The sequence below is a fragment of the Theropithecus gelada genome, chromosome 1 (genome assembly GCF_003255815.1).
Source record: "Theropithecus gelada isolate Dixy chromosome 1, Tgel_1.0, whole genome shotgun sequence".
NCBI lineage: Eukaryota > Metazoa > Chordata > Mammalia > Primates > Cercopithecidae > Theropithecus > Theropithecus gelada.
Genome location: NC_037668.1, coordinates 41,267,061 through 41,337,817, shown reverse-complemented (window position 1 = coordinate 41,337,817; position 70,757 = coordinate 41,267,061). Strand labels below are relative to the sequence as shown.

Genomic DNA, 70,757 nt, shown 5'->3' with positions numbered 1-70,757 from the left:
ATCCCATCGTCTCTGCAGCTCTCAACAGAGAGGAGGCCCTGGAGTGGGTAGCTACTCTGCAGCTGGTCGTCCTGACATCTCCGCTTTGGCTGATCTTGAGGCTTTTATGGGCCTCAGAGGGGAAGAATTGCATGCTGACTGGTCCATGGGCAGCCATGGGCGGGCCTGGAAAAGGCACCACAAGTTCCCACTCTGCAGAACTGGCAGCCCAGCCCCCAGCTTTCAGACTCTCCCTAGCTGAAGGTCGGGTCTCAGTGGGGACTCACCACCCCCTTCCGCTAAGGAAACTGTCTGCCTCCTGCTGCTGTTTTTGGCACCTAGGCTGGAGGTGCCAAGGGGTGCCTGCTGTCCTTAGCCCCCCTCGGCTTCCCTCCTAAGCTTGTCAGTGCCCAAAGTCCAGAGGGAGCCAAGGCAGCAAAGGGCTAGCATGTCAGCACTGCCCTGAGTGTGCGAACATCCAGCCGGGCTGCAACAGCACCCAGACTCAGCCCCGACTTTGCTCCGAGATCAGAGCTGGCACCAACAGCAGGGAGAAGCCCGGCAGCGAGAGCAGGCACTTCTGAGCCTGCGAGGGTGGGGGACCTTCTTGAGCCCCCAAGAGTGCAGGGATGCTTGGGTCTGCAGCCGCAGTTTGGGCAGCTGCAGCTGCACCGTGGGGTATGGGGCTCCTGCCTGCTCTGAGGAGCATGAGGCCTGGTTCTGCAGCCAAGGTTTGGGTGGCTGCAGCTGTCCCCAGGGGGCCGGGCTCCTGCCTGCTCTTGGGCCCCAAGAGCACAGGGATGCCTGGGTCCCCAGCTTTGGTTTGGATGGCTGCAGCAGCACCTGGGGAGCTCCTGCCCCAAGACAGAGGGGTGGGACTCCTGCTTGTCCCCAGCTCCCACCGGCTCCACGGAGCATGCAGCCCCAGCCTCGCCTCCCTGCTACGGCTGGCGTGATGGCAGTAGTCACTCCAGATGGCCTGCCAGCGCCATCATTACAGTGTTAATGAAGTCCTCAGTGACACTCAGCTGAGACCTGTAGAAGGTGGGGGAGCGAGTCTCGCAGATATGCAGGGGTTGGGGGGATCACAGTCGTCCCTGCTCACTGGATCTTTTTGCCGGAATTGAATGTAGCCACATTGATTACCTGTGTCCTCACCATCTTGGGAGTCAATTCTTGTGAAGGTTGCCCAAAAACATTATTTTGGATTCATTAGAAGCTCAAGGTGGTGAACATGCCAAGTGTAATGAAAACACTCAGCCTTGGGGGAAACCTGGAAGGACTCTGGGAGGAGGTGGCATTTGACTGCCACCACCTTCTATTGAAGGGTAAATAGAAAGGAGGAGGGTCTGGCTGACTGTCCAGCCCCTATCACCAAGAAGCTCTCTGGGGGCCTCTGCACCCTTCTGAAAGGAGACAAAGGGGCAGCTCAGATGGGTCAATGGGGAGTCCAGCGTGGAAGCTGCCCCAGCATTCCTGAAGCCAGGCTGTCTTTGAGGAGTGCTTGAGGCTTAGGAGAGCAGAGGACCAGCTCCTGGTTTTATGCAAAGCAGCAGAGCTTCCCTGCTCCACACCTGCCCCTATTCTTAACAGAAGCCTTTGTTGCCTCCCAGTGCCTTCCCCTCACCCTCCTCCCCAACCTGCCAAGGCCACCAACCAGAAGCTAATTTGAGACAGTGAATTTGGGAGCAGGAGAGAGGCAGAACAAGGCAAGTGTCTGCTTTGCTCCCAGGCCAGCCTGAGGGAAAACCTCCACCAGTGGGCACCTGGCCTTCCTTTGTCTTGGTTGAATCAACAGTCCATTCATTCATGAGAAAATTCATTCAACAAACATTTCCTGCACATCTCCTCTGTGCTGCCCTCAAGCAGTTCCCAGGCTGGAAGGGGTGGAAGTGAGGGGAGAGCGACAAGTAAATAAACGCATGCCATAAAGCGTTTCTGGCATTCTGACGGCCATCTTCACTGGGTACACAGCCCTAATAGGTCACAGTCTGGGAAAAGGGCCAGATGCAGGACCAGCTACATCATTTGCAGGTGCAAAGTGAAATACAGGCACCTCATTCACAAATTAAGGATTTCCACAGGCCGGGTGCAGTGGCTCATGCCTGTGATCCCAGCACTTCAGGAGGCAGAGGTGGGTGGGTCACAAGGTCAGGAGCTCAAGACCAGCCTGACCAACAAGGTGAAACCCTGTCTCTACTAAAAATACAAAAATTAGTTGGGCATGGTGGTGGACACCTGTAATCCCAGCTACTCAGGAGGCTGAGGCAGGAGAATCACTTGAACCCGGGAGGCAGAGGTTGCAGTGAGCTGAGATCACACCACTGCACTCCAGCCTGGGCAACAAAGTGAGACTCTGTCTCAAAAAAAAAAAAAAAAAATTAAGGATTTCCACAGCAGACCACTGAAACGAGCATGGGGCCCTCCTCAGTGTGGGGGCCTGTGGAACAGCCCAGGTCACGTGCCCACAAAGCTGATCTGGCTCCTCCTCCTCAAGAGGTTCCCAGTCAGACATAAGATTTGGACAGGTTATTTCACCTTTCTATCTTCAGTTTCTTGATCTGGACAAGTGAGTTTGTACCTGCCACGTACACTGGGTTGTTTGGTAACCACCCAATGGGTTCTTCCTGCCTGCTGCACAGACAAAACCAATCCACTGAGACCACGGCATTGCACATTGCAGTAAAGAAAGTTTAATTGACCCGAGACTGGCCATATTATGTAGGAGACAGAGTTATTATACAAATCAATCTTGTTGAAGACTTAGAGGTTAGAGGGTTTTTGTTTTTGTTTTGAGACAGTCTTTCTCTGTTACCCAGGCTGGAGTGCAGTGGTGTGATCTCAGCTCACTGCAACCTCTGCCTCCCAGGTTCAAGCAATTCTCCCACCTCAGCCTCCTGAGTAGGTGGGACTACAGGCACCTGCCACCACACCTGGCTAATTTTTGTATTTTTAGTAGAGATGGGGTGTCACCACATTGGCCAGGCTGGTCTCGAACTTCTGACCTTGTGATCCACCTGCTTCAACCTCCAAAAGTGCTGGGATTACAGGCACGAGCCACCGCGCCCGGCCCTGGTTGTATTCTTTTGAGTTTCTGATTAGCCTCTCCAAAGGAGGCCATCAGCTCTGCATTTATCTCAGTGAGCAGAGAAGAGTGACTTTGAACAGAATGGGGGACCGGTTTGCTCTAAGCAGTTCCCAGCTTGACTTTTCCCTTTAGCTTTAGTGATTTTGGGGGCCCAAGATATTTTCCTTTCACAGTATCCACCTGGATGGGTTGTCGGGAGGGTCATGCATGTAAAGCCCGTAGCAGAGGCTGGCACACAGGGATAGCAGATTACTTTAGTTGGAGGAAGCATCCAGGAGTATATATTGGGTAACATGGAAAACCAACCTGCTACCCAATAGAATGAGTTGGGGCCAAGTTGAGGGACAGTCTGTAGAACGGTGACCTGTGTATCACTTTGCCAGGGCCGCATATACCACAGTCTGGAGGGATTCAACAACAGAAATTCATTTTCTCACAGTTCTGGAGTCTGGAAGTCGTAAAGCAAGGTACTGGCAGGTTTGACTTCCCCTGAGGTCTCTCTGGCTGGCTTGCAGATGGTCACCTGCTGTGTCCTCACCTGGTCTTTTGTCTGAGCACGCACCTCCCTAGTGTCTCTGTGTGTCCCAAATCTCCTCTTCACGTAAGGACACCAGTCAGGTCGGATTAGGACTCACCAGAAGAGACTCATTTTAACGTAACTACTTCTTTAAAGGCCCTATCTTCAAAAGCAGCCACATTCTCAGTACATTCTGAGGTTAGAGTTTCAACCTATGAATTTAGGGGACACCATCAGGCCCTAACAACGAGTGCTTTTCAAAAACAACAAGGTCACAAAAGACAAAGAAAAATTCCAGGCCAGACTGAAAGAATCAAGAAAGGGCATGAGAACCAAGTGCCATTTGAAACACTTTTTCTTATGTCATAAAGGATGTTACTGACACAACGTTGAAATCTGAGTAAGGTCAGTAGAAGATTACATAATAGTAATGTAGCATGTCCATTTCCTGATTTTGCTAAAAAGTACTGTGATGTGTCAGAGGCAGTTCTTGTTTTTAAGAAATAGACAAAAATTTGGGACTCAGGCAATCATGTCTGCTGTGTAAAAGGTTGTAGGGGATGGGGTGGGTGGGTGGATGGATGGATGGATGGATGGATAAATAAAGCAAATGCAAAATGTTAACATGTGAGTGAAGGAGACACAGGAATGCTTGGTTCTATTTTTGCAACTTTTCTGTCCCTTCAGACTTACAGTTTAAAACTTTTCAGCACTGAGCTGTGAAAATTCTACAGTCGGTAACTGCCCAGGGGCAATATGGTAGAGGCAGGGGAGAAAGGATGATCGTGGAACAGCTATCAAGTGTCAGGCAGCCTCCATGGTCTTACAACAACCCTGTAAGGTCATGAATACAACCTTCATTTTATACCTGATGAAACTGAGGCACAGAGCACTTCGCTCTGTGGCTCAATCATTTCAGGTTTTGTTAAGGGTAGCATCCACTTCCAGGTATCATTGCCAGGTGGGGCAGCCAATATTCACACTCACTCTATTCCACTTTTTGCAGGTGATGCCACTCTCATCCCCTAAAGACACCTTAGAAAGGTCCTGTCCCGGGGTGAGGAACAGGGTAGGCAACAGGGTGAAGAGGGAGGTATTCATTCCTGGTTTTACAAACCTGTTGTTTTTTTTCTCTGGGTCCCAAAACCGAGCCCTCAACCCCTTCTGGCCCCACAGATATTCAGTGTTTGACTAAGATGAAATAGGCAGGGCGTGGTGGCTCACGCCTGTAATCCCAGCACTTTGGGAACTGAGGCAGGCGGATCACGAAGTCAGGAGATCAAGACTATCCTGGCTAACACGGTGAAACCGTGTCTCTACTAACAATATAAAAAAATTAGGCAGGCACGGTGGCGGGCGCCTGTAGTCCCAGCTACTCTGGAGGCTGAGGCAAGAGAATGGCGTGAACCCGGGAGGCGGAGCTTGCAGTGAGCCGAGATTGCACAACTGCACTCCAGCCTGGGTGACAGAGCGAGACTCTGTCTCGAAAAAAAAAAAAAAAAAATGAAATAAAGACCCAACATGATCTGAACAAGGTGTTTTTATGAACTCATGAAAAGAGTCATTATTAGAAAGGGCTTAGGCAGCAGGCAGGCACGGGGGGTTGCAACATGTCTGATCGCTTTCTGCAGGCTCCTGGCAAGCAGTGATCATTAGTGGATTTTGTTCTGGGGAGGCTCAGTGTCAGCGCCACATTATGGGATTTTATGGGATTTATGCACAGAACTTTCCTACAAAGCAAGGTATTATAGAACGGATTAGGCAGTTCCAAGAAGCCAAGGTCCTGGCTCCCCTCTCTGTCTTATTTTTTAGGAGAGTGTTTCAGAGGCCCATGGTCAGGGGCTCTACGACCTCACCCCTGGACTGTAAAACAAGCATGTTTTTACAGAAAGATCATACAGTGGATTTTTCTTAATAGAAACTCATTATAAAATATAGAGAATACGTTAAAAGGCATTAAGAGAAGATAAAATCACGTGTACTGCCATCACCCGCAGACAGTCACTGTCAACATTCTGTGTTTCCTTCCTGTCTTTTTTCTGCGTACAGGCGTGTGTGTGCTCACAGAGAGACAGCTTCAGAGCAGGGAGCAGAGACAGAAGCAGAGAGGATGGGCTTCGATGTAAAACCGAGCTGAATTCTAATCCCCTATCTGCCACTCACTGGCTGCGTGAACTTGGCCAAGTTGCGTTACCTCCATTTCCGGTGATGTAAAAGGAGACTATAGATCCTACCTCCAGGGAGTCCTTTTGATTAAATGAATAGAAAGCATTTAGTGTACAACCTGACACACAGTAAATCCCAACTAAACAGTAACTAAATAAATATGGACACACACTATGGGTCTTTTCTTTCCAAAAACAGGGTCCTACTGGTGATTCCATTTTGTATCCTAACCCTGTAAGAATTTCACTGCTATCAATAGGGAAAACTTGACTTCTATTCCCAGGCAGCTGAAAAATAATAATAATACAATTCCCAATTATACCTTGCTTCCTAGACTCCATTTTTAACAATGTAGTATACTGTCATATACTTTTTGCTTTTTTGTTTTGTTTTGTTTCATTTTAGACAGAATCTCACTCCGGTTGCCCAGGATGGAGTGCAGTGGTGACATCACGACTCACTGCAGCCTCAACTTCCCCAGCTCAGGTGATTCTCCCACCTCAACATCCCAAGTAGCTGGGACTACAGGCACGCACCACCACGCCCGGCTAATTTTTGCATTTTTAGTGGAGACAGGGTTTCACCATGTTGCCGAGGTTGGTCTCAAACTCCTGGACTCAAGCAGTCTGCTCGCCGTGGCCTCCACGTGCTGGGATTACAGGTGTGAGCCACCACCATACCTGGCCAGTGTGCACAATTTTTTGTTTGTTTTATGAGACAAAGTCTTGCTCTGTTGCCCAGGCTGGAGTGTAGTGGTGCTATCTTGGCTCAGTACAACCACCGCCTCCTGGATTCAAGCAATTCTCCCACCTCAGCCTCCTGAGTAGCTGGGATTACAGGCGCACGCCACCACGCCTGGCCAATTTTGGTAATTTTTTGTAGAGATGGGGTTTCACCATGTTGGCCAGGCTGGTCTTAAACTCCTGACCTCAAGTGATCCACCCACCTTAGCCTCTCAAAGTGCTGGGATTGCAGGCGTGAGCCACCACTTCCAGCCCATTGTGCATATTTTTGGGGTTTCGTTGTCCCTCTTTTCCTTCTGCCCAGCAAAAATCCAACTAGCACCTGACTGAGGCTGCAGGTTCGTAACATCCAGAGGATCTGCCTGTTCCACCTGTGTTCCAGTAACACCACTTAAAACTGCATGATTTTGACATGTTACCCTGTCCTCTCTGGGCCTCAGTTTCCTCATCTGTGAAATGGGAACAGCAATGGTGTCCCCTCAGCAGCAGCCTGTCACAGCCGAGTAAGGTACTCCACGTGACGCACTGCGCCTGGCATCTAGTAAGCATTCAGTAAATGGTAAAATAATTAAGTTTCTTGAGTCTGAGACATAATCTTCATGTTACAAATATATACACTTTCAGTTTGTCTGTTTTCTACTTGTTTTTATAAACTGATTAGGGCAACATACATTAAGATGTTGAAATAGGCCAAGCGCGGTGGCTCACGCCTGTAATCCCAGCACTTTGGGAGGCAGAGGTGGGTGGATCACCTGAGGTTGGACGTTTGAGACCACCCTGGCCAACATGGCAAAACCCCGACTCTACTGAAAATACAAAAATTAGGCAGGTGTGGTGGTGGGTTCCTGTAGTTCAGCTACTCAGGAGGCTGAGGCAGGAGAATCGCTTGAACCCCCAAGGCAGAGGTAGCAGTAAGCTGAGATCATGCTACTGCACTCCAGCCTGGGTGACAGAGCAAGATTCCATCTCAAAAAAATAAAAATAAAAAAGATATTGAAGTAATTGGCCAAACAGAGCTTTTCAACGATAGAGCAGTCATTGAAGGGAGCCATGGCTGGCAGGAAGCACCTTCATGCACTCTGCCAACGGAGAGAGACAAGCTGGGTGACAGGCAAGCTAACCCTAGCCCTAACTCTAACCCTAACCCTAACCTGGACACAGGTGGCTGAGGACCTAGGATATTCACACAAAGTCAGGGAGCCTCCTGTCTGCCTCCCCACTTGAAGGCAGGGACTGGGCTATGCTTGTCATCTTAGAGAGCCCTCCTAAAAAATGGCAGAGACGGCCGGGCGCGGTGGCTCACACCTGTAATCCCGGCCCTGTGGGAGGCCGAGGTGGGCAAATCACAAGATCAGGAGATCGAAACCATCCTGGCTAACACGGTGAAACCTCGTCTCTACTAAAAATACAAAAAATTAGCTGGGCATGGGGGCAGGCACCTGTAGTCCCAGCTACTCAGGAGGCTGAGGCAGAAGAATGGCGTAAACCCGGGAGGCGGAGGTTGCAGTGAGCCAAGATTGTGCCACTGCACTCCAGCCTGGGCAACAGAGCAAGACTCCGTCTCAAAAAAAAAATGGCTGAGACATCATAAATCCTGCGAGAGGCCCATTGTCAGAGGCAGTTACAAGTAACGGCCTTGGGCAAGTTATTGAACCTTTGGAGGTCTCTGTCCTCATCAGTTCAGTTAGGACCACATGAGACATTACCTTTAAGGAGTGAAAGAAATACCAGGGTGTGGGAAGCTCTCAATAAATGGTAGCCCCTTGTGATGACAAATCCATCACTAGAGTCACGGGCTTTTGTTTTAACCTCTCAATGAAATCAGTCTCCTGCGTGACGTCTTTAACAACTTCTTCTTACAGTGGATATTAAAACCCGCGTTAGGCTCATGCCTGTAGTTCCAGCACTTTGGGAGGCCAAGATGGGTGGATTGCTTGAGCCCAGGAGTTCGAGGCAGCATGGGCAACATGGTGAGGTCCCATAGCTACAAAAAAACAAAAAATATACAAAAATTAGCCAGCTGTGGTGGTGCATGCCTGTAGTTTCAGCTACTCAGGAGGCTGAGGCAGGAGGATCAATTGAGACCCAGAAGTGAAGGCTGCAGTGAGCCATGACTGCACCACTGCATTCCAGCCTGGGTGACAATTACACTTTATTAAAAAATAAAAAATAAAAAACCTGGGTCTTTGTGAATATATTTCCAGAAAGAGTCTAGATAGAAAAGTAGTTTTGTTTTGTTTTGTTTTGTTTTGAGACAAGGTCTCACTCTGTTATCCAAGCTAGAGTGCAGTGGTACAACCACAGCTCACTGCAGCCTCCACCTCCTGGATTCAAGCAATCCTCCTGCCTCAGCCTCCTGAGTAGCTGGGGCTATAGGCATGCACCGCTGCACCTGGCTAATTTTTCTATTTTTTGTAGAGATGGGATTTCACTGTGTTATCGTTGAACTCACTATGTTGCTGGTCTTGAGCTACTGGACTCAAGTGATCCTCCTGCCTCGGCCTCTCAAAGTGCTGGGATGACAGGCATGAGCCATCGTGCCCAGCCTGGAAAGTAGACTCTGCCCTCCTGAGGCTGCGTCATTTATTTCTTAGGACTTGAGAGACTGAAGTTTGCTAGCTTGCTAGTGGTAGAGGGGAGACGTTGACAAACTGAAAACGGCCCACAGAGCAAATCTGGACCACTGCCGTTTTTTGTACAGTTTGCAAGTCTGAATGGTTTTCAGTTTTAAATGGTTGGAAAATAATCAAAACAAGAATGGTATTTCATGACGTGTGAAAGTTGCCTGAAATTCAAATGCCTGTATTCATAAATAAGGTTCTATTGGAACACGCCCACAGTCATTCATTTGCAGCTGGTCACTTCTTTGATGCTAGAACGGCAGAGATGAGTGGTTTCGACAGAGATCCATGTGGCCCACAAAGGCTTTTATGGAAAACGTCCGCTGACTCCTGGTTTAGGGTAAGGATTTAGCATTCCCATGGCCCTAGCTCTGTCCCCGCCTCCCAGGCTCCCCGCTCAGCCCCAGCCCCACCCCAGAGAGTGTGTTCCTTGAGGACATGAAGCCGGGAGGACACAAACGCCCACTAGCATCTCCCTGCCAGGCACCACCTCAGGCCCTGCAGAGATGTCATCTCAGTAGTGACAACATTCCCACTTTAGGAATGAGGAAACTGAGGCTCAGAGAGGCAAATCATCTGCCCGAGTTTATACAGATAATAAGTGGCAGAGCTTGGATCTGACCCCAGCCACGCTAACCTCAAACCCATACTCCACGCCCTGGTTTAGAATTCCATCACCAGCCCAGAGGCAGGACACAGGTGAGGACCCCTGGGAGCCCTCTGGCCTCCGCCCAAGCTTTCTCAGGTGACACAGTGACACCCTGGGGCCTGTTCCCTTGCTAAGCACATCCCTCCCACTCCTCCGTGTTCCTGCCATGTTCCAGCCTTGGCTCCCACCTGCGTTTTCACCCGACCCTGGCAGCCAGAATAAACACGGCTGCCCCAGCACCCGCTCCCATGGAGCCAAAAGAACCTACTTCCCTGCTGCCGCGGCCTGGGATTCCAAACAATAATGAAAAAAACACCTAAACCCAGGGGAGACAGACGCAATTCCATGGAAATACTCACCCGTGGCGGGGCACGGGGGAGGCATTTCATGGACCGGGGGGAGCCATCTAACCTGCTTTTATGTGTCCAGTTTTACCCACCAGGCCTCACCGAGGAGGGAAGGGGCCCTCCTGGCCAATGTTCTGTATTAGGAAGGGATGTGTTTGATGAGGGTTTTAAACCGTCTCTGGCCTTTGCAGATTTGCTTTCCTGGACCATGGTCCCCGTGGGTCCTCTCCCTGCAGGGATTTTCCACTCACCTGATGACTGATTTCTCCTCTCTGTTGCCTCTGGCCAGGCAAGCTGCCCAGTCGGCCATCACATACGACTCATGTTTTCCCAGGAGCCTGTCTCCATGAAGAGACCCTCCAGGGCGGCTGATGTTAAACTTCATGGAACACTTTTTTCCACTAGACCAGGAGGTTTTCCAAATCTCCGTGGCTGAACACTGCCAGCTTGTTCTGCTCAGGGGAAAGTAGCCAGTTGCCCCGCAAAGCCATGTACGTGTGTGAGTCCACGTGTGTCCGTATGTGCACATGCATCTGTGTGTGTCAATCACACCAAGCTGTCGGTATTAAAATCCTGCTCAAGAGCTGGAGGAAGGGTGAGGAGGGAGGCAGAGTAGCTCAGCAGTGAGCACAGACCTGCTGGGATTTGGCTCCCATGAATGCAGTCTCTTGGGAGGGGAGGGGAGGGGAGGGGAGGGGAAGAGAGAGGAAGGAAGGGGCCCCCCATCCCCACCCCAAAGTCCCTGAGCTGGGCACTCATGGCAGCAGAGCTCCAGATGTCACTGTTCACCCATCATGAGCCGGTGGCCCGTGGCCATCCCTGGCCTGAGTACCAATGGCCTCCTCACTGTTCTCCCGACATACACGCAGTTCCCAGAGCTATCCCGGATTCAGCAGCCCAAGCAGACTCCGAAGACAGAGATTCCATCACATCTGCCCTTTGCTCCACAGCTCCCCTCCAAAGGTCCCCATCGCACTGCAGACGAAACCCAAAGTCCTCCTCCTGCCTGCAGGACCCAGCCGCAGCACTTTTCAAACCTCAGCGAGCAAAGGAGCACCTGGGGATCTCGTTCAGTACAATGCAGAGCCTGATCCAGGAGGGCCAGGGCAGGGCCTGGGATTCTGTACTTCTTTTGGTGTTTTTGAGACAGAGTCTTGCTCTGTGGCCCAGGCTGGAGTACAGTGGCGCGATCTCAGCTCACTGCAACCTCCACCTCCCGGGTTCAAGCGATTCTCTTGCCTCAGCCTCCCAAGTAGCTGGGATTACAGGTGCACCCCACTGTATCATGCTAATTTTTTTGTATTTTTTGTAGAAATGGGGTTTCGCCATGTTGCCCAGGTTGGTCTCAAACTCCTGGCCTCAGGTGATCCACCCACCTTGGCCTCTCAAAGTGCTGGGATTACAGGCGCGAGCCACTGCACCCGGCCTGGATTGTGCATTTCTAACAAGCTTCTGGTCCAGAACCTCAGGGTGAGTGTGGATCCTCGCTGCACCCGGCGGGGGGCGGGGAGGGCGCTGAGCCATGGAAAAAGTTAGGTCCCCCGAGTGCAGCTCACCTCTTCCCTTCAGCCCAGAACGGCTCCCTTCACATTTTCAGGGACAGACCTGGGATGTGAAATTTCAAACTCTGCCCTGAGTTAAATTCCAGGAGGGGGTACCAAGAGCAAAGGATAAAGGCTGGGGGAGGGAGGAAAAGCCAGAGAGGATGTGTCCCTGCTGTTTTCAGCGACCCTCAGGCCTGGCCTGCTGAACTGTGTACACACACATCACCCCCACACAAGGTCTCCTTGGCCCCATCTTCCCAGGGACCTCGGGGGAGGGCAACAGAGCAGATGACAGCTCCTCTCTGAGCAGCTGATGCTGGGAGAAACCTGTGGCTTGCAGACCTGCCAGGCCCACAAAAACCACATCCTGAAAGATGGACCAAGTAGAAAAAAGGCCACCGTCCACCTCGGGCCAGCTTCTGGAACTGTCAGTTCCTTTGGGGAATGCCTGACACGTTCTTTTTTCTTCCGATTTCATCCCAAACCTTTTGGGAAGCAGGGTGCATAGCCTTACACAAGTTACTTAGAGTTACTGAACCCGTTTCCTCCTGCAATAAATGGGCACGTGCCTCCCTGCGCTGTTAAGGAAATTAAATCAGAAACTGTGTAAAGGCCCTGAGGCACTAAAGGTCAATTTGGGTTCCCGACCTCCTTCCCACCCACTGTCTGCCCTCCATCCCAGGCACACAACCAGAGAGATGTAAGAGGGACATAGCGGTTACCCAGCCCCTCTGGCATCTGACCAGGGTGGGTTAGTTGGGGTGAAAACGCATCTCTGTATATGAGTTGCTTCATACCTTTTGGCTTTAGTTTCCCCAGTCACAAAAGTGTGTCGGGGGTGGGGAAGGAGGACTATGATCCTCACAAGCCCTTTTACAGTTGGGATGTTAACCTTACATGAGAGAAATGCCTGGAAGAAAAGCATAGCTAGTTAGGAACACTGCGGGGGGCGGGGTTGGAGGCCGGGCAGCTCAGAGGCGCAGTATCCTATCTGGGCCACTAGGCGGCTCCGAGGACAACAGATGAGCAAAGCCCGGTTTTGCAGCCTGGTTCCGTCTTCAGACCTTTCCAGGCTTCTTCGCAGGCCTGGCGGACACCAGCCGCTGCTGGGTGGGAAAGGCCTGTCACTTCCAGGCTGGAATCTCTTTCCCATTTTTACAGACCTCGAGGATGGGAGGAGGCCGTCACCACAATGGAGTCCTGCCCTGGGGTCTGATGGAGACATTGGTCCGCCCTTCGGTCAGACTCTAGGAGGCGTTGGGGGATCTCTGCTCTGCAACCCTTGGCTGAACCCCATCCTCCACTTCTTTCCTCCCGTCAGGTCAGAGTGGGAAGAGGTCTGGATTGGGATTCCCCCCTCCTGCACTTCCTGGCTGGGTAACCTCGATGATGGGGTAACAGTCCCCCCATTGCAAGGTCAGGGGAAGGACTAAGCGTCAGAATACAGGCCCTCAGTACAAGACGGTAGCTCATCCTAAGCCTCTCCTGCCTTTTGCTCTTCCAGTGGCTTTTCACCCAGAAGGAAGATCCTCACCTGCAGAACCTCTCCCCAGAACTAGGTCTTTGCAGGTGACAAGGCAATCCCAGCCTCCGCTCCCCGCAGATCAGCGTTTTTCGAAGTGACTTCCTCACCCAGGCGGAGCATTAAAAGTACCGATCCCAGCGCACCCAGCCCTGCTGAATCAGAATCTTTGGGGGTGAGGCCCAGGAATCGCCGTCTGAACAAGTCGCGGGCTGGAAACGGCTGCCCCAGATTACGGGGCAGCTCCTTGCTTTGCTCTCGCTCCTCCGGCCCCGGGAACGTGCAGGGGGGCGGGAGGCAAGTCCCATCAGCACTTTGAACTGGGGTTGCTTTTTCGTGACTCACCTCCCAGACTTCCTGCAACAGACAACTCTAAATAGCTCGGTCCCACCCTGCAGCAGGGGAGACATTCCGGTCGGGAAGGGCAGGAGGTTAGAAGGTGGGTGCCCCGCCAGGGCAGTCCAGGGAGATCCACAGGAGAAGCTGGCTGCACAGCACAGGGGCGCAGGAATAGGACGTTTTGTTTACAGGCTTTTGTTATTAAGGAAATTGCTGTCAGTCAAGGTAATTCTAGCTCAGATGAGCAATAAATATGCTCCCAGCTAATCTTATGGGGATTTTATTGGCACCCGGAGCACAGGTTCCTTTCCCTTGACTACCCCCTCCCCTCAAAGCAAAGCCCTGCTCCCCAGCGGCTTCCCCCAAGCATCGTGAGGGACTTGGGTCAGGCTTTTAAAAGTCCACTCTTAAGTGAAGACAGAAGAGGTCCGGGCAAAGGTGAGGAGTGGCTTCCCGATCCTACCTGGAGGCCGGGGATGACCAAATGACCTCAAATAAAACCCTGGGTGACCTGGTTGGATCAAGGCATGCGCAAGCTACCCCGGGCCTGCTCCACACGCAGAGGTGGTCACCTGGCCCGCGGGCGGCCCGGGCAAGGAGGAATGTCTCGAGAAGGCAGCCGGCTCGCTGGAGTCGGTTCCAGCGTGTTCGAGTTACAGCTGCGAGCCCTCAGGGACACCGGCGGCAAGTCCCGGCTTGCAGAGAGGGGAGCCAGTCCCGGGAGAGCGCGAGTCCTGGCGAGCCCGAGTGCGCGCCTTATGCGCGCTCCCCGCGACGGCGCAGGGGGAGGGGAGGCCGCAGCAGCCACTCAGAGGAACGGTAGTGAAGCCTCCCAACAACTTTAACTGTCAATCAGACTTAATGGGGTATTAAAAAAATGGGGGAAAAAGGGGCCGCCCTCTCTCTCCGAGACGCAGCTGCCCGGGGAGCGAATGAATAGGGCCGCGCAGACCAAGGCGTCCGATCCACGCGCGCTCCACACCCGGACCCTCTCCAAGTTGGAAAGGACAAAAAGAAGGCAATAAATGCTAAAAAGGGAGAGAAGGGGAGCTGGATCGAGCGGCAACTCCCAGCCTCTGCTGGAACAGAGAGGGGAGGGAGGGAGCCGGAGCGAGCGAGCGCGCGCGAGGGCGAGCCCTGCACGTAAAGAAACTGACACCCGGACCCCCCACTTCTCCTGCACGTTGCTGGCAATCAGATCGCGTTTAAGCAATTTCCTGAGCCCAAGAATAGCAATGAGTCGGGAGACTTTCGCGGGCTGAAATTGGGAGCTCCAAGCACTTTTTTCCCCCACTTTTTTTTTTTTTTTTTTCCTGGAGACGGGGTGGGGGTGGGGGCGCTACAATTTGGAAACAGCTTTTTTTTTTTTTTTTTGTTTAATCTTGCACTTTGAAACCGCGGGACCGAGGCAGGGTGAGCGCGTGTGGTTGGTGCCTTTTTTTTTTTCTTCCCCTGCCTGAACTCCTCTGTCAGTCTGTAAACATTACCTGAGAATTCCCCAGCCGAAACGGCTGCTGGGGCAAGAAACTTCTTGTTAGAACTTTCCACCTCCAGCTTCCCCCTCCACCTCTTTTACCGTCCCAACCTTAGGAGACGCTTTTTCTCCCCCAGAGGAGAATTTATCTTTTTTTTTTTTTTTTTTTCCCCCTCACCCGGTGCTTTGCATTTGGGAAGAGGTGATTTCAAGAGTGGCCAGGTGGGACGCCTCTCTCCTCCTTATTCGGTTTACTATTTATTGTTCGGGGTGTTTTTTAATTCCTGTATTGCTCGGCCCGGGGACTTTCGCCCCCTGCCCGGCTCCGCGGCGCGGAGGATGGTGTGGAAACGGCTGGGCGCGCTGGTGGTGTTCCCTCTACAGATGATCTATCTGGTGGTGAAAGCAGCCGTCGGACTGGTGCTGCCCGCCAAGCTGCGGGACCTGTCGCGGGAGAACGTCCTCATCACAGGCGGCGGGAGAGGCATCGGGCGTCAGCTCGCCCGCGAGTTCGCGGAGCGCGGCGCCAGAAAGGTACCAGGCACTGCGACTCCAAGGAGTGGGGGGCCGCAGGGGAGGGGGTGAGCCCACCTGCTGCCGCTGCGGGATCCCGCTCCCGGGAGCTGAGAGTCAACGGCCACCCCACTCCCCCGTGCCACCCACGAGTGCTGAGCTAGTCGGTTTCACCTTGTAAATTTCCCGGGCACCGGACTGTCTTTTTTGGCAGGTTCAGAGTTGATCCGCTCCTTTGGGATCGGTGGCTGGCTGGCTATTCACCCCCACCCTGAAACTTAGGAGACCCACCCATTTCCCACATTCCTGCCTCCCAGAGGAAGGTGTTGTGCCCCCCTCCCCCGCCTTCCCCCCTTTTTCTTGCCGCCACCCTGGTGAGTGCAGGGTGTGCGCACTCCTGGGTAGAGCTGGGAGCCGCCTGCTAGCTGGCGCCTCGTATTTTCCTTGGCAACCCGCTACCCAGCCCCAACCTGGGCGGCTGCAGCTCTGAAGACACGAGAGGGGGTACTTGGTTTGGGTTTGAAAAGGGAAGAGCGGTCTGGCCGGACCGACACTGAGAGGCCCAGGTGTTTGGAAAGCAGGAAAGAGGAGGCCAGGGTAAGCAGCTACTGATAAAGAGCCCTTGTTCTCACCTTCAACCCTGTCCCCTCCCCCCAGCACACCCCTCGGGGATCCCTCCCCCTTTAGCTGGAAGGTGGTGCTGCAAGGAGGGTCCTGCCCACCAGACACAGCCTTTAACTTTTTGGTGGTTCAGGCACCCCTTGCTCCACGTTTTGGAGACCTGGTGCCGGAGAGCGGGGAGGGTGAGCAGGCTGTCACCCAACTCCCAGCCCAGGCCAGGCTGACTCACCCGGTGACCAGAGCCATCGGGAGAGGGAGGCAGGCCAGGCTGTCTCCAGCCAGCCCTGTGAAGAGGAAGAGCGAAAACAGGGAATTAGTTTGAAACTTAAACTGTTGTGAACTAGGGGGGTGAAAGGGCCGCAAAGCCAGCTGATCTGACATGGAGCCGCATACCTTGGGGATTAAGTAAACATGTACTGTAGAAAACCAAACCTGCATGTAATTCCAGGTTGCTTTTGTTTTGTTAAATGCTGCCCTGAGATTTACAATTCCTCCGGGGTGGCTCTGACTGGGACTGAACTTTGGAGCCTGAACTATCAGCCAAAGCCGATCTGATTAACTCTTCCCTAGCCGTGCTGGCCGGAGCGCGTGGTAGCCAAGCTAGCAGGGGTCTGGCTGTCCAGGACTCCCTCTTCTCCTTGGGTGGTTTGGACAGCTGCTTGACCTTGCATTTGGAGGGGGAGTTGGGAAGTGTTTTTAACCCTTGGACGCAACAAATAAGGGGAAGTAAGAGTTGTTCTCAGCAGTTTCATTTCCTTGAGGCGATGCCTCATAAAAGGGCTCCTGAAGTTCTTTGTGAAGGGGTCTCAAAAGGGCAGATGAGGGTGTCCTTTGTGGGGGGAAGTGGGGTTTAGGACAATTGCATGTGATTGTCATTCTTTAGCTGTCTGCATCCCACAGAGACTTTTTTCTGAGTCTTCCAGCTCTCCCAAGTCCTAGGTCTCTTTTACTGTTCTTGTAGCTGACTACAGTAGGCAGATGAGGAACTCTTAGTCAATCTGGAAAAACTCGACTGACTATAAACAATCCTAAATTGAAAGAAGTGTATGCCATTGGGGGGTGGGTGCGATAGTACAGAATGGAGCCTGCAAGTTCACGCACCGGGAGCCAAACCCCACCTAACTTGGACTGGACGTCTTCTTCCAGGGAATCCAGCCAGGGCCAATTAGAAATATGTCTTAAATTGGTGTCAGGGTCACCAAAAACAAAAACAGGATCCATGGGGGCCTGTGAAACTTCGAGTGCCATTTATAATCAGTTCAGTCATCTGACTCGCCAGGATGACCAGCAGTGCTCCCTGTAACTCGCCATTATCTGACCAATTACTGGAGCTACTTTATAATAAGGCTTCTGTTTGCTCTCATGGTGGGGAGTTTGGAATTGTGGCTTCTGGCCTGACACCAACGAGAGGACTTTGGGATAACCCCCAGAGCCGTGAGTGCTTTGGGGCCTAGTGGGGTTGGGAACAAAGGGTCAAGTGTTGAGGGAGTGGGGAATTTATGGGTTGGGGACAGGTGTGAACAGTGGGCTTGGGGGTGGCCCAAGGGCACTGGATCAGAGAGGGCCAGTGCCACTCACAGCCTGCAGTGATACTAGACAGGGGGCGGCTGTGCAGAACCACAGATGACATTCCTTCTCTTGATGGAAGTGGAGGCTGCGTCTGAGAGCTTCCCACCCTAGATTCTAGTGGGATTGGATCTGGAGGGGAAAGACCCCAAAAAGGAAAAAAAAAAAAAGGAGTACCAGAATCTCTGCAAATAGCTGACATGTGCAGGAGTTATCTGTTTATTTGGGAAGGAGGGAGAGTTGACAACCCAGTTTCCCATAATGACCTTGAGTTAAATAGCATTTGGCAATATTTGTGGGTGGTGGTGAGCCTTAGGGTGCAAAGGTGGCCCAAATAAGCGAGGGCTTTTTTTAAAGGGACACTAAGGCTATAAGAATTTGAAAGCTCCTAATTAGGACACATCTCTCCTTATCCACAGTGCACTGTGGCAAACTGAGGCAGGGCCAGTCACGGTTAGGGTCTCCAGGCGTAAAGCTCTTGCTTCTCAATTTTCTATGCCCTCTTAGAATTCCTTCCACAAAAGCATTCACAAACCTTAAGCTTATTCCCCTTCCCTCCAAGGGAACTAACTTCTGGCTAGTGGTCAGCCCAGGCTCCAGTCTTTGAGTTTGACATGGTGTTAGCAGGAACCCCTGGGAGAAGTGGATCGTTCATTTAGAAGTATTTGTAGAGACCATTCCAGCCTTTGGTTTGGTGTCAAGCAAGTGGCTGGACTAGAGTCTTGGGCCATGATTGCAAACCTTGGGAGGTGGGGCAACATACACGAGCTCAATACCACATCAAGAACTCCAGGACCTTGGCTGGGAGCAGTGGCTCACGCCTGTAATCCTAGCACTTTGGGAGGCTGAGGCGGGCAGATCACCTGAGGTCAGGAGCTCGAGACCAACCTAGCCAACATGGTGAATCTCCATCTCGACTAAAAATACAAAAAATTATCCAGGCATGGTGGTAAGCACCTGTAATCCCAGCTGGTCAGAAGGCTGAGGCAGGAGAAGTGCTTGAACCCGGGAGGTGGAGGTTGCAGTGAGCCTAGATCGCGCCATTGCACTCCAGCCTGGGCGACAGAATGAAACTCTGTCTCAAAAACAAACAAAAAAACAAACAAATACTCAATTCCCGTTTCCAAGAGGTAGTCTGAGGGGAGGTATTTCAGGGACGTAGTGTGGGAACTGGCTTGGAGTTCTGTCTTGCTATCAGTGAATTTACAGCATGTGGGTAGATTGCCCTGTTCCTAAAGCACCCAGCCAGGAACTAGCACTGTGAGTAGATTTATGAACCCCATTCTCCAGCACTTCCATTCAGCAAGTCCTGTGTCCTTCCCATTCCTAGCCCTGGGGCCAGCCCAAGCTCATAAGTCCCTTGACTCCGTCTCTGAGAGACCTAGCTTAGCAAACCTGCCTGGGGTATCTGTTCGGTGTTTGGCATAGCTCTGGGCCTGTAGGAAAATGTAGCAAAGATGAATAAAGACCTAGAATGTGGCCAGGTGCTTACAGTGAAGGCACAAATCACCATGCGTGTGTGCTTCCTGTGGTTACCATGACAAATTAGCACAAACTTGATGGCTTACCACAACAAAATGTATTCTCTCGTGGTTCTGGGGGCCAGAAGGCTGAAATCAAGGCGTCAGCAGGGTTCTGGGTTCCTCTCCACTCAGAGACCCCAAGGGAAGATCCTTCGTCATGTCTTCCAGCTCCTGGTGGCTCCTGATGCTCCTTGGCTTGTAGAAGCATGGCTGCAATCTCTCCTTTCATCATCACATGGCCTTCCTCACTGTGTGTGTCTAGGTCTCGTCTTTTTTTTTTTTTTTTTGAAATAGAGTTTCGGTCTTATTGCCCAGGCTGGAGTACAATGGCGTGATCTTGGCTCACTGCAACCTCCGCCTCCCGGATTCAAGCAATTCTCCTGCCTCAGCCTCCCGAGTAGCTGGGATTACAGGCATGCGTGCCACCACGCCCAACTAATTTTGTATTTTTAGTAGAGACGGGGTTTCTCCATGTTGGTCAGGCTGGTCTCGAACTCCCAACCTCAGGCGATCCACCCACCTCGGCCTCCCAAAGTGCTCGGATTACAGGCATGAGCCACCACGCCCACCCCCATCATTTTCTTATAAGGACACTAGTTATTGGATTCAAGGCACAAGGCATAAATCCAATGTGATTATATCTCAAGATCCTTAACTAGTTACAGCTCCAAAAACTCTCTTTCCAAATAAGGTGAGATTCTGAAGTTCTGGATGGGCATGAAGTTTGGGGGATGCTACATGGTGGAAGCACAGAGGAGCAGTTCATTTATAGCAAGCGCTCATGAAAGGTTTCATGAAGGAGGGAGCATTTGACTGAGCCTTGAAGAAGGTCAAGAGTTTCAACCAGAAGGGGTGTGACAAGGGCAATCTAGGTGCAAGAAACCTCCTGATCGAAGGCTCTACCTGGCTGGAATTGCGAGAGGGAAGTAGAAAGGAAAGCAAGAAAATACTGTATCCTGGGATAGGGAGGTAAGCAGGGAGTTTACACCTCAGACTCTGAGTCAGCTCAGTACTGGTGGGAATGGGAAAAAAGAGAAAGAAGAGAAGGGTCCAGACAGGTCATCTATGGGTCTCTAGAGTCATCAGGCCAAAACAGCTGCACTAGCAAATTTACAGGCGAGAGAGCAGTGGCCCATCTCTCCTATCCTCTCTGTGCAGCCTGAAAGCAGGCAGGTAGGCTACCTGTTCTACCTATGACCGCTAAAAGTGTTTCTCCGCTTGGAGCATGGGTCACAACTGACCTTACAAATGAGGCTGTCTCACGAATAGACAAACATCTCCTTCTTACTCCCCCAGGCCCTTCCCTTGGGGAAACAAAGGTGTCAACTCTCGGAGCACGGCCCCCTGCAGTCTTTCTCACCTGTGCAGGAGGCCAGAGACTAAGCTTTTATTTATTATTTATTTATTTAAAAATAGAGATGGGAGTCTCTCGCTATGTTGCTTAGGTTAGTCTCGAACTCTTGGGCTCAAGCAATCCTCCCTTCTTGGCCTTCCAAAGTGCTGGGATTATAGGTGTGAGCTTCCACACCCGGCCAAGACTGGGTTCTTGACCCTGGAAAAGTTACTACCTTCTCCAGGTTGCAGCTGAGAAGCACCCCTATAAAATGAGAGGGGTTACAATGATCCCTAAGATCCTGGCATGCTCGAAAATTCTCATTTTACGGATCAGTCAACCCAAGAAAGCAATGGATTGCCAGGCTTCCCTGAGTTGCAAGCAGGAGAATTCCGGGTGAAGAAAGCATTTGTCCCTATCACTGATGATCTCAGTCTTTGCTAGTCATCAGATGCCGCCAAATGAAAAAGAAGCAACTCAGAGTTGGAAAATGTGCTGTGCCCCAGCTTCACAGAGCCCCACACCCATTTAAAACTCCCTCAACAGGTAGCTGTCTGCCGTGGATTTAGTTCAGCTCTTGCAGAAGATGTTAATATTTCCAGACTGTCGCTTCTAAGGGAATAAGGGACCTGAGTTCCCTAACTAGCATGTCAAACAAAGTTTCCTGTTTTTTCTCCTTAATTCACCACCTTCTCTATTTGGGCTTTCAAGAATGCCTCCTCCCTCTAATAATACTGAATCTGAGTCAAGTTCATTTTCGTGTACCTAACCCTTCTGCTAATTCTCGTTTCGACTTCAAGCTCTTCGAGCTTCCATCTTTTCAGATGAAGCGCACTTGTTTATGGCTGCACAGATCTCTGTATCATTGCAAGCCCTCTGATCTCTGTATCATTGCAGTTACTTTCTCTGGTTCATTTCCATCTTGGTATTTGCCGAGGCTGTCTACTTTGAGAAAGTGATCTCAGCTATATTTACGAGGTGTCCTTTCTACCCAGGAAATGCATCTGGTTGTCACAATCGCCGTAACAAAAGCCCTTGTCTTAACCTGCCACTACCAGCGATATCCTACCACAGTATCAGTGTGGGATGGGTTCCACACACTACACGTTCTCCCTTATCCTTGGACAAAAGCATGAACACATCTAGAATTTTATGAGGCCATGCCCACTGTTGCCCTCAGGAGACACAATCCAAAAATATAAGTCCGTAAGGTACTTGAAACATTTCAAACGTATTATTCAGGTGAACCAGGAGGATTAGGAAACCATTGAAGCCCACCAGAAATGAGAAAAGTGAGTCTATTTAGACACTAGCATGCCCAAATGTGTGCTCATCTGCTGTGGCACCCCTGAAATGAGTGAGATCTTAGAATCTGAAAATGAGCAGATGCCTAGATTCTCAACAAGAGAGTGCCGGGTTAGCAAGTGAATGGTTGGTGGGAACTCATTCATTTATTCACTTATTCATACATTCAGCACATGTACTGAGCACCTGCTATATGCCAGGCGCTGTTCTGGGCACTGAAGGCATGCAGGGAGCAAAGCAGATGAAAATCCCCACCCATGTAGTGAGAGCTGGCATTTTAGTAAGGGAGACAGATAAAAAGCAAGATCAATAGAACAGTACATTCTCATGCCTGTAATCCCAGCACTTTAGGAGGCTAAAGCAGGTGGAACACTTGAGGTCAGGAGTTCAAGACCAGCCTGACCCAACATGGTGAAACCCCTGTCTATACTACTACTACTATAAAAGAAAAATAGCTGGGTGTGGTGGAGTGCACCTGTAATCCCAGCTACTTGGGAGGCTGAGGCACGAGAATTGTTTGAACCTGGGAGGTGGAGGTTGCAGTGAGCAGAGATCATGCCACTGCATTCTAGCCTGAGCAACAGTGTGAGACTCTGTCTCAATAAGTAAGTAAATAAATAAATAAATAAATAAAACAGCATATTGAATTGTCATCATAAGCGATAAGGAGAAAACCAATGAGGCAAGGAGGACGGGAATGCGAGGGCCTGAGATTCTAGGTAGGGTATAAGGAAGGCCACACTGAGAAGGGCACACGAGGAAAGACCTGAAGGTGGCAAAGGCATGGTGGGAAGGGAGCAGTGGCGTTCTGGGGAGAGGACAGAGCAAGGGCTCTGAGGAGAGAGTAGAGTGTCTGAGGACCAAGAGGTGGCCAGTGTGGCTGGAGCAGTGAGTGAGTGGGGAGGAAGAACTGAGGGGGACAGGTTCCCATGAAGGACAGGTGGACCTAGCTGACCCTGAGACTCAAGCGTCATGCCCTCACCCAAGCCTTAGCAGGATCCCCTGGCTGCTGTGACAGGCAGGCGGTGGGTGTCAGGCCAGTGGTCGGGGATCTGCTAGGAGGCTGCTGGGTTTCCATGCCTCCTCCAAGAATATCACCCAGACTTGCCTTACCACCTTCTTTGGGAGCTTCCCAGAGCTCAGGGAATGCTCTCAGCTTTGCACTAGTTTTAGAGGATGCTGAGGGCCTCCTCCGATATCTTTACCGTCAAGATGGAAGTGTCTGGGCTGAGGGAAATGGAGAATCTAAGCAGGCCGGGGTGCCACTGTTGGAGGGGGAGGGAGGCACCTGGAACCCAGCCCTCGGGGCTCTGCTGGGCAGCCTTGCTGCCAGTCAGATCCTGATATTTCTTGCTGGTATAACTTAGGTGAGGAGTGACAACCAGCTTCAGGGTGACACGGTTCCGAGAAATCATGACTGTTGACTCCGTTCATTGATTTCAGCAAACTAGGCCTTGGAGATAGGGCAGGGAACCTCATAAACAAAGTTCTCTCCTTGTGGCACTTAGTGTTCCTGGAGTGAACAGCATCCCCAGATTGGAAAAGCTCCTGACACTGTGGAAGGATGAGTTGACACCAACAAGCTGGCTTCTAGTAGCAGTACTGCTGAACCCCTCTGAATAAAATCAGATAACTGTGCTGATGCTCAGAATGAAGGAGATGCTTTTCAGTCCTACTTTGTCAAAATGACTTCTGGGGCATTGTGTCTGTGTGGACCAGCACTCTGGCAAGGCCCTTGAGCAACTGGAGGGTATCCAGGGAGCAGGCTGGGTGATGAGGGCTACAAGCCATGACTTGGGTTGGGTGGCAAATCCATGGGACTATAGTTGACTGCTTAAGAGGTAGGAGAGGGTATCAGCTGCACTCTGGTACCAGAGAGGCATGGGAACTGTTCTAGATGGTTCTGGAAGCCCACACCAGGCCCATGGGGAGAGCTTGAAAATGCAGACCTGGGCCCTGCAAGAGGAACACCCTCCTGCCCTTTGGAACAGGCTGCTCTTTAAGCAAACATGGTGTCGAGATTTCTGCATTGGGGGAGGTTAGGTTCTGGACAACCTCCCGGGTCCCTTCTACCCTTTGATTCTGTGAGTCATTGTCATGATGTCAGTGAGAGCAATGACCCAGGCAGGGGCAGGGGGCAGGAGGAAAAGAGGACACCAATTCTCAACCAACACTTGAGAATTAAAAGGAGGCAGCCCTTCTCAGCATGACTTCAGCAGGATCTTCCAACAGTGATGTCATTCCTTTGTCCAGGCTTTCCAGGGTGCTGGGGAGCAGGGAGGAGGCGGGAGGGTGCAGGGTGGGCACAGATTCATATCCTTCACTCAGGCTTAGATTCCTGTGGCTTCCTAACTGGATGCTGATGGTTTCTTTGGGTTCCTAGTAATATTCACGACTGTGGTAACTTTACGTGGCTGTGGTACCATACGTGATTGGTAATATCCTGTGGTAATATATAAAGGAGCTTCGAAAAGGTTGTGGAAAATGGAATTAAAGGATGAAAATAAAAACTATGGGCCAGGCGTGGTGGCTCACTCCTGTAATCCCAGCACTGTGGGAGGCTGAGGCGGGCAGATCACTTGACATCAGGAGTTCAAGACCAGCCTGTCCAACAGGGTGAAACCCCATCTCTACTAAAAATACAAAAATTATCCGGCATGGCGGCACATGCTTGTGATCCCGGCTACTCGGGAGACTGAGGCAGAAGAATCACTTGAACGTGGGAGGTGGAGGTTGCAGTGAGTGGAGATTGCATCACTGCACTTCAGCCTGGGCGACAGAGCAAGACTGCGTCTCTCTCTCTCTCCATATGTTTATATGCACACATACACACATATACACAAATATATATATATATATTATTTCTCAACATAAGCTTCATCAAGTTGCAAGACACTTTTGTAAGTGATACCAGCCATCTAGTTCATCCCAAAATAATTGACCGTCCTGAGAGTTCAGCCATGTCAATACAGTCTTTTTTTTACATCATTAGCTGAAGAGAAAGGGATGCCCTTTGTCTTAGTGCTTTCTCACATTGCTATAGAGAAATATTAGAGACTGAGTAATTTATAAAGGAAAGAAGTTTAATTGACTCACAGTTACGCATGGCTGAGGAGGCCTCAGGAAACTTACCATCATGGCGGAAGGAAAAGGGGAAGCAAGGCACCTTCTTCACAAGGCAGCAGGAAGGAGAATGAACTTAGGAGGAACTACCAAACACTTATAAAACCATCAGATCATGTGAGAACTCACTATCATGAGAAGAGCATAGAGGAAACTACTCCCATGATCCAATTACCTCCACCTCCTCTCTCCCTGAGCACATGGGGATTATTAGGATTATAATTCAAGATGAGATTTGGGTGGGGACACAGAGCCTAACCGTATCACCCTTTAAAGATTTTTTAAGATTAGGAAACAAAAGGAAGTCAGAAAGAGCCAAAGCAGGACTGTAAAGTGGATGCCTGCCTAATGATTTCTCATCAAAACTCTCACAAAATTGTCGTTGTTCGATGAGAGGAATGAACGGGGAACCTTGTCTTGGTGGAGCAGGACTATCTGGTGAGGCTTTCCTGGGTGTTTTTCTGCTAAAGTTTTGGCTAACTTTCTCAAAACACTCTCATTATAAGCAGATATTATTGTTCTTGTCCCTCCAGAAAGTTAACAAGCAGAATGCTTAGAACATCCCCAAAAAACTGTTGCCATGACCTTTGCTCTTGGCCGGTCTGCTTTTGCTTTGACTGGGCCACGTCCACCTCTTGGTAGCCATTGCTTTGATTGTGCCTTGTCTTCAGGATTGTAGTGGTCAATGCTTCATCTTCTCTTACAGTTCTTTGAGGAAATGCTTCAAGATCTTGATCCCACTTGTTTAAAATTTTCATTGAAAGCTTTGCTCTCATCTGCACCTGATCTGGGTGCAGTAGTTTTGGTGTTTATCAAGTGGAAAGTTTGTTCAACTTTAATATTTTAGTCAGAATTGTGTATGCTCAACCAATGGAGATGTCTATGGTATTGGCTATTACTATTACTGTTATTTTTTTTTTTGCTGTTAATTGTCAGTCCTCTTCAGTAAGAGCACAAACAAGATGAATTTTTTCTTTCTAATTTGATATGGATGGTCTGGCACTTCCAAACATGAAGATGTTTATCTTCAACATCGTCTTATCCCTTCTTAACAAGTTATCCATTTATTAAGTGCTGATGGATTTATTTATTTATTTTTATTTATTTATTTATTTTTTTTTTTGAGACAAAGTCTCACTCTGTCACCAGGCTGGAATGCAGTGACATGATTTCAGCTCACTGCAACCTCTGCCTCCTGGTTTCAAGCAATTCTTCTGCCTCAGCCTCCCAGGTAGCTGAGACTACAGGTACACACCACTACGCCTGGCTAAGTTTTGTATTTTTAGTAGAGACGGGGTTTCACCGTGTTGGCCAGGATGGTCTCGATCTCTTGACTTTGTGATCCGCCTGCCTTGGCCTCCCAAAGTACTGGGATTACAGGTGTGAGCCACCACGCCCAGCCAACTGCTGATTTCTTTAGGGCATTGTCCCCATACACTTTTAATAAAGCGTCAATGATTTCACCATTCTTCCATCTAAGCAAGCTTCATTGTAAATTTGATGTTTGTTCTTGCTTCGGTTTTAGTAGAATTCATGTTGCTTTGATAGGGGGTTCTTTTCAAACTGATGTCTTATCCTTCTTAGTGCCTCAAACTAGATCCCATTTAGTCATGTTATAACAAGTTAGTTATTTGGGGGCAAAAAAAAATCTCAAATATATGCCTAGTTTTTTCATAATATGCATTTTCCTTGAACTTTTTGAAGACCCTTTGTACATGATTATGGTAAAAGCAGGAATGTAGGAATATACGTGGCACTATTACTATACATGGTACTATTAATATACATGGTATGTTAATGACTGTGGTACTGTAGAGGACATGGTATTGTACATGGCTATGGTATTCTACATGACTATGTCACTATATGTGACTATAGTACTATACATGATGTGGTACTGTACATGGCTGTGGTACTATATATAACTGATAATATACATGACTCTAGTACTATACATGATTGTGCTAATATATATAACTGTGGTGATATACATTGACTGATACTGTATGTGACTGCAGGACTGTACATGATGGTAGTTATATATGATTGTGGTAACATACATGGCTGCTAATATACATGGCTGACACTATACATGACTTTGGTACTGTACATGACCATGGTAATATACAAGAGAGATACTGTACATGACCTTGGTAATATACAAGATGGATACTCATACAAGACCATAGTAATATGCAAGAATGATACTGTACATGACCATGGTAATATACAAGATTGACACTGCATATAACTGTGGTAATATACAAGATTGATGCTGCATATAACTGTGGTAATATACAAGATTGATTCTGCATGTAACTGTGGTAATATACAAGACTGATGCTGTACATGACCTTGGTAATATACAAGATGGGTACTCTATAAGACCATAGTAATATGCAAGAATGATACTGTACATAACCATGGTAATATACCAGATTGATACTGTACATAACCGTGGTAATATAGAAGACTGATACTGTACATGACCATGGTAATATACAAGGCTGTGGCACTGTACGTGGCTGTGGCAATGTGTGTGACGATGGTAACCCACGTGACTTGGTACTCTACATGACTGCACAGTGCTTTTGCACATTCATTGTCGACCTTCTTTTTTTTTTTTTTTTTTTTTTTTGAGATGGAGTTTCGCCAGTCGCCCAGGCTGGAAGGCAGTGGTGCGATCTTGGCTCACTGCAACCTCCACCTCCTCCCGGGTTCAAGCAATTCTCCTGCCTCAGCCTCCCGATAGCTGGGACTACAGGCGTGCACCCCCACACCCAGCTAATTTTTATATTTTTAGTAGAGACGGGGTTTCACCATGCTGGCCAGGATGGTCTCTGTCTCTTGACCTGTGATCTGCCCACCTCAGCCTCCCAAAGTGCTGGGATTACAAGCATGAGTCACCATGCCCGGCCACCAGCGCGCATTTCTGAGATCCAGGTGAAGTGGCCATCCTGGGACACGTCGCTGAGGGCAGATTCTGAACCCAGGCTTCCCAGCTTCAACCCTCCATCTTTTCCCACTGCAACAAATAATCTCAGCCTGGCCTGGCCTGCCTCATTCAGGGTCATGGAGAGGTCAAGAGACAAGCTGTTAAGTAATGGGGCTGAGTACACAGAGGGTTCTGGAGAGAGCTGTGATAAGCAGTGAGTGAGTCAACAGGATGCGGGCAGGGATGTAGTGAAATCCGCTTTTACACAAACATCGTTTAGAGCGCTGAGTAGCAGTATTTGCATACAATGAATGGGAGACTTGCCAAAGGAATAAAATAGTCCTCAGTTATCAGGGTTTCTTTTAAAGAGTAAACTGACAAGCTTGGAAATAGCACAGTTGAATTTCTTTCATTTGACAACCAGTGTGACGTCTTAACACGCAGAGACCCAGCTGCAGAGGAGACAGTGAGTGACAGCTCCCTCCAGTTAAGCCCGAGGTCACTGAGCTCTGCGTGGCCTGAGAGCTTTGATCACTGTAAATTAAGGAAAATCTTAGAAGACTTCTCGAAGGAGGTGGCAACTGAGGGGGTTGCAGTAACTCTCAATTTTTTTGCTGGTTGTAGAGCCCTTCAAGGGTCTGAAGAAAATATGAGCTCTATCCCAGGAAGAAGGTGCAACTGAAAGTTTTGTACTTTTAAGGGGGCATGTACACCTGTCACCTATCCTAGACTCTGGGTTAAGAAGGCTTGGACTAGATACAATCAAAACCCATCCAAGTCCTACAGGCTGAGATGCAGGCCCAGGGCGAGGGCTCGTGTGAGAGGTAGGGAATGCCCTGGTATCCTGTGACACAGAAGGCAGGGCAAGCTCAGGGTGGAGAGTACACATGTGTGGCTTGGTGCTTAAGGCCACCAGTGGTCAGCCTGGTGAAGGCCACTGGGCCCCAGTCTTTCTTACCCCATTGGCCATCCCTACTTCAAGGAATGTGACCTTAAATCCCCTTTTCAGCAGCCTTTTGGGGATTTTGATGAGTGAAGCGTATGATGATCTTGTCCACACTGAAACGGCCTCCTAGGGAGCACGGTCTCCTGTCTGCATCCCACCTCTCCCAATCACTTCTACCAGCCTCCAAGCCGCGCAGTCCCCACGCAGACCTCAGCACCAGCTGAGGTTCAAGGTCCAGGTTTTCAAACTGGGTTCCAGAGCACCCTAGAGGCCCCAAGAAGGTGGGGCCAGGTGGGAGATGGAGCAGGATGGGTTCTGAGGGACCCCTCCTTCCTGTGGACTAGGTCAGTGTTGTCACCTCTGTTTTGTGGCTTACAATTCCATGTTAAGATTTTGGTGTGCGTTTTGAAAGAAAGTCATTGTTCTAAAGGAAAAAAATAAGGCTTGAAAAGGATGCTTCAAGGAAATGACTCAGCCCACTCCCTCTCCTGGATGGACCCTTCTTGGATTTGCTGGATGTCCCCTCTTTAATGACACCTCCACCTTTGGCTCTTTAATCCAAGGTGCTGTGGCTTCTGGACCAAATGCCCTCTAGTTCGCTTGGGTCTTTGCCCCTCAGCAGAGGAACCCACACTCCCACCCCAAACGTGTGGAACCCCAGACCCTGCTCTGCGCTCAGCCTGGGCACCTCCTCTACCACCGAGGTGCCCACAAGCTAGAAACCCTGAATACCCAACCAGGGCTGAGACAGCCTCTCCAAGGGGACTCAGCCCAAATCCATTTGCCAGAAAGGACACAGGAGGCTACTGCCTGGCCCTCCCTGCCTCCAAAGCACCCAGCCCTGGGATAGTATGCCTTGACAACCTCAGCCCCAAAGCCCAGACCTGGCCCATGGGCAGTGTCACAGCGGCCAAAATCTTTTGGGCGGTAGAGGCCGGCTCTGGCCAGTGCACTCATGCAATTTTCAGTGCCGGCCAGGGCTGCTGGAAACCCGTTCCTAATGCCGTAGATTAGGAGGGGCCTCCCCAGTGACTTGCTGTGTGACCTTGGGCGAGCAACTCTCTCTCTCTGGGCTTTGGTTCCCTCATCTGAAAAATGAAGATGTGGAAATTTAGTGAAATAGCTCCTATCACCTCCTGGGTGACTGTGAGAGTGTTTGCAAGAGACAACCACTCCTTCCCGTTGGGGCAATGGCCGTGGGGGTGAAGGGCGGTGGATACCCCCTGCTCCAGCCCTTCTCCGTCTGCGTATTAGACCAGACGCTCTGCAGGACGCCAGGGACAAAAGGCAAAAAACCCGCTGGCCTGACTCACCCTGGTTCTGGGACTCCCCCAGGAAGGGGAGAGTTCTGCCCCTGCCACAGAAGCCCTCGGGGGAATTGGAGCCCTTGACCCTTTCTAGAAGTCTGTGGGAGGGAACCACTCCCTGCAGGGAGTCTGGCCATCTCCCTTCCACCCAAGGCCTCACCCCTGTTGAGATGACCCGTGGCACAGCCCCTATCTTCCCAGGCAGGGGCTGGTCCAACATGGGCCTTTCTGCAACCCAGGGGCTGAGGCTGGTCAGGGGTACGGTCTCTTCTCTGGTCCCGGCTGCCCAACCCCCACAACCATCCAACTTCCCCCACCCAAGACATTAGTCATTTTTATCTCTGCCTCCAAGTAGCTCAATTGGGCAGGACTGGGCTGCGGTGAGGCCAAAGTCTGGGGTTACCATAGCAATTCACCACGCTTTGTGGCTGCTTGTTGATATCCACAGGGTCAGGGGGCATGCCCTCCTCACTCACCAAGTATCTGGCAACTGGCACAGTGTCTGGCCCACAGCAAATACTTAATAAACGGTTGTTGCCTGAATAAATGCATGACCAACCCATTGTAGCTAGTTAGAGCCAGTGATTACCAAGTACCTACTGTGTGCCAGGGACTGTTCTAAGCCCTGACATGTCACAAGGTCATTTACTCCTCGAAGTAACCTTCCACCGTGGGTGCTGTTATCATCTTCCTCTTACCAACAGGACTCTGAGGGTCAGTAAGTTAGAATCACACAGCTAGTAAATGAGCCAGCAGGATTGGACCCCAGGATGTCTGCTTGTAACCAATGAGTCTTGCCTCTTGGTTGATACCTTCACGGAAGAGATGGCGCTGATGGCCGCTAGTGGAGTCTGTAGCCAGACAGTCTACATGGGTCAAACAACATCACCTCCCGCTTTCCTGACAGGAGCTCTGGAGGTGTTGCGCTGATTGGTTTATTGACTCACGGGACCAGAACTCCCTGGGTAGGGCTGACTTTGGCACCTCTCCAGGGGCCAGTGCTGTCAGGACTCAGGCGAACTTCTCTCTCCCCTCACCTTTAGGCAGACCTCTCTGCCACGGGGCTGCTCACACCTGCCCCCTGCTGCTGGTAACGTCACCCTCCCAGCTCCCATTCGAGTAGACAGGCAGGTGTTCTTTGCCCAGAAGTCCTGGAAGGGTCCAGGAATTGGGTCTCTCTGGCAGTGACCGGGTGAGCCTGAACCAAGGAAATGGTGCTCTATTTGGCCAGCTGTGAGTCACGGCCAGACTCTGAGCCACGGTATACCAGCCCCAACCAAGCCATAGGGTTTGGGAGTTGGGAAGTGGGCTTCTCTGCAGGGGAGATGGGGGTACCATGAGCAGGAGCAAGGGGTCCAGTACACCTTCTTGTGGAAGGACAACATTCGTTTTTCAGTCGTGCCACAGGGAAACAGCCGGGAGAGCCAGGCCTGCCTGTATGAGGCAGCCCTCCAGATCTCATCCTGCAGACCTTGTGAGGTCGTTTACTGATGCCTTACCCCCCTCTATCTCCTCAAGAAAAAAAAAGATAGAATGGACTTTTCTGGGTTGAGCTAAAATCTCTGCCTTCTAGGAGATTGTAGTTCAAAGAGGCAAAATGCTCAGCCACCGAAATCCAGCAAGTTGTCAACAGACTGACTTTGGAACCTTTTCTAGACGATGGAAGGCCACTGTGATATGAGAGGAAACAAAGCCCTTTGCTAGGTCTCAGTTCACAGGTGCGAGAGGTCCGCTCTCCCTCCCCTCCAGCTGCAGGCAGGGAGCAGAACAGAGAGGATATCGGGTCCTTCCAAGGTGGTTGGTGGGGGGTCTGTGGAGTCTTTTTTTTTTTTTTTTTTTTTTTGAGACAGAGTCTCACTCTGTCGCCCAGGCTGGAGTGCAGTGGCACGATCTTGGCTCACTGCAAGCTCCGCCTCCCGGGATCACGCCATTCTCCTGCCTCAGCTTCCTGAGTAGCTGGGACTACAGGCCCCTGCCACCACGCCCGGCTATTTTTTTGTACTTTTTTAGTAGAGACGGGGTTTCACCGTGTTAGCCAGGATGATCTCAATCTCCTGACCTTGTGATCCACCCGCCTCGGCCTCCCAAAGTGCTGAGATTACAGGCGTGAGCCACTGCACCCGGCCTGGAGTCCTTTTAGAGCTCCCCCAGCCCAGCAAGCAGTAGCCCCTCTCACAGGCCTGGCAGCAGGTCACCGTGGGGAGCTGGGGCCAGTGTGACTGTAAAGGGCGGCATGACCTTCATGCAGGCAGGCAGTCCTGCCAGACACACCCACGTGGCCTCTGTCCACCCTTGGCTGCACGGCCCATGTTCTTACATCCCAGTTGCCAAAGAATTAAGAGTCTGACCTGGCCTCTCCGGGCCACTTCCCTGTGAGCACACAGCAGAGGAGACGGGGTCCTTCAGGGATGGCAGGACACAAGGTCAGTGTGGACTGGGCACATGGTGCCCTCCAAGGGCTCACACCTCCTCAGCCAGCAGATCCATGCCTTGGCTTTGGGGATGTCTCCTGAGTCTTCAAGTCAGTGGAAATGTTCATATGTGTGTGTGTGTGTGTGTGTGTGTGTGTGCGCACGCGCACGCATACACACACAGATGTGCGGTTCTTTCTCAAGGAGCCAGTAAAGCATAGAGATTCAGATTTTGAGTTCAGGAGTCAACCACACCAAAGTTCATATGCTGGCTCTTCTGTTCACTTGCTGTGTGACCTTGAGCAAGTTACTGGACCTCTCTGAGCCTCCGTTTCCTCATCTGTCAAATGACGATTAAATGAGATAATACATTTAAAGTTCAGAGCCACAAAGCGAGTGCTTGGTAAGTGTTGGCCATGATGATGAGGCTACAGATCATAACTGCACTCTCTACCAAAGTCTCCAGGGCATTTCATTAAGGCGGGAATGGCTTGTTGTGTTTGTTTTATTCATAAGTGCTGTTGATAGGTTCGTGTCGGGAGGAGACGCTGTGCCTTTCAGAGACTGTAGACTTTGAAGTAGGCAGATTCAGGTTTCAATCCCAGCTCTTCTGGCTGGAGGCCTTGGACCCATCCCTTGGCACCTCTAGATCAGCTTCCTGTTGCTGCTGTAACAAATTATCACAAACTTAGTGGCTTAAAGCAACACACATTACTCCCTTCCAATTCTAGAGGGCAGGAGTCTGACACGGGTCCCACTGGGCTAAAATCAAGGGGTCAGGGCTGCACTCCTGCGTGAGGTTCTAGGGGAGAATCCATTTCCTTGCCCTTTCCAGCTTCTAGGAGCTAGCTGCATGTCTTGGCTCGTAGCCACTTTGAAGATGGCCCCTCCATCTTCAAAGTCAACCAGTCATATCCTAGTCACATCTCCATGTGACTCTCTGCCTCCCTTGTCTACTGTGGTTACAGCAGGCCTTCTTGGAGAATCGAGGACAATCTATCTGAAATTGGCTGATTAGCCCTTTTAATTCCAGCTGCAACCTGAATTCCTTTTTCCCATAGGAGGTGACAGATTCATAGGTTCTGGGAATTAAAACATGGGCATCTCGGAGAACGGGCGTCATTCAGTCAGCTACACTCTCGAGCCTCGGTATCCTTATCTGTAAAGTGGCAGTGCAAATCCCAGCCTCCGAGGGAGGGACCTTGGGAAGATTGCAGGAGATTACTGAACATGGTGGCAGGGGATGAAAAATGTGGGTTGGGTCTGTCCTGAGCACCTGTTGAGCACAGAGCTCACACAGGAAGGGGAAGATGTCACAGTCCCTGCTGTAGAGCAACTGGCAGTGCAGCTGGTCATCGGGGAGGGTCTGCCCTTGGAGAGCAAAACCAAAACAGGGGACCTTAATTGTGCCCCACCTGGGTGGGCAGGTGCTCCACAGGAGAGAAAACTGAATCATCCCAGATGGCTTCCTGCAGAGTGGATTTGACAGAAGCAAAGGGCATTTGGGGGAGAGGGGCTTTCCCTCGTCACAAGGACATGGTTGACATTGCACAGGTATGGCAAGGGAAAAAGACACCCATCTGCAGTCTTGCTGGGGAGATGGACCAGTAGCCTGCAGTGAACTGGTGGGGATGGGTGCCTTGGTAGGGCCGGACCATGGCTGGAGGCAGCTACAAGCACAGACGGGGGCTTTCAACCCGTCTTTGTTGTTAATAAAGTGCTACCCATGTGCTAAACAATTTACATGGACAATCTGATTTACTCCTCAGAGCAACCCTATGACATAGTCACAGTTCCCAGTTTAAAGATGGAAATACTAGGGCTCAGAGAGGTTAAATACTTGCCCGAGGTCACCTAGCCCAGATAGCCATGGGATTCAAATCTAGGCAGTCTGCCTTCTAGGAAAGGAAACCTGGCTGTGCCTAGGACTGGGGTCTAAGCTGAGTCATGAAGGATGAGATGGAAGCAGCAGAAGGAAAATATCCCAGGCAGAGGGAAAGAGCGGAGCTAGAAAATGGGAGATGAGAGCGTTTGTTTCCTTTGGGAAAAAGACCCTGGCCTGGCCAGAACCAAGTGTGAGCAGGGAGTGGAGAGAGATGGACAGGGTCACACCTCACAGAGCCTGGTGGTTGTGGGGTGAAGTCTGGACATAACTGGGAGAGCGCTAGGGAGCCACTGAAGACTTTCTACAGGATGCGTGACCAGTCCTTTCTATAGGATGCATGACCAGCCCACATTAATGGAAGGTGACAGAAGCCTGATTTTCCACAGAATTCTCTGATGTTGGAGGGAAGTGATGCTCTCTGAGAACCACTGAAAATCACTTTCGGTGGGGCTGGTGCTTGGGAAAATTCCTGCCTCACCTGGCCCCATGGGCCAAGGGCCTGGCTTTTCTCCCAGCATCCTGGTCTTTGCAGGGTGTGCTGGCCTGGCCATTTCCCGTTGAATGTCCCACTTTCCCTGAATACCCTGGCCCTCTGGGCCCAGAGCCACAGCCTGACAGCATGAGACCAGTCAGCCGGAAGGGTCAACTCCAAGGCAGTTGACCTTCGTCCTAGCAGAGATTAAACTGATTCCTAATTAATAGCCTGTAGGATAGCTACCTTGGCACAGCTTGCAAGTAATTTAAGGCTTGTCCTTAGAGGCTGGTCCATAAATTATGTTTAATTAGCTGAAGGTCTCCCTGGGACACATCAGACTGGTGTGTGATTGAGCCTACCAGCTCAGTGACCTCTGAATTTCATGTTGGAGTATAAGGGAGATGCTGAGATACTCCAGTAAAATGTTTCTTTCCTTTACCAAAACAAGAGCTGAATTCTTAACTTCTGCTAGCAGCTCTGAGAGGTACCGCCACTCGGTTTGAGGGTCTCTGCTCAGCTAGTTCCTGGCTTTGCTCTTGACCGATTACTTATACTTCCAGGGTCTCAGTGCCTTATCTTTAAAAAGAAGCCGAGTTCAAGTCTACAGACCCTTATCTGAAACCCTTAAGGCTAGCTGTGTCTCATAGGTCTGATGTTTTGGACGTTAGAAATGCAATCCAGCACATAGGCCATATACCTAGTGACACCCACAGCAAGGCCTAGGGCAGCCACCCGTAATCACAGTGATAGTCACCACAGTGGGATAAAGAGACCAGAAGTAGCCTCATGATGGTTCCAATTAGGGTTTGCTCTAAATGCGTGTGTCAAAATTAAATTAGGATTTTAGAGCTTTTTGGATTCTAGAACGGAGGATAAGGGGCCGTAAACCTCACTGTTGAATTCAGAGAAGCTCCTAAATAAATGCTAATTATGATGAGGACTGTCGTTATTTTTATTTTACTTGTTGAGACAGAGTCTCACTCTGTCACCCAGGCTGGAGTGCATTGGTGCCATCTCAGCTCACTGCAGCCTCAATCTCCCAGGCTCACGTGATCCTCCTGAGTGGCTGGGACTACAGGCGCGCACCACCACGCCCGGCTAACTTTTGTATTTTTAGTAGAGACACGCTTTTGCCATGTTGCCCAGGTTACCTGTTGTTATTATTCCTCTTTCCCCTACAGCTAATACACTGCCATATCTACCGCCCCTGCACATGTAGAGACTGGATGTGTGGGCAAACTTTTAGTTTGCCAGGTGTCACCTGTCTGCCAGGGATGTGTGATACATTCTCCCTGGAGTGGCTCTGCTGGAGCTGTGTTTGTGTTTCCTGCTGTCCAGGGGAGCGTGGAAGGCTTGTGACTTGGCACGAGGTCCCACTGGGTGTTTCTGTTGGGCACCCTCTGTGTGATGGCTGGGGTTGGTTTCCTGGGTGTGACCCAGGGATTCTCACTGGGCCCTGCACTTAGAAGCACCCTATACTTGGTTTGAGGCTTTGCTGTCACCATCTTGAAATTCTTTACAATTTTTGAACAAGGGACCCTGCGAATTAATGTGGCTGGTCCTAACGATAGCCATACCACACAGGTTGTCAATTTCATCCCTCCGAAGATCCCCTCAAAGGGAAGTTACTAATGTTTCACAGAAGAGGCAAAACTATTTCATTCATTCATTCACACGGTCACTGTGCACCTGATTACCAAGCCAGGTCTGGAAATTCCTCGGAGAGCCTCCGTTCTAGAGAACGTGTGTGTTTCAGAATGGGGAAAATAGACAAAAACCAAGCAAACAAAGAACCACGATCGCTTCAGATACTCACTAAGTGCTGCAAAGACAAGAAAGCAGAGGGATGTGAGGGAGAAGGGTGTAAAGATTAACTTCAGCGAAGGAGAAGCTGGAATCAGGGCTGGAGTTCAGCTGTGCCTTGTTGCACTCCAGGGGTATTTGCTAAAGATCTGGGGTTATTTCAGGCCAGGCGTGGTGGCTCATGCCTGTAATCCCAACACTTTGGGAGACTGAGGTGGGTGGATCACTTGAGGTCAGGAGTTCGAGACCAGACTGGCCAAGATGATGAAACCCCATCTCTACTAAAAATACAAAAATTAGCCAGGGGTGGTGGTGGGCGCCTGTAATCCCAGGTACTTGAGAGGCTGAGGCAGGAGAATCACTTGAACCTGGCAGGCGGAGGTTGCAGTGAGCTGAGATCCCGCCACTGCACCCCAGCCTGGGTGACAGAGTAAGACTCCCTCTAGGGCGGGAGGAGATCTGGGGTCATTTGTACGTTCCCCACCCCCCACAAGGCAGGGTGGTCATTAGTTAATGGGGTCCAAGTAGAGGAGTCAATGGGGGTCTCCTCAAGCCAGGGGGGACTATTCATCCCTAAGACCTGGTCACCCCAGCTTCTCACAATAAACCCAGAGGCCCAGTTTTGGAGGGGCAGTGGGTGAGGAGAAGGGCAGCCTTGGTTTCTCTGAGGGTCTCCAAGTTCTCGCAGTGCCAGGCCCCCTGCGCCTGAGGCTTCTGACCAGCCCTGCGGCTTGGTGAGCATTTTCTTGCACTTTTGACCTTCCCCACACCAGCACAGGGAGGCCAGTTTCAGTTTTCCCCACTTCCCCAGATGGAGATGTTGAAGCTCAGAGATGCCAAGTGACTCATCCAAAAGTCACACAGCAAATCAACTCCAGAGCAGATTCCTTGAGGCCCCAACCAGGCTGCTTTTCATTCCAAAGGGCAGTGCAGGCGCTCAGCTCTGAGCGCTGGCTGCCAAGTTAGTGCGGTCCAGGGCTGCTCTGGGAGCTCCGCGGGATAAACAGGCCCCCTGCTTCGGAAGGGAGGGGCGGTGCGCGGCCAACGGGACACTTTATACCTCTTTATACCTGGAAACCATCCCCGCAACCCCCCATCCAGTCTTTGCAAGGGAGAAGTAATGAGCTTCCCAGAAAGCCCGGAGCAAAGGCAGGCACCTCCCCAGTCTCTTCCCACGAAAATCCAAAGCTGACCCCGGAGGCCCAGCCCTCGGGTTTAGAGGCTCCTTGGGGGAAGCGGAGACAGAGACCCTAGTGGAGAGGCTGCCCCCGGAGGGGTGGGAGCTGCCAACCCCAGGGGTGCTCCGGGGGAGCAAGGCCGCTCCAGGGAGGCGGGTGCCCGCCAGGGAGACGGCGAGGGCTGCCGGGACGGTTCACGCGGCGGCCAGCAGACTGGCTGCGTGTTGCAATGTCTGGTGGCGTTTGCAGCATCCTGTCCGTGTGTGCAGCTGGGGTAACCTCGGGCCGGCGGAGGAGCGCGTGTGGCTCGTAGGCCCTGCGGCCGGAGGCTGCTGGCACCTTGCATCTCATTTACAGCTCCGGGTTCAGCCACAGGTCAGCGGCGCCCGTGACATCACGGCGTCTGTTTACCGACGGGTCTGGGCAAGAGCGGGCGGTCCCAGGGCGGGAGGGAGACCCCAGCAGCGCCCCGGCCTCCAGCCAGGCTCCCCTCCTCACCCCCTCCGCCCAGCCCCTCCCTGTCTGCACCTGAGACCTCAACCCAGCCCCCTTCTGCAGCCACCTACCCTGCCCCTTCCCCATCTGCACCCGGAGTCCCAACCCAGCTCCTCTCCACAGCCCCCAGCCTGTACCATTGCCCCCCATCTGTACCCTGACCCCACCTCGGCCTTCCTTCGCAGCCCGGCCCAGGACCCCAACCTGTTCCCCCGCTTTCCCCGCAAAGCCCTCCCTATCTGCTCCCGGGACACCAACTGGCCCCCTCCTCACCCGCTCCACCCAGTCCCCTCCCAGTCTGCACCCAGGACCCCAGTCTCGCCCCACCCCCTCCCCATCTATCTCCCGCCCCTTCTCATCCCCTTTCCACCCCTTTCCCATCCGCCGCTTGGGATCCCAGCCCGATCCCCACCCAGCACTGCAGCCCCGCCCAGCCCCTCCTGGGACCCCCGCGGCCCCGCCCCGCGCCCGCCCCTGGGCCCACTTTCAGAAAGACTTCCTGGAGCCTCCTGCCCGACCCGCTGAGGCTTGGCGGCTCCTCCTGCCACCCCCTCACGCCATCATGTGAGCCAGGCTGGCCTCCCGGCCGCGCACAGAGCCGGCTGCAGCTCGTTAGCTGTCAGGGCCAGGGTTGGGACGGCCCGGGCACTTTGTTATTGGAAACTGGGCTCACCCCGCCGCGCGAGGTGGGTCCCCGGCGCTGGCGCAGCGTCTTCCGCGGGAGCTGCCCTTGCCACCTGGAACTGCTTTCTCGCTCACCGCCTCCCCTCCCCCTCCCGCTGCGTAAAGCAATTGTTCTGGAGGCTGAACGGACCTGGGATTCTCTTCCCGCACACCTGGGGCTTGCCAGAGCCAACCCTCCTGGAGAGGGAGGCGCTGGGGCTCAGGGAACGGCAACCCCATTCTTCCATTTTCTCAGGCCAAACGCTCTGGGGTCATCTGGGAAGCTCACGTTCTCTAGCACCCAGCTCTGCAGCCGTCCGGAATCCCTCTTCTCCCATCACCTAAGCACCCCAGCCCAGCCCTTTCCAGCTTTGTGTCAGAGGCTGTTGTTTCTCTGCTTACAACCTCCCAATCTACCCCATCGAAGAATAGAATTCAAAGTCCTGCTGTGGCTGGTATCTCCCGCTTGCTCTTCCACACTGGTCTCTGTGCTGGGGAAGCTCATTCCCACCCCAGGGCCTTTGCACCAGCTGTTCCCTCCGCCAGGGATGCTCTTCTTCCACAAGTCTGTATCGCTCCCTCCTTCACTTCCCTCGGGTCTCTTCCAAAATGTTACCTTAACCAAGAGGACTTCCCTGCATCCCCCCATCTAAATACCACTCCCACCCCATAATCACTCCCTCCAACCGCCTACAAAGCTATGTGTTCCTCCCATGCACTTCTAGCCACCTCTACTTAATATACAGTCATTCATTCTTGTGAACAGGTGTTCATGCTCGTCGTCCCCGGACTTACACATAAGCAAACTCCGCAAGTGGGATAAACGTATTCCCCGCGGGATCCCAGGGCCTCCAAAGTGCCTGGTGTACACAATTCCACAAATACTCCATGAATGAATGAATGAATGAATGAATGAATGAATGAATGAGGCAGGACAGGGCTGTTCAAAGAGCTTCCCTTTGGAGTCCAAGACTTGCTTTGAAACTTCTAGTAGTGCAACCTGCATGAGTTACTTGGATTGTCCACATTTGAATCCACCCCACTGGACAGTAATCTGGAGAGGTGTGCTGTGAGGGAAGGGTGGTCTGTAGATGCTGGCTCTTCCCTCCCCTCCTTGGCACCCCCACCGCAAGGTCACCCAGCACTTTGCAGCAAGAGGTCCAGTGGGGGAAAAGGGCAAAGGTGGTGAGGCACCAGCCATGAACTCTAGCCTGAGTTTCTCTGCCTCCGTGTTTTGCCAAGTGCAGCGCTGGGCAGTCAGATGGAGGTGGAGCCCCGGCCAGTCTTGTGGGCTGTGGATGTTTGTGAAAAGAAACATCAGCCCATGGATTTCTGGCTGGGAGTGAACAGTGTTCTGCCCGCCCCGAGTCAGCTTTTGTGACAGTTTCCCTGGAGGGTTTTCTGAGTGGTCCCAGAACCAAAAAGTTTCGCAAGAATCACACCCAGGGATGAGGTGGAGACTGCTCAGTTGTCACGTACTGGCTCTTGGCAGGGCGTGTTTTTAGCGTTTGAAGGAGTGTCCTCAGGAACATGAGGTGCTCGTCGCAGGGGAAGACGTGCCTGTCTCAGCAACTGGGAAGGAGGAAATCAAAGAAGGGTAGAAATCAAATCAGAGCTGGTGTTTGTGGGGTTGGGGCATTTTACATGAAGACCTCTTGGGTAAAGAGACCCTTGAGCAGAACCTATGAGAAGGTGGCCAGGTGTGGTACCTCACTCCTGTAATCCCAGCACTTTGGGAGGCTAAGGCAGGAGGATCACTTGAAGCCAGGAGTTCAAGACCAACCTGGACAACAATGTGAGACCCCCATCTCTACAAATAATAATAATCATAATAATTTTTTAAAAAGAAGAGAGGGTGCCCTACAAGGAGAGGGATACTTGGGAAAAGAGAACAGAGAGAAGCCGGTGCAAAGGCCCTGAGGTAGAGGGGAGCCAGTGCTTCTGTAGGGCCGAGACCTAGGAGGGAGGAGCTGAGACGAGGGATGGGGCAGACCAGGAAGGGCCTGCGATTCCAGTAAACACTAGATTCCAGTCTGTGAGATGGGCAGCCATCAGTAGTCATGAGCAGGGTAACGTGGTCTGACACATTCTAGAAGGATCTCTGCCTGCTCTGTTGAGAACAGACTGAGGCAGGGGCCCTGGGGCAAAGGTAGGAGCTGGGTGACCTGTTGGGACCAGGTGAGGGATCCACCTGTGCTCCAGGTGAGGGGCACTGAGGCAGGGCCCTGAGGAGCAGTCGTGGAGGCGGCGAGAAGTGGTGAGAAGCTTCTGGATTTCAGAGGTCAGGCTGACAGGGTGCGTGGTGGAGTGGGCATACGGTGAAAGAAAATGCTTAATGCGGGAGAGTGAAGAGGCTTCAGAGGTTAAAAAGAGCTGGGCATCTGAAAACACGGAATGGTGTGGAGGGGACACAGCTTCTGTCGCTTCCAGCCTCGGGAGCCTGGGGCTGGGCCTTGCTTGGCCTCCTCCATCGAATGAGGATAATGCAGCCGCCCATTTGTGTTAGTTTCCTGTCAATGGCACAACAAATGACCACGAGCTGCTTGGTCCAAAACACCAGAGCTGCTCTCACAGTTCCAGTTCTGGGTACCAGAGGTCCGAACTCCAGGTGTCAGCAGGACCCCACTCCCTCCCGGACTCTAGGGAAGGATCCTTCCTTGTCTCTTTCAGCTCCTGGTGGCTCTTGGCAGCTCCTGGCATCGCATGGCTTGTGGCCGCCCCACTGCAGTCTCTGCTTCCGTCTTCACACAGCCTTCCTCTCCTCTGTGTATGTCTCTGTTCTGTCTCTCATGAGGACACTAGTCCTTAGATTCAGAGCCCACCCTAACCCAGGGTGATCTCACTTTGAGATCCCCAACTCAATTACAGCTACTCAGTTACAAAGACCCTTTTTCTGCATAAGGTCACATTCACAGGTACCGAGGGTTAGGACTTGGACTCAGCTTCTCAGGGGACACTAATCAGCCGACCGTACCACCCCCAGGCAGCCAAGAGGACTCAGTCTAAGAGCCCAGAGCAGGACCCAGCCTGTAGTAAACACAGATTGTTCACTGTGGTGGCGGTGAGTGCTTGCCACAGTCCCACCCCACCCACTTGGAGACCAAGGGTCTTCCAGGCATACCCCGCACCCCTCACAGCAACCAGCCCTGGGCACTGTGCTGACCCGTGCTCAGAACAGCTTCTGTCCTCACCTGTCCTCCCACCTGAGCCCCATCAGAGCCCCGGTGTCCTCGCAGAGGGGCAAGGAGCATCTCTGTCACGCCTTTCAATAACCACTTGGTCATCAAGACCGTAGGATGACCGCACCTTTCCCTCGTTCCCCGGGAGGTGGACACCTTTCTGTCCAGTCCTTGGCACATGACATCTGCTCACTGTACCTGTGCACTGAATGGACATGTTGTTTCGTGGGGTCACTTTGCTCCCGCAGGTGAAGTCAGCGGCAAAGGGCACAGGTTGCTTAAGTTGAGGTTCCGGCTCTACCGCTTACCACTTGGAATTACATAACCCCTTCGTGTATCAGTTTTCTCCAGTATGAGCCCTTCTAGAGCTGACAGAGGACTAGACGCCCCACGGCACCCATGCGAGGCGGCGTGGCCAGCTAGTGAGCCCCGCGTGCATGTCAGAGCTGCTGTCATTCCTGTGCCTCCCAAGCGGGCGGGTTCCAGGCTGGACGCCCGCCTGGAGGAAGTCTCTGCCCTGCTCCAGGTTGCGGTCAGGGCCTTGTGGGAGGGCAACACCGCGGGCTGATCTAATTTGAGGAGCTTCATCACAATCTTCCCCAACAGCTGAGCCAGCGGTAGCCAAAACATTCTCGGCAGGCCAAAACAGGGGCCTGGAGCCAGGGAGTCTGTTTCGCAGGGCTACGTGGGAGAGACCTGTCTAGGCTTCAGCAGCTCAGCAGTGCAGGAACAGGAAGGACACATAAGGACCTAGCCGAAGTCCCTGAAAGGCCCAGTGGCTTCTGTCACCTCTGACCTCCTGGGGTCGGCTGTGGGGCACCTGTAACAAACCTAGGGCTACCCCAATAAATAGTAGCTGTTACTATTTTTATCAGCACAGCAACAGAAATAGATCCCCCTTGCTGATGGAAGATCTAGAACCCTGTTGGGGTAACGGTTGCCTGGAAGATCCCCTTCTGAAGCTCTGTGTCTGTCTCCTCCCCTAGAAACAGCCTTGAGTGGGGCAAAATCACAGAATCGTGCGATCTCTCTGTCCCCTGACAGCATGCGGACTGGATTGTGTAGAGTCTGGAAAACAGGCCTCCCAGAAAAAAAAGGTGGAAAGGATTAGAAAGTCTGGGAAGGAGATACTGGAAGCCAGTACCTGATCACTGTGGATCAGTTTGGATCAGTGTGATCAGAGTGGATCTGCACTGGAAGCAGAAGGGCTGGTAGGCTTGTTGTGTGTGCCCAGGTGACAGGCCAGCACTGTCAATGGGTGACAGCTAGAGGGATCCCACTGGGGTCCATTCGGAGAAAGCAGGCTTCCTTCCAGGCCTGTGCTGGAGAGGGACAGACTGAGGATTCAGTCACATTCCAACTATTTTTTTTTTTTTTAGCAACAGAGTCTTTGTAGAAATGACTATTCTAGGCCAGGCGCAGTGGCTCACGCCTGTAATCCCAGCACTTTGGGAGGCTGAGGCAGGTGGATCGCCTGAGGTCAGGAGTTCGAGACCAGCTTGACCAACATGGCGAAACCCCGTCTCTACTAAAAATACAAAATTAGCCGGGTGTGGTTGTGGGCACCTGTAATCCCTGCTATTCGGGAGGCTGAGGCAGGAGAATCACTCGAACCTGGGAGGTGAAGGTTTCAGTGAGCCAAGATGGTGCCATTGCCCTCTAGTCTGGGCAATAAGAGTGAAACATCATCTCAAAGAAAATGAAATGACTATTCTAGAAACCTAAAGTGTCTCCACTCTGGATGACTGGGGCAGGAGTGAGGAGAGGCCTGGGATGGTGTCTGCCTGCTCCCCACCCTACCCTCAGCACCTCCAGAGGCTCCTCACTAGGACCCCCAGGGTTCCTTGGGGCTCTGCTTGAAGACCTTTCCTCCCTAAGAAATCCCTCCACAGCTTGCTCTGCAGGTGAACAGTTTTGATGACTGGTCTCTAGCTTCTCAGGCTTGGGGGCATAGACAAAGGAGAGCCTTCTAAGTAAGGTGGAAGGATGGAACCAAGAGATAGCAAGATTCTGTGGTTTCGCCCCAGTCAAGGCTGTGCCTAGGGCAGGCAAGACGGAGAGCCCCAGATGGGGTCTTCCGGGCAACCGTTTCCCCTTCAGGGTATGTGGATCTTCTACTGCAAAGGGGGATCTATTTCTGTTGCTGTGCTAATAATAATAATAACAACAATAATAAAAATGACAGCTAGCTTTTTAAAAAACAGAGACAGCGTCTTGCCATGTTGCCCAGGCTGATCTTGAACTCCTGGCCTCAAGCGATTCCCCCACCTCGGCCTCCCAAAGTGCTGGGAATATAGGGGTGAGTCACCATATCCAGCCCACAGCTGGCATTTATTGTGCCCTTTCTTAATCTTCCCAACTACTCTTCAGAGTTGGTGTTTTAGACTGGGAGCAGTGGCTCACACCTGTGATTCACCATGTTGGTGAATTATGGAGAAACCCCATCTCTACTAAAAATACAAAAATCAGCTGCGTGTGGTGGCGCACATCTGTAATCCCAGCTACTTGGGAGGCTGAGGCAGGAGAATCACTCAACCCAGGAAGCAGAGGAGGCAGTGAGCTGAGACTGTGCCACTGCACTCCAGCCTAGGCCACAGAGCGAGACTCCATCTATAGAAAGAAGAAAAAAAAGAAAAAAGAAAAGAGTGGGTGTTTTAAACCTTAATTCATAGAGGTTAAGTTCGTGTAATTCATAACTATTAAAGAATTGAACCCAGGCAGTCTGGCTCCGGAGCCCATGTTCTAAGCTGTTCTACTCAAGATAGAGTCTCTCCTTTTGGAAATAGACAGGGTTGTGAAAGGGGGAAATTCCAGTGGTAACCTATGCCACGCTCACACTCATCCTCTGCTATCTAGCACCCCTCTCTAACCCTAATGTCTTACAAGCTGGATGTTGCTTGCCTGCTCATTCTCATCTGACCACAGGGATGGATTTTTATTAACAGACTCCTGCTGGAGGGGCCAGGAGCAGAAAGCTGTGCACGCTCCACACTGACCTTCCCACCCCACCGCCCAGCCTGCTGTGGTTTAGGATCTCTGGTGGGTATTTTCTTTCCCTCTGAGAAGCCAAGTCAGCACCGATCCAGCTCCACAACATCGGGCCCATGGGACATGAGCCGGCCTGCCAAAGACCTGCCCAGGGTCTCAGATCTTTCCGGGGCTGCCAATTATAAACAGATGCTCCTCCTGGGACCCACCCAGAGACCACCCGGCTCATGTCGCCAGTGGGAGGGTGCGCTGCAGCTGAACTCCAGGAATGAAAGCCAAGTCCAGCATTAGCGCAAGCCCCTCTGGGCTAGGAAGGCAAGGCTGGGTAGAGAAGAGGTACTCAGTATCCTCTGATCCAGGGCCTCCGGGGGCTGGTATTTTGTGATGATGTTAGCTGAGCTTTTACTCTTGTGCCGGCCCATGCTGGATGCTGGGGTTACGCGATGAGTAAGATTCCCCTGGAGGACCTTGCACGCTCACGGGAGAGGCAGGGCTGTTCACCAGTCAGCATGCTCACATCTATGCACTAATGGAGGTTGAACAAACACTAGTGTTAGCAGTGAGGAATGGGTATCCTGAGTCAGGCTGATCTCCTGTTATGAGCTGCATGACCCTGGGTGAGTCACTGTCTGTCTGAGGCTTGCCTATTAAATGGAGAAGGTAAACATACCCACCACAAGGGATTGTGAGGATTAAAGAAGAAAACATATCCATGTACTCAGCACCGTGTCTGACCCATGGCAACTGCTCAACAGATTTGGCCATTGTATAGTGGTGGCGCTGTTGTTGTTGTGAGGAGGCTGGAAAGAGCAGCCAGGGGGGCTTCAGGACTGAGGGAGCATTCAAGCAGGGTTTTGCAGGTTGAATAGGAGTCCATAAGTAGCCTTGGCATTAGAAACAGAGAAAAACAGCCCGGGCAGGGCACCAGGTAGGGACACAGGAGAACTCTGAATTTGAGAGATTTAGTCCCTGTCCTCTAAGTGACAGGATATAGACCCCCAATGGCCGTGACAGCACATGCAGGGCCAAAAGCACTGTGTAATGAGCGAGTGGAAACTGGGAGCTGTGGATCCCCTGGCAGGCTCCCTCCCTCAGTCACTCAACAATGGGAAGAGAGATGTGAATAGACAGTCACTTCACAATGGATGAGGGCCCCTGAAGGGCACTGCTCAGGGGCTGGGGGACAAGGGGTTGGACCCACAGGATTGAGTGAAGTTACCTGTGTGTTAAGAATCTATTTGGGGAATGATCCATGGGGAAGCTTTTACTCCACCCTCTGTTGTTTTTTGTTTTGGTTTGGGTTTTGGTTTTTGTTTTTTTTGAGACTGGGTCTCTCTCTGTCATCCAGGCTGGAGTGCAGTGGCGCAATCTTGGCTCGCTGCAGCCTCCGTCCCCTGGACTCAAGTGATACTCCCACCTCAGCCTCCGGAGCCACCACACCCAGCCCCACCTTCTATTTTTAAGATCATAAATAACAATACTTGTTCTTTAGAAGTATTTTTTGCTTATACAAATATAAAGAAGCAAACGACAGTCAGCTGTGATCCTGCCCGAGACACCCATCTCTGTGTAGCCTGTTGACTTCCATTGACCTGGTGGCTTACTCCTGTAATCTCAGCACTTTGGGAGGCCAAGGTAGGAGAATCGCTTGAGCCCCAGGAGTTTGAGACCAGCCTGGGAAGCATGGCAAAACCCCATCTCTACAAAAAATATAAAAATTAGCCGGGAGTAGTTGCTTGCACCTCTGATCCCAGCTACTTGGGAGGCTGAGGTAGGAAGATCACCAGGAAATGGAGGCTGCAGTGAGTCATGATTGTGCCACTGCACTCCGGCCTGGGCCTGTCTCAAAAAGAAAGAAGTTTAGAGTTGAGATTATCTTATTCAAATAGTGCTGTACCCCTTTTGTCCCAACATTAGACTTCTGAGCAGGTTTTTCTTTTTCTTTTTTTTTTTTTTTTGAGACAGAGCCTTGCTCTGTCACCCAGGCTGGATCTCAGTGGCGCAATCTCGGCTCACTGCAAGCTCTGCCTCCCGGGTTCACACCATTCTCCTGCCTCAGCCTCCTGAGTAGCTGGAACTACAAGCGCCTGCCCCCACGCCCGGCAAATTTTTTGTATTTTTAGTAGAGATGGGGTTTCACCATGGTCTCGATCTGAACTTGTGATCCGCCCGCCTCGGCCTCCCAAAGTGCTGGGAGTACAGGCATGAGCCACTGCACCCGGCTGACTCCTGAGCATCTTTCCATGTCGTGACACTTATCATTTTAAAGTCTGCAGAAGAGGGTGTATCAGAGGCAGTGCTATGATTTTCTCAGCTTTTCCTCCCCATGGGAAATACCAACAGAGAGTGGGTACTAAGCAGTTACTGGGTGCCAGCTTCTGCCAGCTTAATCCCCACAGGACCCCTTGAAGAGAGGAGATGTGCTTCTTACAGGACAGTGAGTGGTGGTGCGATCCCCACAGCCTTTGGAGCCAGACATGACCTTGGTTCAAATCCCAGCTCCAGGCCGGGCGCGGTGGCTCAAGCCTGTAATCCCAGCACTTTGGGAGGCCGAGGCGGGTGGATCACGAGGTCAGGAGATCGAGACTATCCTGGCTAACATGGTGAAACCCCGTCTCTACTAAAAATACAAAAAACTAGCCGGGCGTGGTGGCGGGCGCCTGTAGTTTCAGCTACTCGGGAGGCTGAGGCGGGAGAATGGCGTGAACCCGGGAGGCGGAGCTTGCAGTGAGCCGAGATCACGCCACTGCACTCCAGCCTGGGAGACACAGCGAGACTCCGTCTCAAAAAAAGAAAAAAAAACAAAACACAAATCCCAGCTCCATTATTCAGTTGCTGTGTGACCTCAGACAAGTTGCTTAGCCTCTCTGAACTACAATTTCCTTAGCTTTAAAATGGGTATGATATGGCTACCTTTGTCAATTCCCCGATGCAAATGAGGTTTTCTTGTTTATTCTTTATCCCACTTACTGTCATTTGTGACTGACTGTTTTCTGATTCCTTCTCTGTCTTCCCCCACTGGAATGTGGGTTTCTTGAAGCAGGATCACATCTGCTTCATTCTCTGTTGGATCACCACCCCAGCCCATAGCCGGCTCTCCGTGTGGTCCTGGATGGACGGGGCTGTTGTGGACATTGGAGGAGACAAAGCAGGAGAAGGCCGGCTGGGTGGGGGTGAACGTGGGGCGCGGGGATGCATATGAGAAGAGTGGAATCCTCAAAGCTCAGACAACCCCAGTGTCTGGGGGCTTAGGGGTGCCTCTGCAAAGGTCTGAGGCTTTGGGTTCAAATCCTGTTTCACAGCGGGTGGCATGGGGTGAGTTACTTAACTCCTTTGTGCCACGATTTTCTCCACTGTGACCACGGATAATGACAGTCTTCAGTGCAGAGGGCCGCTGAGGAGTCTGTCCGGCTATAGCTGTCATGAGAGCTGCTCTGGGCGAGGGCAGGACAGCCCGGCACCCCAGAGGACAGAGGTCTTTCTCCCCTTCCCACCTCCCGCTACCAGTCACTAGGAGGGAGAAGGGGACAGAAGCTCGTCATTTGCCCCAGAGGGGAGGGAAGAGGAGGGGAGGCCAGGAGGTGTGGAGTCACCCTTATTCTATAAACCCTACTTAAGAGTGAATTCCAGGCCTCTGGCCTTCCCAGCTGCTGCCCGTCCCGAGTTCACTAAGAGGCAGCTGCATTGGTTCCAAGGGCGCAGAAATCAGTCCCCTCTGCAGGCTCCCACCCCACACACCCTCAGACGCCCACCTCCGCCCGCCCAGTCCTCACACTCATGCTGGCCCTGGGCGGGACCCTTGTCCTGTCAGCTGCGCGGGTCACCTCCAGGGAACCCTGGCAGGATCCACCTGGGCGCGCCTGCAGAGCGGTGTCTGCCAGTTACCTGGTCAGTGACGCAGATTCCCCAGAAGGGTCAGGGTAGGAAGCTGGAGGGGGAAGAGGAGCCAGGAAGGGACAGTGGCCAGGGCAGCTCCACGGGGCAGCACCTACCAGGGAAAGGGGCCCATTCCCCCCACTCAGCTCGCTCAGGCGCCAGCCCAGCACTTCAGAGACGCTCCCATTTCCTAAGATGGAAGGTGCCCAGCTCCGCCTCCCTGCGGCTCCCAGCATCCACCAAGGACCTGAGGAAACACAACAGCACATGGCTACACACACACACACGCACATTACACACACTCGTACACAGACACACACACATGCACTCACACAGACATACACAGAGAGACACACACAGACACAGAGACACACACAGAGGTACACAGACACACACTCGCACACAGACACACACACACATGCACTCACACAGACATACACACACAGACACACACTCGCACACAGACACACACAGAGACACACACAGTCACACACAGAAACACACACACTCACAGAGAGACACACAGACACAAGGAGACACAGAGACACACACAGAGACACACACATTCGCACACAGACACACATGCATTCACACAGAGAGACACGCACACTCGCACACACACACACAGAGACACACAAAGACACACAGAGACATATACACAGACACATACACTCACACAGAGAAACACCCGCAGACACACTCACAGAGACACACACAGAGACACACAGACACACACTCTCGCACACAGACACATACACTCACACAGAGAGACACACACAGACACACTCACAGAGACACACACTCAGACACATAGAGACACACACACACTCGCACACAGACACATACACTCACACAGAGAAACACGCACAGACACACTCACAGAGACACACACAGACACACACAGAAACATACACTCAGACACCCACAGACACACATTCACTGAGACACAGAGACACACACACACTCCCGCACACAGAGACACGCAGACACATACATTCACACAGAGAGACACCCACAGACATACACACACACTCACAGAGACACACTCAGACACACAGAGACACAGACACACACTCAGACGCACACAGACACATACACTCATACAGAGAGACACCCACAGACACACGGAGAGACACACAGACACACTCACAGATACACTCCTAGAGGCCCACACAGACACACACAGAGACATACTACAGAAACCCACTTACAAAAACACACAGAGCCTGGCTCAGCGATGCTCAGCAGGGCATGCGCACAGCAGCCAGAGCCTCACCTCTGTCTGAGACCGAAGCCTTGCCCCGTGAAAGCTGCTCCTCACCCAAGGCCCAGCCAGGACGGTGCTGATGCTCTGGGGCACCCAGGTTTCCCTGACTCTTGGCCCAGGTGGACTTGACTGGAAGGTTCTGGGGCCCTAAATGGCTTAGCCAAGGGGATGGGTGGTCTCTCCTCTTAGAGACGTTAAACCACCTCCCTTCCCCGTCCACCTGTGTGCCTGAACTGTCATTCATTCATTCATTCAACAAACATAATGTGCTATGCCGGGCACTGGGATGTGAACGGGATAGAATTGGGGCCCAGGGGGTGGGGCTGAGGAGGCAGAAAGGCAAACCTATCATGTTGCCAGGGAAAGGTGAGGCCAGTTCCCCAGCCCACCTGGAGCGCCCTCAACAGACTCTTAAAAGGAAACAGCCAAGTCTTAGGGCCCTGCCTTGGGGGCTTCCTGACCCACGGAAGACAGTGGGACACAACCTTCTTTCTTTCTCCCTCAGCCCTGCTCCACCTCCTCTCCAGGGTGGTCTTCCAGCCCGGCTGACAGTGCTGGGTTGACCACTTGTCTCCACGGACATCTGAACCCTATACCCTCCCACAAGACCCCAGCTTTAAGCTTTCCTCTCTGTCAACTTGCCCAGCAATTCTTAGGGCCCCCAGAGGCACCTCTCCCTGCCTCAGCCAGACCCCAGGGGACTGTGCAAGCCCCATGGTCCTGTTACATGTATGAGCCAGAGGTAGGATGTGGTTAGGCAGGGACCAGAACAGAAGAATAGAAACCAAGGATTACCTCCCACTCAGGCTGACATACTCAGAAACCAGATGGATGGATGGGTGCAGTGGGGCTGGTGGGCAGGGGGATGGATGAATGGATAGCTGAATGGAGTTGGGTAGGTGAGTAAATGGATGGATGGATGCACGGATGGATGAAGTGGGGTAGGTGAGCAGATGGTTAGATAGATGGAGTAGGTAGATGAGGGATGGATGGGTGGGTGGATGGGTGGATGGATGGATGGATGAATGGATGGATGGATGGATGGAGTGGGGTGAGTGAGTGCATGGATGGATGGAGTAGGGTAGGTGAGTGGGTGGATGGATGGATGGATGGGTAGATGGATGGATGGATGGATGGATGGATGGATGGATGGATGGAGTGAGGTAGGTGAGTGGATAGATTAATGGAATGGGGGAGGTGAGTGAATGGGTAGATGGAGTTGGGTAGGTGAGTGGGTACAATGGGGTAGGGGATGGATGGATGGATGGATGGATGGATGGATGGATGGATGGATGGAGTGGGGTGGTGGGTGAGTGGATGGGTGGATGCATGGGTGGATGGAGTCGGGTAGATGAGAGATGGATGGAGGGATGGATGGATGGATGGATGGATGGAGGGATGGATGGATGGATGGATGGATGGATGGATGGATGGGTGAATGGATGGAATGGGGTGGGTGAGTGCATGGATGGATGGAGTAGGGTAGGTGAGTGGATGAATGTATGAATGGATGGATGGAGTGGGGTGGGTGAGTGGATGGGTGGATGGATGGATGGATGCATGGATGGATTCAGTAGGGTAGATGAGGGATGGATGGATGGATGGGTGGATGGATGGATGGATGGATGGAGTAGGGTAGGTGAGTGGATAGATTAATGGAATGGGGTAGATGAGTGGATGGGTGGATGGAGTTGGGTAGGTGAGTGGGTACAGTGGGGTAGGTGATGGATGGATGGATGGATGGATGGATGGATGGATGGATGGATGGATGGAGTGGGGTAGGTAGATGGTGGGTGGATGGATGGACCGGTGAATGGGAAAGTGGACAGATGGACAGATAGATGAATGGGTGGCCGTATAGACAGGATGATAAGGGAGGAAGAAAGGAAACCTGGATGACAGTGGCTGCAAGGCGAGGGGGCTGGAGGAGGCCTACACCAAATTGCCTTCCTGGAGCAAATGCTTGTCTTTTTTCTTTCCCATGAACTGAACCTCCCAGCTTCTCCTGGAGGAACACATTCTGTTTTTAGCTCAACAGACAAGAAAATGTCCCTTGGAGCCTGTTTAATTGTAGTCCATCTGCCTTTGAAGGACTTATATGGTCATGGATAGGAACTGATGGTACCCACTTGTTAAGCCCTTCCTATATTTCAAGACCTTAATTAAAATAAAGTGGCTAGACTAAGTGGGGTTTTCGAACCGGGTTTTAGAGAACACTTGTTTTTTTGTAAAATATTTTGAAAGTTTTTAAAACTCTAATTTAAAAAATCGATTCCTTTGGAGACCACTGGAATTTCTGAGAGCCGCCAGCTAGGCCTGTTTTGTGCTCTCTCTGCTTAAGTGACAATTCTGAGATTTCAAGGTGAGCAGCGGATAAATGGTTACCATTGGCAACTCCTTATCAATGCGACTTTTCTCTATACCATGTAACAAAGCAAAATAGAGAAGTCAGCTGGATCTGGGTCTGATGGGATTGGAGCTTCTATCTGTAACCCCCAGTATGAAGCATTTGCCTCCCCAAAGCAGCCATTTTGTTCTCATTAGCAGCCTTTAGAGGAAGGAAATATTATGGAGTCAGGTGTATCATTTATTCCTTTTCTTGATTTCACACATTGGGGTTTCCATGTTGGATTTTTTTTTTAAAGGGGGAATTTCATTGATAGTCTTAAATAAAAGAGAAAAGAAAAGAAACAAAAATAGAAACCCACCGGACGAATTCCCAAGAACCCTTTCGGCTCTTCCTGTCTCTGCTTCTGTCGTCTGGGTGGTGTTCAGCCCCCTGGCTTCCTCCCTCTGTGCTGGTGAAACTGGTTCTTAGTTAGGGCTCTTGGTCCCCCTGTCATCTGACTCCAGGCCCTTTTACCAACAGAGGCCTCACTGGCCCCAGTGACACGTCGTGGGGAGGTGTGTCGTCCTCCGTTAGGTCAACGTTAAGAATTAGCCAGGCTTCCCTTCTGAGCCTTTTATGAGCTGGCCATTCATAAATTTGCCCAAACCCTCAGTGGTCCTGCCAAGGTCACCTTCTGGCGTAATGAGTCCATGTTTATTACCTGCCGGGTGAGGCCATGCTTCCTTCTCAGTGGCAGCCTTGTCACTGCCCTTCCAGGACTTCCTTAGGGGAGTGACTGCAGCTAGATGGGAGGCTCGGCTTAGCTCCTGTGAACCTTGAGGCCGGAATGGTCCTGTCTGTACTACCAGCTGGTGTTAATAATCCTGGCTCTAGACCTAATTGGTGAAGCCAGCTGATTCCTAATGGAGAGCATTCTGGAACATTGTGCACAAAGAGCTCTGCTATTGCCTCTACATTTGCAGGAAATGAACTGGGCTGGTAGGAGGCGGCCTGCTGAAAGTAATATACAAGAAAAACTTCCTAAATACACATTAATAGACTAATCAGAAGTGGGCTCAGAAACTACTGGTTCACTTAAGAGTAGACCATATGCCTTTAAAAAGTTATATTGTTGGCTGGGGGCAGTGGCTCGCACATGTAATTTCTAGCACTTGAGAGGCCGAGGTGGGAGGATTGCTCGAACCCAGGAGTTCAAGGCCAGCCTGGGCAACATAAGAACACCCCTATTCTACAAAATTTTTTTTTTTTTTTTTGAGACAGAGTCTCGCTTAGTCGCCCAGGCTGGAGTGCAGTGGCGCAATCTCGGCTCACTGCAAGCTCCGCCTCCTGGGTTCACGCCATTCTCCTGCCTCAGCCTCCCGAGTAGCTGGGACTACAGGCGCCCACCGCCTCGCCCGGCTAATTTTTTGCATTTTTAGTAGAGACGGGGTTTCACCGTGTTAGCCAGGATGGTCTCGATCTGCTGACCTCGTGATCCGCCCGCCTCGGCCTCCCAAAGTGCTGGGATTACAGGCGTGAGCCACCGCGCCCAGCCAACAAAATTTTTTTTAAAAAATTAGCCAGGTATGGTAGCATGCACCTGTGGTCCCAGCCACTCCGGAGGCTGAGGTGGGAGGATCTCTTGAGCCCAGAAGTTTGAGGTTGCCGTGAGATATGATCGCATTACTGTGCTCTAGCCTGAGAACAAGATCCTGCCTCAGAAAAAGCCAAAAGTTATATTATTAATCTATGTTGTAGTCTTTATCTTTGGGTGGAACCAGGGAGGCCAGTCGTTTCAAGACAAATCACTTTAAATACTGAATTTCTAGTGGCAATTTTTGCATCCCTGTGGCTTGCTTAATGACCATTTGTTCTGCGTTGTTATTCTCTTCTTCCAGATTGTTCTCTGGGGCCGAACTGAGAAATGCCTGAAGGAGACGACGGAGGAGATCCGGCAGATGGGCACTGAGTGCCATTACTTCATCTGCGATGTGGGCAACCGGGAGGAGGTGTACCAGACGGCCAAGGCTGTCCGAGAGAAGGTCTGTAGCCTGGGAGGGTCTGTTCCTAACACAGCTGACCACAGGCTACTTCCGGGCAAAGAGAACATTCTCATGTGGCCTGGAAGAGAGCTCTGCTTATGGCAGAATGGCTTTGTCCAGGGCACCTTTGGGTGCTCTCCCATGAAGCTGGCCCTAGTTACATAGACAGGGATTAGGGTTGATTACGTAACAGGCGTAATCATCTGTTGTTCCCTTGGAAATGTAGACCGTGTGGGTTTCTCTCCAGGACTGTGGCGAATGTCCCATTGGCCTCTGGGAAAATCCTTCTCCTGACTCCACTCATCTGTTTGGACTAAATATATCAGTGAACTCCAAGAGAGGGAAACCCACCCTGAGTGTTTGGCACATGGTAATGTTAACTGTTTTTATGTAACAGTAACCTCATTTATTATAAATATGCTATGTGCCAGGTACAGTGTGTGCCGTAAATTATTTCTCCTCCTCAGAACAGTCCTGGTGTGGCATTAGCCCCATCTCACAAATCAAGACTGGTGCTCAGAGAGGCAGTTCCCTTCCCCAGGCCCTGTGGCTGGTGGTGGTGGGCCAGGTGGCTGCTGGGCCTCTGTGTATGCAGGATAACTGGAACTGGGCTGGCAGGAAGTAGCCTGCAGGAAGGAATATCTAAGAAAAACTGGTAAATAACACATCGATTGATCATAAATGGACTCAGAAATTACTCGTTCACTTACGAGTAGGCCATATCCCTTTTAAAAAGTATACTGGGCCGGGTGCGGTGGCTCACACCTGTAATCCCAGCATTTTGGGAAACTGTGGCAGACGGATCACTTGAGGTCAGAAGATCAAGACTAGCCTGGCCAACATGGTGAAATCCCATCTCTACTAAAAATATAAAAATTAGCCAGGCACGGTGGCAGGAGCCTGTAATCCCGGCTATTTGGGAGGCAGAGGCAGGAGAATTGCTTGAACCCAGGAGGCAGAGTTGGCAGTGAGCCGAGATGGCACCACTGCACTCCAGCCTGGACAACAGAGTGAGACTCCACCTCAAAAACAAATAAGCAAACAAACAAACAAAAAACGTATATTGTTGGCCCTGGGCTGGCTGCCCTCATGGCCCCGTGGCCCCCTCTTGCCTGCAGGTGGGTGACATCACCATCCTGGTGAACAATGCCGCCGTGGTCCACGGGAAGAGCCTAATGGACAGTGACGACGATGCCCTCCTCAAGTCCCAACACATCAACACCCTGGGCCAGTTCTGGGTAAGGGCTGTCCCAGGCCAGAGCCAGCCCCCGGTGTGCAGGGAGCCCAGGCAGGATGGAGGGGAGGGGATGCTTGCCAGGGCTTGGGCTCAGGCCAGCAGGGATGTCCACGAACAAGGTGGCCAGACAAGACGAATGACCGGCTCCAGGACGCATCAGACTTTGTGAAATACGCTCACTGTCCCGGGGCCAGGAGCCCTCAGCCCTCTCCCTCGCGGGAAAGCTCGGGTACTAGAGCATCGTGTGTGTCCAGGGTGGGTTGTTCTCCCCAAAAGAAAGGTGGAGGGGTTGTCAGAGCTGCGGCTGCTCCACCCTGACACTCCATCCGCCCTCAGACCACCAAGGCCTTCCTGCCGCGTATGCTGGAGCTGCAGAACGGCCACATCGTGTGCCTCAACTCCGTGCTGGCACTGTCTGCCATCCCCGGTGCCATCGACTACTGCACATCCAAAGCGTCAGCCTTCGCCTTCATGGAGAGCCTGACCCTGGGGCTGCTGGACTGTCCGGGAGTCAGCGCCACCACAGTGCTGCCCTTCCACACCAGCACCGAGATGTTCCAGGGCATGAGAGTCAGGTCAGTGAGCAGGGGACCCACCTCCCCAAGCCATGTTCAGTCAGCCGACTGCAGAAAGAGCTCTGATATAAAAATCAGGCTAGGGCCGGGCGCGGTGGCTCACGCCTATAATCCCAGCACTTTGGGAGGCTGAGGCGGGTGGATCATGATGTCAGAAGATCGAGACCATCCTGGCTAACACGGTGAAACCCCATCTCTACTAAAAATGCAAAAAATTAGCCGGGCGTGGTGGCAGGCACCTGTGGTCCCAGCTACTTGGGAGGCTGAGGCAGGAGAATGGCGTGAACCCGGGAGGCGGAGCTTGCAGTGAGATGAGATCACGCCACTGCACTCCAGCCTGGGCAACTGAGCAAGACTCTGTCTAAAAAAAAAAAAAAAAAATATGGCTAGGCATGGTGGCTCATACCTATAATCCTATTACTTTGGGAGGCCAAGGCAGGCGGATCGCTTAAACCCAGCAGTTTGAGACCAGCCCAGGAAACATGGAGAAACCCTGTGACTACAAAAAAGAAAAAATTAGCTGAGCATGGTGGTGCACACCCAGCTATTCGGGAGGCTGAGGTGGGAGGATCGATTGCTTGAGCCCAGGAAGTTGAGGCTGCAAGTGAGCTGTGATTGTGCAACTGCACTCCAGCCTGGGAGACAGAGTGAGACCCTGTCTCAAACCAAAAAGTCACCAAGGAGCCTCTCCCCTCTGCTTGACGCTGTCTTACCTGGTTCTCGGTCTGCAAGGCAGTGATGCCACAATGGGGAGGGTCCTGCTGCCTGGTTCAGGGAGCTTGTATGAAACTACCAGAGCTACAGGCATGCAGCGGGATGTGCCCAAAGGTCAAAAGAGGGAGACGCACCTCCACAGCCATCGTGCGGGGCAAAGGGAGCTGGAGACGTAGGGTGCATTCCACCTGGTTCCACCTGTGTGAAGTTCCAAAACAGGCGAAACTGGGTTGGGGTGATGGAAGTCAGACCCGTGGCTGCCCCTGGAGGGCTGGGGGTATAACCTGGGAGGGAGGCCGAGGGAACTGTTAAGACTTTCAGAAATGTTCTCTCTTCTTGATCTCAGCAGTCATTAAATACGTGAAAGTTAATCAAACTATCTGCTTAAGATTTATACCTTTTGTTGTATGCAAATTATAGCTCAATTTATTTATCTGTTTATTTATTTATTTTTTGAGACGGAGTCTCGGTCTCTCGCCCAGGCTGGAGTGCAGTGGCGCGATCTCGGCTCACTGCAACCTGCACCTCCTGGGTTCAAGTGATTCTCCTGCCTCAGCCTCCCGAGTAGCTAGGATTACAGGTGTGCGCTCGCACCCAGCTAATTGTTGTATTTTTAATAGAGACGGGTTTCATTGTGTTGGCCAGGCTGGTCTCAAACTCCCGACCTCAGGTGATCCGTCCGCCTCGGCCTCCCAAAGTGCTGGGATGACAGGCGTGAGCCACCATGCCTGGTCATAGCTCAATTTAAAATAAGCAATAGGGAGGCCCCACCACTCCTCCTCCAGACCAGTTAAGTCAAGGGGAACGGGGGCCACTGGTCTAGAGCTCATGCCACCTGGGGTGGTGACTCCCTCATAGCTGTGATGCACTCTGTGACATTGGGTCCTATTAGTTACTGCTCTGGCTGATCTGTAAGATGCGGTGACGTGAATGTCTCCGTCATAAGTTCTGCAGTGAGGACAAAATGGAATCTGGCAGGGAACACCGTATGTGGTACATTTTAAGTACCCAATAAACGGCGCTTTAATGATGTGCAGTCGGCCGGGCGCGGTGGCTCAAGCCTGTAATCCCAGCACTTTGGGAGGCCGAGACGGGCGGATCACGAGGTCAGGAGATCGAGACCATCCTGGCTAACACAGTGAAACCCCGTCTCTACTAAAAAAAATACAAAAAACTAGCCGGGCGAGGTGGCGGGCGCCTGTAGTCCCAGCTACTCGGGAGGCTGAGGCAGGAGAATGGCGTAAACCCAGGAGGCGGAGCTTGCAGTGAGCTGAGATCCGGCCACTGCACTCCAGCCTGGGCCACAGAGCGAGACTCCGTCTCAAAAAAAAAAAAAAAAAAAAAAAAAAAAAAAAATGATGTGCAGTCATGCAGGGGCATGAGGTCATCGATGAATGAAAACCGGGAATTACTCAAATACATTCTTCCTGGTTTTTTGCAATCCGGCGTACAGTGCTTCACCTTCTGAATTACACACTTCAGCTGCTTCCAAAAATGAGGATGACATCGAAGGGTCAGGATGAGAATTCAGTGAGACCGTTTAGTGTAGTGCATGCCACGTGGGAGTCACTCATTCCACCTTATAGTTACTATTAATAGGGCCAGTGCGGTGTTGGTTGTCGAGAATCCAAAGTACCGGGCTTGGTGGCTCATGACTGTGATCCCAGCACTTTGGGAGGCTGAGGCAGGAGGATTGCTTGAGCCCAGGGAATTAGAAATAATACATGTAACACATCTAGTGCAAAGCCCAGATACTAGATGCTCAATAAGGAGCTGCTGCTTTTATTATTTTTACTAACAATAAACATCTTCATAAATGCATGTTATTAATTTTCCTAGCAGACTACCTGGTTTGCGTGCAAATTGTCATCAATTCTGAATTTCGAGGAGTCTAGACTAATGGCTACTAATGTTTCCTGTTGGCTTTTCCCCCCCCATGAGTTTTGGTTTGGTTTCTTTTCATCTGAGTATACAGAAGGTGCTCAATAAATGTGTAGTGCATCGGTGGCAGTCTGCAGTGGTTTTTTTTTTTTGCTTTTTTTTTTTGAGACAGAGTCTTGCTCCGTTGCCCAGGCTGGAATGCAGTGGTGTGATCTCGGCTCACTGCAAGCTCCGCCTCCCGGGTTCACGCCATTCTCCTGCCTCAGCCTCCCAAGTAGCTGGGACTATAGGCGCCCGCCACCACGCCCAGCTAATTTTTTGCATTCTTAGTAGAGACAGGGTTTCACTGTGTTAGCCAGGATGGTCTCGATCTCCTGACCTCGTGATTTGTCCCCCTTGGCCTCCCAAAGTGCTGGGATTACAGGCGTGAGCCACCGCACCCAGCCAGCAGTCTGCAGTTCTAACTGGGTGTCCTGAGCACAGGAGCAAGCAGGACATTGCAGACATCAAGTTTGTGTGTCTATTTCACCTTCTAGCATAGTTTCCTTTCTATCACTTTAAGAAGGAAATTCAAGGTTTTCCTGCCACATTTTTTCAGAGTGTGAACCCAAACTGCTTGGGGTCAAATCCCAGCTCTGTGTAACCTTGGCCAAGTTACTTGACTTTTCTCTGCTTCAGTTTCTTCACCTCTAAAAAGGGATTCATAATAATAGTATCCCTAGCCGGGCACGGTGGCTCACACCTGTAATCCCAGCACTTTGGGAGACCAAGGCGGGCAGGTCACCTGAGGTCAGGAGTTCAAGACCAGCCTGGCCAACATGGTGAAACCCTGTCTCTACTAAAAATACAAAAATTAGCCAGGCATGGTGGTGGGTGCCTGTAATCCCAGCTACTCAGGAGGCTGAGGCAGGAGAATCACTTGAACCCGGGAGGTGGAGGTTGCAGTGAGCCGAGATTGCGCCATTGCACTCCAGCCTGGGTGACAGAGCAAGACTCCGTCTCAAAAATGAACAACAATAATACTAATAATAGTATTCCCTTTTCATGGGTTAGATGAGCTCCCGTGCGTGAATCATCTGGCCATGCCTGGGAAGTAGCGAGCACTAGGTGAATCTTAGCGATCAATGGTTGTGCAGGGAAGCCCCAAGGGCTGGGCCAGAAGAGTAGTACAAGGAAGATGGGGACCAACTCCCATTTCCTAAAAGAATAACAAACGGATGAAAGCATTGGTTTCCTCCTACAACCATGCTTAGCAGCTTCCCAGGGTTAAATGGGTTAAATGTGAAGACATGTTTAGGACAAAATGGATGATTTTCCCAGCAAGACTGGCCGTGTCAGTGGATGTTGTTGTTTATAAATTGCTATTTATTGAGCCTCTTTTTTTCTTTTCTTTTCTTTTTTCTTTTTTTGAGATGAAGTCTTGCTCTGTCTCCCTGGCTGGAGTGCAGTGGTGTGATCTTGGCTCACTGCAACCTCCGCCTCCCAGGTTCAAGCAATTCTTGCGTCTCAGCCTCTCGAGTAGCTGGGATTACAGGTGCCTGCCTCCATGCCCGGCTAATTTTTGTATTTTTAGTAGAGACAGTGTTTCACCATGTTGCCCAGGCTGGTCTCGAACTCCTGGCCTCAAGTGATCTACCTGCCTCATCCTCCCAAAGTGCTGGGATTACATGCATGAGCCACCGCGCCTGGCCAATTGAGCCTCTTTGATGTACCAGCCATAGAACCATCTGGAGCCACTAAACACTTTACAACTACCGCTGCATTTGGTCCTCACAGCAACCCTGCAAGAGAGCTTGTATTCCCATTTTACAGATGAGGGAACTGAGGCTCAGAGAAGCAGTTACCTGCTCAAGTCCACAAAGCTTGGAACTGGCTAGCTGAGAATGCTTCTTCCGTGAATTTGCACTGCTTCCATGGGAGTTAAGAGCTGTGCCAGTTCCCCGTGTCCCCATTCCACCCACCGTGGAGAGGAAGGAGAAAATCCTGTGCACAGACGTGCTTGAGGCCTCCTCTGTTGGCTTCCCTGGCAGGGGTCTTACCAAGAAGGATTCCCCTCAAGCCCATGGACTTTGGTCTGTCCATCCTGCCTTCCCTTTCCCAAGAGACAGGACAGGCCACAGGTGGAAGCCAGAGAATCCAGACTGCCCACGACACCTGTAGGACTCCAGTATCAGTGAGCTGCCTCAACACGTTCATCTCTGCAGAACCGCAGAGACTGGCCCCTCTTGACCACAGGACTGTGGGCCTCAGAATCACCATCATGGCCAAGCGTGGTAGCTGGGTTCACACCAGTAATCCCAGTGCTTTGGGAGGCTGAGGCAGGGGAATTACTTCAGCCCAGGAGTTGCCAGCCTGGGCAACATGGCAAAACCCCATCTCTACAAAAAAATATAAAAATTATCTGGGCATGGTGTGTGTACCTGTAGTCCCAGCTACTCGGGTGGCTGAGACAGGAGGATCACTTGAGCCCAGAGAGGTCGAGGCTGCAGTGAGCTGTGATCGCGTCACTGCACTCCAGCCTGGGCAACAAAGTGAGACCCTGCACTCAAAAATAAAAAATAAAAAACGAATCACCATCATGTTGACGAAGGAATTACAGGGCAGGGGGTAAGATCCATGTGCCCTCTGAGGCCAAGCCCCTGCTGGGAGTCCAAGGGCTGCCTGTTGCTCAGGAATGACATCAAACCCAGGTGATTCATCACCCTTAATCTTCCTGGTGCCAGAGCGGATCACAAGCTCTTTGTGGGATTGGGGTCAGAGCCAGCAACATGAGCCCTGCACCTAAAGATCCAGCAGGGGCAGGAAGAGCAGTGAGCAAAGGTGATAGAGCATTGGCCTGGTTTGAATCCTTAACGCCCTACTGACTCAATAGAGCCTCAGTTTCCTTATCTGTAAATCGGGAGAATAATTTGTGCTTGAGTCTGGCAGTTAGGCAACATCATCATTGTTTGGGTCTAGGGTCAGATGCTTCTGAATAGTCATGTGAGGCCCCTGATGTTTGCTATGCAATCATTCATTCATTCATTTTGAGATCCCACGGAAAGCACCGTGCAAATGTTTGAATCAATGAATCAATGAATGAGTTAGTGAACCAGCAAGCTGAGCCGAAGCCATCGCTAGCCGAGCCCCTGCCTCCAGACAGAATGAGCAGGACACATTTGGGAAGCAGCAAGTTGTCCGCGTGTTTAGTCCTTCAAGTATTTACTGAGCTCCTGCTCTGTATCAGACGCTGCGCTAGGTGCGGGGGTTGCAGGGGAATAGGACCGACCAGGCCTCCACCCTCATGGAACTCAATAGTTTGATGGGGGAGACAGGCCACCGACAAGGAAACACCCCAACAAGCAAGGCCTTCCTAGGTGGGGTGAACGCAGTCAAGGAAATTAGCAGGGAACGAGATCAGAGGTTGCTTTGGGTGGACTGGCCTGAGATGTCTCCCAAAGGAGAAGCTGGGAGGAGAGAGCCAGGCCATCGAGAGAGCTGGCAAAAAGCCCTGATCTGAGAGTGTGATGTGACAAGAACAGAGATGGGCCTGTCCTGAAGGAGCAGAGTGTAGGGAAGAGGACTCAGAAGGACAGCCAGGGCCCGGATTGTGCAGGGCTGTGGAGAGGCCAAGCCCTAGGGCACTGGGAGCCCTTGGAGGACTTGGGAGAATGAGTCCCCGGTGGGTGGGCTAGAAGTCCTTGACTCAAGAAGAGACCCCTGTGTACCTGAAGGAGTGAGGGAATGTGGCACCTGGATGAGTGTGGGGTAGAGGGAGTACTCCAAGCAGGCCTCGAGTCTCTCAGACAGGAAAGGCCAAAGGGTGATCCAGACATGTCAGTCTCATAGAAGCTTCCAGCTAAGCACATGCCTCTCCAGGAGAAACCCACTGTGTCTCTTCCTGTGTTCAGGTTTCCCAACCTCTTTCCCCCACTGAAGCCGGAGACAGTGGCCCGGAGGACAGTGGAAGCTGTGCAGCTCAACCAGGCCCTCCTCCTCCTCCCATGGACGATGCATGCCCTCGTTATCTTAAAAAGGTATGGGGCTGGGAGAGAACACTCTGGGTCAGTATGTATGTGATCGATTAGTCATGTCTGCTGTGGGCATGAGCATGAGGAGTGGTGGCACATTTGCCGTTGATGTGCTGTACTTACCATGGGGCAGCAGTTCTCAAACTTGTTAGTCACAGGGCCCCTTAGAGTTTTAAAAAGTATGGAGGAACCCAAAGAGCTTTTGTTAATGTGAGTTGTAGCTATCACTATTTACTATATTAGAAATTAAAAGCCAGGGCTGGGCGCAGTGGCTCACGCCTGTAATCCCAGCACTTTGGGAGGCCAAGGCAGGTGGATCATGAGGTCAGGAGATAGAGACCATCCTGGCTAAAATGGTGAAACTCCATCTGTACTAAAAATACAAAAAGAAATTAACTGGGCATGGTGGCGGGCGCCTGTAGTCCCAGCTACTCGGAAGTCTCAGGCAAGAGAATGGTGTGAACCCGGGAGGCGGAGCTTGCAGTGAGCCGAGATCACGCCACTGCACTCCAGCCTGTGCGCCACTACACTCCAGCCTGGGCGACAGAGCTAGACTCCATCTCAAAAAAAAAAAAGATACTAAAAGCCAGAAAAATGTTATAAGATGTATACATTTGTTTATAATATTTATTCATTTATAAATAGCCATAACGAACCCATTACATTAATATAAATATATTTTTATGACAACTAGTTATGTATTCTAAAACAAAATAAATGTAGTCAGGAGTGGCATTGTTTTACATCTTTGCAAATCTCTTTGTTTGGCTTAATTGAAGACAATTGGATTCCAGTATGTGCATCTGATTTCAATTTGTTGTGATATCTTGTGTCACATAGCCTCTGGAAAATTCTACCATTCACTAAGAGAATGAAAGTGAAAAGACAAATAACATCTTAGTATTATTACAGAAACAATTTGGCCAGGCATGGTGGCTCACGCCTGTAATCCCAGCACTTTGGGAGGCCGAGGCAGGCAGATCACCTGAGGTTGGGAGTTCGAGACCAGCCTGAGCAACATGAAGAAACCCTGTCTGTACTAAAAATACAAAAAAATTAGCTGGGTGTGGTGGCGTGTGCCTGTAATCCCAGCTACTTGGGTGGCTGAGGCAGGAAAATCGCTTGAACCCAGGAGGCGGAGGTTGCAGTGAGCTGAGATCGTGCCACTGCACTCCAACCTGGGCAACAAGAATGAAACTCCGTCTCAAAAAAAAAAGCAATTTGACCTCACAGACCCCTGAAGAGATCTCGGGTACCCCCAAGGGTTCCTGGACCTCACTTTGAGAATCACTGTTCTAGAGTCTATTGGACATAGCCCCTGCCCTCAGGAAGTTTACTGCTAGAGGGAACATGGGGATCTTGATGCCAAGGGCTCAGAATTCACAGAAGCGCCTTAGTACCAGTCAGGTGGGATGTAGCAGGGCAGACCACTTTGGGGAGGTAGGCTTTATAAAGGAGAGACTCCTCCAGAATTTGCCTGGCAGCCTAGTCCTATTCCCCTAGAACTTTCCAGACTTTGTGCCGCAAACCCTTCCCATCCCAGTCCCACACTCAGTTTTCTTGGGCCTCTTAGTACAGCAGGAGATCCTCGTCCCTGGAGCCACAGGTGACCATGAGCTCTTGGCTCCCCTGGGGCTCTGGCCCCCACATGACTGAACCCCTCTGACCTGGAAGGCCTTTTCAGGAACGGAAGCCCCCAAGTGCCAGGCTGGCCCCTGCTCTCATGCGACATGCACTCCCAGGAGAGCCAAATTCTGCCCTGGCTGCCGGGACATGGCGAGTCCCAGCTAAGAGGCTGCTCCAACACACTCAGGGCACAGAAACCTCGAAACCGAGGGGCAAGCCCGATCAGCCCTCTCTTCCCCAAACTCAAAGCCCTTTCAGAGGCACAGGGAAGGGGGCACCCAGGGGCATCCAGTCCACGCGTCGGCCTCCCTCAGTCCATCCTGACCTCGGGTCTGAGATGCTCCTCGGCAGTCTCTAGGAGCCCCTAGTTGATCAGGGGCTCAGGTCCTCACGGAGGCCAGGCTGCCACCCTCCACCTCAGGGGAGCTTCTTACAAGCCTTCCAGAGCTTTCTAGAGAAAAGTTGGTCTAGAAAACCTCAGCGCTCTCCACAGTAAGCCCTCAGCCTTATTTTCCAACCTTCCCCACAACTACTTTTCAACAGGAAGGAGGAGCCACCCACCTCCCCGTTCTCTGAACTGCATCCCTCCTCACCTTCCCCAGGAGAAAGCAAGGCTCAACTCTAATGCCACCACCCCCAGGAAGCCTTCCAGATTGCTCCAGCTAGAAGTGAACCTTTTTCATCTTGTACTTAGAGTGGGCCAGGACCCTTCGGTTTGAGTCACCAGACAGCCTGAGGGCCCTCTCCATGCCGGGCCCATGCAAGGGGGATCAGAGATAAAATACCCGCCATGAAGGCCCCCCCAGGCTTGACAAGTAAACGGGCAAGGACTACACCAGTGCTTGCTGGGGAAGCACCGGGGCTCCTGGTTGCACGAGGAGAAGCCTGAGGGTGAGCCCAGGACGCTTCCCCGGAGGATGTGACACCCAAATCCAACCTGATTCCTCAGATCCACACGATCATCTCTGTGGAATCGAGGGCAGTTGGGATTGAAGAATCTCTGAGCTGCCTGTGGGCACCAGGATGCTAAGAGCTTGGTTTTGAAAGTGTGTGTGTATGAAGGGAGAGAAGGTCAGCATTCCCCTTGACAAGGAACACACACAGGTTAAGCCATTGTCACCTACTTAGTGGCATCTAACCACCATTTGTTTTTAATGGGTACAAAAAATAGACCGAATAAAAATAAGTCTTTGATAGCACAACAGGGTGACTATAGTTAATAGTAATTTACTTATACATTTAAAAATAACTAAAAAGGCCAGGTGCAGTGGTTCACGCCTAAAATCCCAGCACTTTGGGAGGCCGAGGTGGGCAAATCACCTGAGGTCAGGAGTTCAAAACCAGCCTGGCCAACATGACAAAACCCTGTCTCTACTAAAAATACAGAAATTAGGCAGGCATGGTGGCGCATGCCTGTAATTCCAGCTACTCGGGAGGCTGAGGCAGGAAAATCACTTGAACCCAGGAGGCAGAGGTTGCAGTGAGCCCAGATCATGCCACTGCACTCCAGCCTGCGCGACAGAGTGAGACTGTCTCAAAAATAAATAAATAAATAAATAAATAAATAAATAAATAAATAAACAAACATAAAAATAACTAAAAGTATAGTTGGATTATTTGTAACACAACAGATAAATGCTTGAGGTGATGGATACCCCATTTACATTGATGTAATTATATACATTTGCATGCCTGTGTCAAAGCATTTCATGTACCCCATAAATATTTATACCTACTGTGTACCCACAAAAATTAAAAATAAATAATGAACTCTGTTTCAGAATCTAGGAAAAAGATAAAAAATTTAAATTAAAAAAAAATTGCTCTTACCACCCACTCTCTGCCTTTTTAAAACATATATTTTAAAAAGAATTTGTGTTTGTGTGTGTGTGTGTGTGTGTGTGTGTGTGTGAGAGATAGAGTTTTACTCTTGTCGCCCAGGCTGGAGTGCAATGGCACGATCTCGGCTCACTGCAACCTCCGCCTCCCATGTCAAGCAATTCTCCTGCCTCAGTCTCCCGAGTAGCTGGGATTACAGGTGCCTACCACCATGCTCGGCTTTTTGTATTTTTAGTAGAGATGGGGTTTTGCCATGTTGGCCAGGCTGTTCTCGAACTCCTGAGGTGATCCACCCACCTTGGCCTCCCAAATTACTGGGATTACAGGCGTGAGCTACCACGCCCGGCCTGGAAAGGATTTTTGAGACAGGGTCTGGCTCTGCCACCCAGGCTGGAATGCAGCAGTACAATCTCAGCTCACTTCAACCTCCGCCTCTTGGGTTCAAGACATCCTCCCACCTCAGCCTCCCCAGTAGCTAGGACTATAGGCACATGCCGCCATACCCAGCTAATTTTTGTATATTTTTGTAGAGACAGGGTTTCACCGTGTTGCCCAGGCTGGTCTTGAATTCCTGGGCTCAAGCGATCTGCCCACCTCGGCCTCCCAAAGTGCTTGGATTACAGGCATGAGCCACCATGCCCAGGCTCCCACTGCCTTTTTAACAGCTGCTTATCCACTTACTTGAAAGCTCTTCCCCTGGGGAGGGTGGGGGTTTGGGGAGAAACTGGTGTGTGGCTTGGGGGGGTGGGGAGTACTTTTAGGGACCAGCCCTCTGCTGCCCCATCTCACATGGCCACCAGCGACCGAGCCCCTGGATCCTGCCCCGCTGACCATCGCTGACCATCGCTGTTTTCTTTCCTTCCTCCCACTCCAGCATACTCCCACAGGCTGCACTTGAGGAGATCCACAAATTCTCAGGAACCTACACCTGTATGAACACTTTCAAAGGGCGGACATAGAGACAGGACGAAGACATGCCTGAGGGAGTCACGGAGTTCGGGGGCCACAGCACCTGGGCACACACCCGAGCGCCTGTCCGTTGACACGCTTCTGCTGGGTGAGCAGGACAGCTCCTGTCCCCAGCGAAGAATCTGGCTGCCCCTGGGCCAGTCCCAGGACCTTTGCACAGGACTGATGGGTGTAACTGACCCCCACGGGGAGGCAGGAAGCCAGCCAGTAGCCACCTTGACACTTTTGTACATTTCCAGTTCCATAGAGTTTATCGTTCAATTGCTTCTCAAGTCTCACCAGCCTCAGCAGTGTGCATAGACCATTTCCAGGAGGGTCTGTCCCCAGATGCTCTGCCTCCCGTTCCAAAACCCACTCATCCTCAGCTTGCGCAAACTGGTTGAACGGCAAGAATGAAAAATAAAGAGAGATGGCTTTTGTGAGTTCCTTTGTTCAAATCTTTGGTGGGCAGTTGGGAGGGAGCCAGTCCCAACCACTAAACTCCATCCTTTGAGAGATAATTGGTCTGTTCAAGGTCCCCAACTGCCAAAGGTGGAGAGAAGGGGGCCGAAATCAGGAGACAAAGTGTAGCCCAGGCCTACGGGCAGAGAGAGGTGCCCGGTTCCTTGCCCACTCCGCCAGGCCCCTCCCAGCGGCCATGGGTTGAGGCCGCTTTTTCTCCCTGGTGTGACCTGTATGAACCAGTCTGCAGACAGCTGGCCACAGCTGGAGATGCCCTCTGTCCTGCCATGGCACCACCAGCCCCCAGGCCATCAACTCAGGACAGCAAAACCAGTCTTTATGGAGCACCCACTGTCTACCCAGGGTGTGTGTGGTGCAGATAGGGGAATGTTGCTGAGAAGACTACCAGTACAAGAAGCCAATAATCTGGTTAGGAAAGGATCATAAGTCACCAGAAACACAGTGACAACTCCTCACCATCAGGTCAGTGCTGAGGGGTGCTACAGACCGAGTCCCATTGATCACAGGGGCAGGGGGAGGTCTGGAGTGGCAGAAGAGATTGTCACAGGTTCCATCAATGGGGGCAAAGTCACGGCCAAAATGACCTAGTAGAGACGCCCCTGCTTCCCCCGGAGTGCACGCTTCCTGCTGCCACAAGCTTAGTAAACCTCACCTTGGACAGTGGGGAAGAGAGTGGGCCGTGTCGTTTCGTATGAAGTAGCCTCCATTCATACAGCTCTTGCAGGTGGATGCCAGGGTGGCAGGAGGGGAACAGGCAAGGTCCCCGGGAGGTGAAGGAGGTCACAGCCCTCTGACTCAACCCAGGAGCTTTCCCAAGAGTCACATAAAGTCTTAACCTACATGTAAACCTCAGGCTGAACCCTCCCAACTTAGAGAATATTAGACACAGCTCAGGTGATCATCAATCTGGTCTATGTGCAGAAATGCCAAGTCATAATTATAGCCATGCTTTTTTTCTTTTTTCTTTTTTTCGACATGGGATTTTGCTCTGTCTCCCAGGCTGGAGTGTGGAGTGGAGTGGCACAATCATGGCTCACTGCAGCCTCAACCTCCCGGGCTCAAACAATCCTCTACCTCAGCCTCCAGAGTAGCTGGGACTGCAGGTGCACACCACCACGCCCAACTGTTTTCTTTTTCTTTTTCGTAGAGACAGGGGTCTTGCTCTGTTGTCCAGGCTGGTCTTGAACTCCTAGGCTCAAGCAATCCTCCTCCCTCAGCCTCCCAAACTGCTGGGATTACTGGTGTGAGCTACCACACCTGGCCTGTAGCCACTCTTGATTGAGTACCTAGAATGGAGGCTAGTCCCCAGGCATAACGTTTTAACTGTTCATTATCCATGCCACTTGGCAGCAGCCGAAGACCAAAAAAACACAACTCCGAGACTGCGCTGGAGACTTCCAACAGCCTTGATGTGGAGCAGCCAGAATGTGACGCCCCAGTTTCAGTGGCTTCCAACAATGAAGGTTTCTGCCTTATTATTGCTACTTGTCCTTCAAGAATAGCTACGGGTGTGCTCCGTGTCATCTTCGCTCTGAAACTCAAGCTGACCAGGGGGCCTCAGGGAGGATGCCTTGTGGCACAGGGTAGACACACCTGGTGAACTGTGCACTGGCTCTTGAGGTTTCCGCCTGGAAACAACACCGTCACTTGTGCTCACCTGTCATTGGCCGGAGCAGGTCACGTGGTGGAGCCTGCTATTAACATAGCAGGAAATACAATCCTGCGTGGAGGCGCAGTCCCTAGTTCTGAACCAGGCTGCCACGCCAGAGAAGAAGACATCATGAGCAAAAATTAAAATACAGGTTGAGGACAGAGGGAAGCAGATGGATGGCTTCCAACTGCAAGCCCAAGGACATAGTGACTTTTGGGAGGGCACAGAAGGTGCTAAGGAGAGCCCTAACAAGGCAACTGTCAGTGTTTACCTCACGCTACACTTGTTTAGGATCTCACTCTGTTGCCCAGGCTGGAGTACAGTGGCACGATCATGGCCACTGCAGCCTCCACCTCCCAGGCTCAAGCAGTTCTCCCATCTCAGCCTCCTTAGTAGCTGAGACTACAGGCATGCGCCACCATGCCTGGCTCACTTATTCACTTTTTGTAAAGATAGGGTCTCGCTATGTTGCCCAGGCTAGTCTGGAATTCCTGGCTCAAGCAATCCTTCTGCCTTGGCTTCCCAAAGGAAACCTGGGAGTACAGGTGTGAGTCACTGCACCCAGCCCACATTAACCTTTTGAAAAGTGATATTACGGGCCGGGCGCGGTGGCTCAAGCCTGTAATCCCAGCACTTTGGGAGGCCGAGACGGGCGGATCACGAGGTCAGGAGATCGAGACCATCCTGGCTAACACGGTGAAACCCCGTCTCTACTGAAAAAATACAAAAAACTAGCCGGGCGTGGTGGCAGGCACCTGTGGTCCCAGCTACTCAGGAGGCTGAGGCAGGAGAATGGCGTAAACCCGGGAGGCGGAGCTTGCAGTGAGCTGAGATCCGGCCACTGCACTCCAGCCTGGGCAACTGAGCGAGACTCCATCTCAAAAAAAAAAAATAAAAGAAAAGTGGTATTATGAAGCCTATTTCATAAGTGAGAAGACACTCAACAGGGGAAACCCTTGCTCAAGTTAGTGGGCTTGTGAGCACTGGAGCCAGAATTTTTTTTTTTTTTTTTTTTAGATAGATAAGGTGTTTCTCTGTTGT

General features: G+C 51.5%; 1 protein-coding gene and 1 pseudogene across 5 annotated transcripts; both read left to right on the top strand.

Moving 5' to 3' along the window:
- Positions 1-13,269: 13,269 nt before the first annotated feature.
- On the top strand, positions 13,270-68,025 carry DHRS3 (dehydrogenase/reductase 3). Of its 5 annotated transcripts, none has more exons than XM_025401868.1 (6): positions 13,270-15,523; positions 54,609-54,752; positions 55,871-55,990; positions 56,326-56,564; positions 63,050-63,175; positions 67,509-68,025. In XM_025401868.1, exons 1-6 carry the CDS (start codon positions 15,329-15,331, stop codon positions 67,591-67,593), a joined length of 909 nt encoding a protein of 302 aa, XP_025257653.1. In that variant the 5' UTR covers positions 13,270-15,328; the 3' UTR covers positions 67,594-68,025. The 5 variants fall into 5 exon arrangements, with proteins under 5 accessions (XP_025257653.1, XP_025257673.1, XP_025257664.1 ...); XM_025401888.1 differs by having other exon boundaries at positions 13,589-13,740; XM_025401879.1 differs by lacking the exon at positions 13,270-15,523 and adding an exon at positions 15,890-16,099.
- Positions 65,844-65,945, top strand: LOC112616320 (annotated as a pseudogene).
- Positions 68,026-70,757: the final 2,732 nt, after the last annotated feature.

Bases quoted from the DNA above. Each gene is read 5' to 3' on its own strand.
- DHRS3 (XM_025401868.1), top strand. From the start codon at position 15,329: ATGGTGTGGAAACGGCTGGGCGCGCTGGTGGTGTTCCCTCTACAGATG. The intron at 15,524-54,608 runs GTACCAGGCACT...CTCTTCTTCCAG, and splicing joins CGGAGCGCGGCGCCAGAAAG to ATTGTTCTCTGGGGCCGAAC. The intron at 56,565-63,049 runs GTCAGTGAGCAG...TCCTGTGTTCAG, and splicing joins TTCCAGGGCATGAGAGTCAG to GTTTCCCAACCTCTTTCCCC.